The following is a 72089-nucleotide window of genomic DNA, read 5'->3' as shown; positions in this document are numbered from 1 at the left end:
GGCAAAGATGTAAATTAGTTTAATTTTTTAGATTTAACGTAATTCCTAAGCTTTACTTTAAAGGTCTAGTAATTTAGTTAAAAATCTAGTTTAAAATTTATTTAGTTTGGATCGGTTAAAATTTTTAATAATTTAATTCAGTTTAATTTATCAAATTATTTAATGTAGTTTAATTTTATTAAATTAATAATTTATTTAATGTCCTTGTGATAGTTCTAAAAGAAATTTTTTCATCGTGGTGCAGCCACATCAATGTATTACCAGCATGAGGAGGCAGCATGGTATGTTCTTGGATGACAGGATCATACCATACCTGCACATGGCCGACTTAGCCCACCTCGCGAGACTCAACGACCACTGGTTTAGGTTGGATGAGCCGCCGGTCAATGCATTTGTAGAGCAATGGCGACGCGAGACTCACACTTTTCATATGTTATTCAGAGAGTGCATGATTACGATTCAGGATGTTGGGTACCATTTAGGGCTTCCTATCGACGGATATTACGTCAACGGATGCCTGACGAATTTCCAGCAATTTGTTGATGGCGGATAACCTGCATAGGATTGGTTCCAGGAGTTGTTGCGTGTGTTAACTCTAGCGGACTACATCGATAAGTTCACAATGAAGTGTACTTGGATGTAGAAGATGTTCAGTTACCTTCTCTATGACGCAGACAAGGAGACAGTTAGGAGGTACACAAGGGCGTACATCATGATTCTATTATCCACCCAGCTCTTCGGTGACAAGTCCGGGACACGCATGCATATCCGGTGGCAACCATATGTAGCAAGATTGGAGGACATGGGTAGATACAGCTGGAGATCTACCGCTCTGTCGTGGTTATACCGATGCTTGTGCTGTGTTGTAACACTCTTACTATCAGAATGTCACGCTTCCGGCTACGTCACTCTTATATTAAGGAGTATTAGGACGACTTCCATATACTTAATAAAATATTAGCCTTTTGCAAAACTCGAGACTGGATAAACTATTTTTTTAAAAACTGAAAATACTTTTTGTTTGAAAAGCGCACATACATATGTACAAATCAATCACAACCACTATACATATATATAGACACACACACAATAACCAATTTTTTTATATAATAACTTACAAACATAACCATCAAAACTCCTAACCATCTTTATAAGATACAATGTTAATCGCGAGGGATAAATAAATAACAACTAAACTAATATAACAACAAAGTCGTATAAGCAAAATGCGATTAAACTCTTCGTAAGCTTCTTCATCCGTTTCCTGAAAAGATGAAGTTGTAGAGGGTGAAAACCTAACCACACGGTCTCACCATGAAGTTTTAGAATTATCATAAGAAGATATTTAATAAGAAAACTATTTTCAAGCTCAGTGATTATCATTGTCTTATGAATCCTTTGAAAACCGACGGTTTAACCATCCAAAAATTCAAAACCTTTTTAAAAAAATCAGTTAATTATCCAGAAATCTAAAACTCACTTTTCTTATAAAAGAATAGTAAAGTTTTCTAACAGTATGATATGACCAACCTATTCTAAGCATAGGTTCATTTTGTCTATACTGAACCAGCTTGATATTTCATACTTTACTAAATCTTAATCAGAAACCAATCACGACCTCTGGCCCATCACATAATCAACCACGGCCTCCGGTCAAAACAATTCAATCAAATCAACAATCAAACATCATATTCGGAAACAACCCTCAGCTTCACCACCACCAGCATGAGGGATCTCTCAGTTGTTCAAACACATATAGTGCAAACAAGAAAAACACAATTAAGAAGCAGATACAGCAAATAGCTCAGATAACAGTTAATAATAGATAAGCAATTATGCAAACCAAAACAAATTCAAATTCAAACAAAGCATGCAAATGCATATGATGCATGTCTACCCTATGGTCGATGAGTCTCATCTATCGGTTATAAAGCCAAACCCGACATCTCTGGTAGCTAACCTTGGACAGAATACCACAACATGGAATAGCTATTACTCGTCTCCCTATGCCAGTGTTTCACCCAACCCAGAATAGGTATTACTTGTCTACTCAGGTAGGTGCCTCAAATTATAACCCGGGTAGGGATTACTCGTCTATCCACAGGCCATGGCTCGGATAGGAATTACTCGTCTATCTTCAGATAGGAATTACTCGTCTACCCTCAAAAGTGCATCATACATAGGGATTACTCATCTATTCTCAAAGTTATATCTTGGATAGGGGGTTACTCATCTATCCTTAAAGCCATTCCTCAATATCATTCAATTCATTCAACAATCAGACTTTAAAAGCAATCCTCATCATCCTTCATTCCTTATCATCACACCTCCCATTTTGTTCCTTAACAATTCATACTCAACATAATTCATTCTTTTCTAAATAAAGTAAAATCAAAACATAATCCTTTTCATAATAACTCAAAAATCAATTTATAAAATTCTTAAAAATCCAAATCTTTCAAATCAGCACTCCAAACAAAATTTTTAGTTTTTATAAAAATTTTGCCAACATTTCTATTAAAATTTGGACTCTGCCACCCTTTTTGGGTCCCATCCAAACATTCCTCAAACCCTTCCCAACCATTTCCAAATAACAAATCATTTCCAATAATCAAACCATTTCCAAATATCAAATCCTTTCCAAGTTTGTTTTAAATCAAATTATGATATTAAGTCTCTTCCAAACCAAACCAATTCCAACATTAAATCATTTCTAAAATCGACCCATTTCCAAAATCAAACCAAATTCTAATATTAAATCTTTTCAAAATTTAACTAATTTTCAACAACAAAACATTTTCAAATCTCAAGAAAACTAACTCGGCGACTGCCAATTTAACAAAATCAATAACTCAAAATATTCAACCTTCTCAAACAGTCAATAATTCCACCAGAAAAACAATTATAATCATCTAGAGTAACTCAATTCAATCCATAAGACTCAAGGACAAAAAAGCATATTCACAATATTCACATATATACAATAACCAATAATAAGACACACATTTGCAATTCTCCGACAACGGCGCCAAAATTTGATATAAGAAAATTGTCGGTAAAGAATTTCTAAATGAAATCTCGTTGCAAGTATAGTTCTAAACTAACAAATAATCCTCAATCAAAATTTAATTTGTTTGTCACAAGTACAAACCCTAATAAAATAATCGAAGTATTTAAACCTCGGGCCGTCTCTCAAGGAATTGCAAGAAAGTGTGCTCAATTATTGGTTATGGATTGTATCTTTTGGGAATTTTTGAATAAGAGACAAGAAATGCAAATGACAAGAAAGTAAATGAAACTCAAATGATAAAAAGGTCTTGGCAAGGTTGATGGTTAAGGATCTTTATCCTTGTTACTAACCACAATATGATAATTGTAAGGATCAATCCTATTAAGTCATCCTCTAACAAGTGAAGGAAAGTCAAATGAGCTACATTAATCCTAGTCCATAAGACCTAGCCACTCACTAATTGACTTAGTGAAAGCTAATGTTAATGGACACTAATTATCAATCACTTGGACATTAGTAACTCAAGGTCACCCAAGTTACCATCCCAAGCCAAGAATAGAAAATCTACACTAAAATTCAACCAAGCATTTTATCAAACACTTGGAAGGCATAAAAGGAAAGTATGGTAAAATGACAAGAAATGTAAATTCTAACAACTACCAAAAACAAGAAATTAACAATAACAAGGCAATTAAACAATGACGATTGGATTTTTGACGGTTTAGAATTTCACAAATGAATTCTCGTCGAAGTATAGTCTCTAAACCAACAATAATCCTCTCATACAAAAATTTGTTTGTCACAAGTACATACCCCTAAAATCTATAAACCGAAGTATTTAAACCTCGGGTCGTTCTCCCTAGGATTTACAATAAAGTGTCTTGTTATTGGTTGTGAGTTATATTTGGGGTTTTAGATGAGAAACATGAATAGTAAATGGTAAGAAAACTTTATTAACAAAATGGTCTTGGCAAGATTTGGTTGTCAAGGGTCTTCATCATTATCACTAGCCACAAGTATGGTAGTTGCAAGGATTAATCCCACTTAGTCATCCTTAAATCAATTAACAAAGGAAAGTCAAGTGAGTTATATCAATCCTAGTCCATAAGTCCTAGCTTTCCACTAATTGGATTTAATGAAGGCTAGAGTTAATGGCTATCAACTAGCAATCAATTGGACACTAGTGACTCAAGAAATCCTAAGTTACCTTCTCAAGCCAAGAACATAAAATCCTACTCTAACATCCTCTCAAGCATTTCATCAAACACTTGGAGGGTAATGAAAGGAAGCATTTTTATTTGTAAGAATAAAAGGAATCAACAACCAACAATTACAAAGAATTAACAAAACAACAATCAACAACATCACAATCACATGAATTATCTCAAATTGCATTATTAAAAGAAAACAAAAGAACAAGAATATCTCAATTACAAAACCTAGAAACAAAATAAGAGAAATTGCAACAAGAGGATAGGGATAGAAAGAAGAACCAAAGTGTAGCAATCACCACTTGAAGGTAGAAGTAGAAGGAGACTTGAATTAAACCTAGAATTATGAGATCCTAATCTAACCCTAATTCCTAATCCTAGAGAGAAGTGAGAGCTTCTCTCTCTAAACTAACTCTAACTCCTAAAACTAAGCTAATGATCAAAAATATCTAAAGTATCTAAAAGTATCTTGATTCCCCTTCAATCCTTGGCTTAAATAGCATCAGAAATGAGTTGGATTGGGCCCACAAGGCTTCTAAAATCGCTGGCCACATGTTGCTTTAAGTGAACTAGGTGGCAGCAACGGCGCGTGCGCGTACTTTGCGCGTGCGCGCCACCATACGTGTAGCAACCATGGCAAATCTTATATCGTTTCGAAGCCCCGGATGTTAGCTTTCCAACCCAACTGGAACCGCATCATTTGGATCTCTGTAGCTCAAGTTATGGTCGATTAAGTGCAAAGAGGTCGGCTTGACAGCTTTCCGGTTCTTTCATTTCTTCATGAGTTCTCCAACTTTTCATGCTTCTTTCTTCATTCCCTTGATCCAATCTTTACCTTCTAAATCTGAAATCACTTAGCAAACATATCAAGGCATCTAATGGAATCAAGGTAAATTACATTTATCTATTTTAAGACCTAAAAAGCATGTTTTCACTCTTAAGCACAATTAAAGGAGAGTATACAAAACCATGCTAATTCATTGGGTAAATGTGGGTAAAAGGTGATAAAATCCCCTAAATTCAATACAAGATAAACCGTCAAAATGGAGTTTGTCAAACAATAAGAAACATAAAACTTAAATTGCATTAAAGAAAATGAAAGGAAACAATAGTGCTCATAAAAACAACAAAATAAAGGAAATAACAAATAAAACTAAGAAAGCAAGGATGTAGCAATAAGAAATTGAAAAAGAAAGTAAATGAAATCAACAATTAAAATCTAGATCTAAGAGAAATTAAACTAAATCTAACCTAATTCTAGAGAGAAGAGAGAGCTTCTCTCTCTAGAATTCTCACCTAAGACATGATGAAAACTAAACTATGACTACTTTGTTCATCCTTCTTTAATTCTTGGGTTTAATAGCATCAGAAATGAGTTGGATTGGGGCCAAAATGAGCTAGAAATTGCTGGCCACGAGTTGCTTAAAATGGCCCACGCTGATCCTGCGACGCGTGCGCATGGAATGACGCGTACACATCACCAAACGTCCTGGCAACTATAGCAAATTGCATATCATTTTAAATCCCCGGATGTTAGCTTTCCAACGCAACTGAAACCGCCTCATTTGGACCTCTGTAGCTCAAGTTATGATCGATTTAATACGAAGAGGTCAGAATTGACAGCTTAGCGATTCCTTCATTTCTTCATGAGTTCTCCATTTTTACATGCTTTTTCTTCATTCCCTCAATCCAATCTTTGCCTTCTAAACCTGAAATCACTTAGCAAACATATCAAAGCATCGAATGGAATTAAAGTAAATTAAATTTATCAATTTTTGGGCCTAAAAAACATGTTTTCACTCTTAAGCACAATTAAAGGAGAATTTACAAAACTATGCTATTTTAGTGAATAAATGTAGAAAAAGTTGATAAAATCCTCTAAATTCAACACAAGATAAACCTTAAAAATGGGGTTTATCAATCTCCCCACACTTAAACAATAGCATGTCCTCATGATAAACCAAGAAGGATAAGAAACGGTATGAACATTTATTCAAGGTAACTACCTATATGCAACTATCTACATGAATGCAACTAAACGCAAAATGATTCTACGTACTTGGTTAAAAGTAAATCAATCTCCAAGACATATATGAACAAGTAGGGCTAACTGACAAACCCCATTTTGACGGTTTGTCTTGTATTAATTTTAGGGAATTTTATAACCTTTTACCCACATTTATCCATTGAAATAGCATGGTTTTATAACTTCTCCTTTAATTGTGCTTAAGAGTGAAAACATGCTTTTTAGGTCTTAAAATAGCTAAATTTAATTCTCCTTGATTCCATTAGATGCCTTGATATGTTTGTTAAGTGATTTAAGGCTTAGGAGGCAAAGATTGGACCAAGGGAATGAAGAAAGAAAGCATGAAAAGTTGGAGAACTCATGAAGAAATGAAAGAACCAGAAAGCTGTCAAGCCGATCTCTTTGCACTTAAACGACCATAACTTGAGCTACAGAGGTCCAAATGATGCGGTTCTAGTTGGGTTAGAAAGCTAACATCCGGGGCTTCAAAACGATATAAGATTTGTCATAGTTGCCACACGTATGGTGGCGCGCACGCCCACGCGCCGTTGCTGCCACCTAGTCCACTTAAAGCAAAACGTGGCCAGCGATTTTAGAAGCCTTGTGGGCCCAATCCAACTCAATTCTGATGCTATTTAAGCCAAGGATTGAAGAGGAATCAACTGAACTTTTAACCATTAGTTTAGTTTAGTAGTTAGAGTTAGTTTCTAGAGAGAGAAGCTCTCGCTTCTCTCTAGAATTAGGATTAGGATTAGGTTTGGTTCTTAGATCTAGATTTTAATCTTTGCTTTCTTCTACTTCTATATCTCAATTTCTTGTAGTTACATTCATTCTTCTTCCACTCTTTTGTTGTAATTTCCTTTATGTTGTTCTTATATTTTGTTGTAGATCTAGTATTGTTCCTTCTACATTCTTCCAATTCAATAAGAGGTAATTCATACTAAATGTGTCTTCTTTGCTTTTCTATTGTTAATCTCTTCTTTTTGTAGTTGTAGATTCCTTTAATTCTTACATTTAATAATGATTACTTCTATTGCACTTTATGTGTTTGTTGAAATGTCTCTTTTAGTTTTAGTGTAGATTTTGTTCCTCTTGGCCTAGGTAGAGTAATTAGTGACACTTGAGTTATCTAATTCCTTTGTTGATTGATAATTGGAGAGATTGCTAATTAGTTTGGAGTGCACTAAAGCTAGTCTTTCCTTGGGAGTTGGCTAGGACTTGTGGCTCAAGTCAATTCATCCACTTGACTTTCCTTTATTTAGTAAGGGTTAACTAAGTGGTAGCAATGAACAATTCTCATCACAATTGAGAAGGATAACTAGGATAGGACTTCTAATTTTTATACCTTGCCAAGAGCCTTTTATAGTTGTTAGTTTATTTTCATTGCCATTTACTTTTCATGCTTCTTATCCAAAACCCCAAAACACATTTCTAACCAATAACAAGGCACTTTATTGTAATTCCTAGGGAGAACGACCCGAGGTTTGAATACTTCGGTTTATAAAATTAGGGGGTTTGTTACTTGTGACAAACAATCTTTTGTATGAAAGGATTTTTGATTGGTTTGGAAACTATACTTGCAACGAAAATTCATTTGTGAAATTCTATACCGTCAAAAATCCAATCATCAAAATGGCGCCGTTGCCGGGGAATTGCAATGGTGTTATGTTATTGGTTATTGTATATATGTGAATAGTGTGAATATGTTTGCTTTTGTTAGCTCTTACTAGTTTTAGGATTTAATTTTCTTGCTTCGTATTTGATTTTGTTTTCATTTTCCTCTTGCTATCATGAATTCTCACCTTGGCTATGAGTTTGGTTATCAACATTTTGTAGGAAATGAGGACTATAATGAAGATGTGCATCAAGAATGGGACAATCAAAGGTGGGAGGAACCATATGCATATGATCAATCTTCATGGCAACAACCTCCACCAATGCACTATGAAGAAGAGCCATTCTATGATGTATATCAATCCAATGGCTATGGTGAATCACCTTGTGACTTTCAAGAACCACCACCATATGCCTATGAACCATATCCTCAACATAACTCTCAACCATACTCACAAGCCTCTTTTCACCAACCACCTTCATATGACCCTAATCTATATCCATCCTACCAACAACCATATGAGCCATATGAACCACACATAGAGCTACCACCACCCCAACATCAACATTTTCAAGAGCCACCCCCTCCATATTATTACCAAGATGAACCACCTCCAATATACGAAAATTTTCAACCACAAGATGAATACTACTTTCCACCACAACCTCCCATGGAAGAATACTCATATCCATTGATCCAAGAGCCACATGATCCTAATCATATTATCCAAGAGGAACAAGAGTCAAGGGATCACCTCAAGGAAGCATTGGATCAATTTCAAGCAACCATGGAGTGTGTTGTGCAACAAGTGGAAAGAATGGAAAACATTGAACCACCACAACTCTACCAAGAAGAACCATCTTCCTACTATGAACCCTTTCCCCAAAATGATGAATCCTTCCAACCACCCCAATCTCTAATGGATGAAACCCTTGGTGTTCTTGTTCAAGGGCAAGAAGAGATGAAAAGGGACGTGCAAAATTTCATGGTCGCCTTGGATGCGGTAACAAATCAATTAGCCTCCCAATGCTTGAACACTCAAGGAACTCCCATGGCTACATGTGGATAATCAAATGAAGAACATAGCATGAAGGAGAGATTGGAAACTCCGGTGAGAAATGACGGAAGTTGCTTTGTATTGGAACAATTGGAGGAAGCTTTAATTGTTGAAGACAAGGAAGAAGTGGTAGAAGACTTAGGAGATGTGGAGCCTCCATGGGAACATAGAGTTGAAGAAAACCCCTCCAAGATGATTGAAATTGATGCTAGGGATGAAAGTGCACACCTTCCAAGGCATATTCCATATGAAGACTTGGATGGGATAGAGAAAGAATTGAGTTCCCTTGGTGATGAAGATCAAGCATCAAGTCTTAGTGGTAAAGAATCCTTTGAGCATGAAGAACCTTCTCCGGTTGGATTTGAAAGCGTTGAGGAGGTAAATTTTTCTCATCCTCCCTATTATGATTTGAGTAAAGGAAAAGGTTTAGATAAAATTGTTAAACAAAGGATTGAGATTAAGAGATCTTGTGAAGAGGTGGAAGTCCCTAGAAATGGAAGAACGAGGGTTGGTTATGCTTTGTCAAGATCTTTGGAAGCATATTTGCCTAGGTTGCCATCTACACCTTCATTTGAGTGGGTGAAATTCATTTCTATTAGTTTTATTATCCCACTTGAATATGGTTTGCTTGAAACGGATGGCCAACTTAGGAAAGTTTACGGGATGAAGCGTAAGCGGAAAAAGTTTTGTGGTGGGCATTGCAAATCAAGGCTCATTATGGTTGATGCATCAAACATGAGATATAAAGGTTGGAGTAGTGCTTAAATAGATGGGTCTAGGAGGATTGTTGGCCACTATATAGAGAATTCACCCTACTCACCATCCGGTTGGACTAATAATGATGATCAACCTCAAGACGGGTGTGAAAACAAAGTGTGGGATCCCGGATTACAAAAAGAGGACCAACTTTGGGAGCCCCAAGCTTGTGAAGAACTCCATCAAGACTTGGCTCAATCCATAAGAAATCTAGGGGCACAATGGAGAACCAAGCATTGGTGGGAGTTCCAAGATGAGTACAAGCACAAGCCACCTTGATGAGGAGCTCCCCATAAGTCCAACTTAAGGACAATAAACAAAAGTGCTAGGTGGGAGACACCCCACCATGGTAAAATCCTTTCATTTTCTCTTTTGTACATATTGGTAGAACTAGTTTAATTTCATGTTTAGATTAGTTGGTTGAGTTTAATTAACATTTTAACATGTTAAATAAGGTTTTAGGGTGTTTTGGTAGTAGCTTGGAGGTTTGGAATGCTTGGATTGGTACAAAAACATAGCAAAAATTTTTGAAAAAAAAAAAGAGAGAAAAACAGAACACCATCCACGCGTGTGCGCACATGACGCGTACGCGCACCTGAGCATTTTTCGACCATCCACGCGGACGCGCACTGTACGCGTACGCGTGGATGCAAAATTTCACCTCCAGCCAAAAACCCTAGAGTTAGGCCTGCACTGTGCGAACATTGGGCCTAAGGCACAAGTCTATGCACGCGTGCGCGCACTTGGCGCGTACGCGCACATGATCTTAAGTTCGCAATGTACGCGCACGCACACTGTGCGCGCACGCGTCGATTGCACGATCTACACTCCCGATACTTTTACCCGAGAGTTGTGCCAGACTTGGGCCGACATTATGCCTCCGGCCTAACTCGATACACGCGTGCGCGCACCTGGCGCGTACGCGCCCTTCAACCAATATGCCCATTGACGCGTAAACGTACATGACGCGCACGCGTCGGTAAAAAAAAAAAGAGTTTTTTTCTCCCCTTCCATTTTCTTTTGCTTATCACATTCGTATACTTCTACTCTTCCCATTTTCATTTAGTTTTTGTAGCATGTTTTCGTTTTTTTTAGTCATTTTAATAATGGTGTTGCATCTTCCTACTCAATTGTTGAGGATTCATTGCATTACTTTGGTGCTTCTTGACTTGTTTCATATTGTTGGGTGATGTTTCTCTTCAAATCAATGCTCAATCTTTTATGCACTTGCATTCTTTGTGCATTGATATGACCTTATATTGTCTTTCATGGCCCACTCTCTCTTGTTCGCGCTTGTTGCTCATCATGCTTTTCATGCTTTAACCTTACTCTTGCATCAAGTATTAGTTAATATGCCATTGGCTTATATTGTTTTCTCTTTTACATGTTGTAGCTACCATGTAGTAGAGAACCATACCTTTATTTGGCATTCGCCCCCGCCTATGTTCTATTTTCTTCGATATCTTTGTTATAGGCCTAATATTCCTTTCCTTTTCTATCCTTTTAGGTTGGCCACCAAGGAGGGAGAAAGGAAAAGCTTTCAAAAGGGGCAACAAACAAGTCATCCGCACAACCTTTTGAAGGAGCTCATCAATTGTAACAACCCGTCCACCTTGCTCTTCTTTGCATGCACCGAGGACGGTGCAATCTTCAAGTGTGGGGAGGTCGTTCGACCGATCTCCATGGGTAATAATTTCCTTTTCAACACCAATTCTTAGTTTTCTTTGTTAGATTAGTTATTGCATTGCATGATAGGTTGCATGTTAGTTAGAATTTGTACATATTTTACTACCTTCTTCTTATTAGGACTACTTGGTTAGAGTGATGATTTCTTTCCCAAGAAACCATTTTAGGGCAACCTACCAATTTGAAAAATATTTTTGTTAAACTTGCTTGAAAGAGTGTATTTTGGAACATGGTTTTGAGCTAAGAACACAAGCAAGTGAGATTTGAGCCTAATGGTGTGGTTACATCTTATAACCACTTATTTTTCCTTCTTGTGTGCATTATTCTCTTCCTATGATTGTAATCTTCGATTTGTTTGATTCTTTATGTCCATTATTTTGTGTATTCATGCATTTATATGATTGAGGCCATCATTTCATTTAGCTCACTTACCCAAAAAGCCTTACCTTTTATCACCCATTGTTAGCCAATTTGAGCCTACGCTTAACCCACTTGTTCTTAATTTTAGCACATTACAAGCTTAAAGCGGAAAACAATAAATGTCCTTAATTTGGATCTTTGATTGGCTTAGGCTAGTGTGTGTGAGTATCATTCAAGTGTGGGAACCTTGGGACATTGGGTGAATAAAAGGGTAGTTTTGTATTATTATTGAAAATATTGGGAAGTGGGGTACATGCTCGTGTATTGATCAAATGTATAGACCTTATGCATTGATACTCGTGTATATAAAAAAATGATGAGAAAAAAAAACAAAAGAAAAAGAAAAGAAAAATAATATGGAAAAAAAATATAGAAAAAAATAGAAAAGAAAGAAAAAGAAAAAAAACAATAAAAAGGGGACAAAATGCCCCAAAGTAAAGCTCAAATAAAAGTCAATGCATATGTGTTGTGAAATGAAAAGAGAATGCATGAGTATGTGGAAAAATGAAGAATGGGTAGTTAGGTTAGAATATAGGATGTCATAGGTTAGGTGGGAAGTCTAAGCCTATCAAAGATTCAAACTTCAAGCTCACTTGACCAAATATGCATCCTACCTTAACCCTAGCCCCATTACAACCTAAAGAAAAGACCTCATGATAATTGTATGCGTGCATTGAATAATTGTTGATTGTTAAATGAAAAACAAATCTCGGAAAGCATGATTAGGGGAGAATTGAGTGAATCAACCCCAAACACCGAGCGACTAGAGTGCAAACACTTCTGGTGAGGGTTCGATGCTCAATTCCTTGATTCCCGGCTTTCATGAGCATTCTTCTTGCAAGTCTACTTGAACTTCATTTTGATATTCGAATTGGTAGGACTCATGAATCGTTATATGATCTTGGCCCTACTTGTGCAAGTATGACTTGGAGGAATGATTTATTTTTAATCAAGTAGGTAAAACCATTTTGCATTTAGTTGCATCCATTTAGATAATTGCATATAGTTTATTTACATTGAATAAATGTTGATGTCGTTTGCTTCTTTCTTGGCTTAAGCATGAGGACATGATTGGTTTAAGTGTGGGGAGGTTGACAAACCCCGTTTTGACGGATTGTCTTGTATTGATTTTAGGGAATTTTATAACCTTTTACCCACATTTATCCATTGAAATAGCATGGTTTTATAACTTCTCCTTTAATTGTGCTTAAGAGTGAAAACATGCTTTTTAGGTCTTAAAATAGCTAAATTTAATTCTCCTTGATTCCATTAGATGCCTTGATATGTTTGTTAAGTGATTTAAGGTTTAGGAGGCAAAGATTGGACCAAGAGAATAAAGAAAGAAAGCATGAAAAGTTGGAGAACTCATGAAGAAATGAAAGAACCAGAAAGCTGTCAAGCCGACCCCTTTGCACTTAAACGACCATAACTTGAGCTACAAAGATCCAAATGATGCGGTTCCAGTTGGGTTAGAAAGCTAACATCCGGGGCTTCGAAACGATATAAGATTTGCCATAGTTGCCACACGTATGGTGGCGCGCATGCGCATAGTACGCGCATACGTTGTTGCTGCCACCTAGTCCACTTAAAGCAAAACGTGGCCAGCGATTTTAGAAGCCTTGTGGGCCCAATCCAACTCAATTCTGATGCTATTTAAGCCAAGGATTGAATAGGAATCAACTGAACTTTTAACCATTAGTTTAGTTTAGTAGTTAGAGTTAGTTTCTAGAGAGAGAAGCTCTCTCTTCTCTCTAGAGTTAGGATTAGGATTAGGTTTGGTTCTTAGATCTAGATTTTAATCTTTGCTTTCTTCTACTTCTACATCTCAATTTCTTGTAGTTACATTCATTCTTCTTCCACTCTTTTGTTGTAATTTCCTTTATGTTGTTCTTATATTTTGTTGTAGATCTAGTATTGTTCCTTCTACATTCTTCCAATTCAATAAGAGGTAATTCATACTAAATGTGTCTTCTTTGCTTTTCTATTGTTAATCTCTTGTTTTTGTAGTTGTAGATTCCTTTAATTCTTACATTTAATAATGATTACTTCTATTGCACTTTATGTGTTTGTTGAAATGTCTCTTTTAGTTTTAGTGTAGATTTTGTTCCTCTTGGCCTAGGTAGAGTAATTAGTGACACTTGAGTTATCTAATTCCTTTGTTGATTGATAATTGGAGAGATTGCTAATTGGTTTGGAGTGCACTAAAGCTAGTCTTTCCTTGGGAGTTAGCTAGGACTTGTGACTCAAGTCAATTCATCCACTTGACTTTCCTTTATTTAGTAAGGGTTAACTAAGTGGTAGCAATGAACAATTCTCATCACAATTGAGAAGGATAACTAGGATAGGACTTCTAATTTTCATACCTTGCCAAGAGCCTTTTATAGTTGTTAGTTTATTTTTATTGCCATTTACTTTTCATGCTTCTTATCCAAAACCCCAAAACACATTTCTAACCAATAACAAGGCACTTTATTGTAATTCCTAGGGAGAACGACCCGAGGTTTGAATACTTCGGTTTATAAAATTAGGGGGTTTGTTACTTGTGACAAACAATCTTTTGTATGAAAGGATTTTTGATTGGTTTGGAAACTATACTTGCAACGAGAATTCATTTGTGAAATTCTATACCGTCAAAAATCCAATCATCACTAACATAGTATGATGATTCATGAATCCTACCAATTCAAATACCAAAAAATGAAGTTCAAATAGACTTGCAAGAAGAAAGCTCATGAAAGCTGGGAACAAGGAATTGAGCATCGAACCCTCACCAAAAGTGTATCCGCTCTAGTCGCTCAAGTGTATAGGGTTGATTCACTCAATTCTCTTCTAATCATAATTTCCAAAATTTGTTTTTCATCTAACAATCAACAATTATTCAATGTATGCATACATTTATCATGAGGACTTATTCATAGGTTGTAATGGGGTTAGGGTAAAGGTAAGGATATATATATCGAAATTTGCATCTTTGATTAACCTAAGCTCTCACCAAACACATATAATAACCTATACAATTCTAATACAGTGTCTAGCTACTCATGATTCCCACCTTTTTTTTCACATACTCATGCATTCTCTTTAATTCACATTCCATATGCATTGTTATTGTTACTTTACTTTGAGGCATTTTTGTCCCCTTTTTATTACTTTTCTTTTTCTCTCTTTTTTTTTTCTTTTATATATATATTTTTTTCTTTTTATTATTTTTTTTCTTTATCATCTTTTTTCTTCACATAAAGTATATACAAATGTATCAATGCATATGATTTTACATATTTAACGCATGAATATGTACCCAATCTCCAATATTTTTAATAAAAATACAAAGTACACTTTTACCTCAACCAATGTTCCCAAGTTTTCCATACCCAAATGATACACACCTTCACTAACCTAAGCTAATCAAAGATCTAAATTAAGGAACATTTATTATTTTTTACTTAGGAGTAATGATATGCTACAATTAAGAACAAAAGGGATCAAATAGGCTCAAAATTGGCTAACACTGGTTGATGAAAGATAGGCTATTTGGGTAAGTGAGCTAAATGAAATGATGGCCTCAATCATATAAATACATTCATATATGAAATAATGGACATAAAGAATCAAACAAATTAAGGATTACAATCATAGAAAGAGAATAATGCACACAAGAATAGAAATAAGTGGTTATATGATGTAACCATGCAATTAGGCTCAAAACTCACATGCTTGTGTTCTTAACTCAAAAACCATGTTCCAAAATAAATTCTTTCAAGCAAGTTCAACAATTTTTTTTTCAAATTGGTAGGGTGCCCTAAAATAGTTTCTTGAAAAAGAGATCATCACCCTAACCAAGTAGTCCTAACATAAAAAGAAGTGGTAAAGTATATACAAATTCTAACTAACATGCAACCTATCATGCAATGCAACAACTAGCTAACATTGGTGTTGAAAAAGGAAGTGGTTATCCACGTAGGTCGGTCAGACGACCTCCCCACACTTGAAGATTGCACCGTCCTCGGTGCATGCAAAGAAGAGCAAGGTGGACGGGTTGCTACAACTGATGAGCTTCTTCAAAAGGGTATGCGAATGAACTTGTTTGTTGCCCCATTTTGAAGATTTTCCCTTCCTCTTTGGTGGCTAGCTTAAAAGGAAAGAAAAAAAAGAAAATTAAGCCTACAACAAAGATATCAAAGAAAATAGAACATAGGCGGGGCTAATTCCAAATAAGAGTGGGATTCTCAACTACATGGTAGCTACAACATCTGAGTGAGAAAATAATATAAGCTAAGGCATATCAACTAATACTTGATGCAAGAGTAAAATCAAAGCATAAGTAAATGCCATGATAGGTATGTCGAGCATCAAGTTCAAACAAGAAAGAGTGGATCATGAAAGACATTAAGTTCATGTCAATGCACAAAGAACACAAGAGTCATCAAAGGTTCGCATTGCTTTAAAAGTTTCATCACCCAACAATATCAAACAAGTCAGGAAGCACCAAAACTAACCAAGAAATTCTCAACAATTGAGTAGGAGAATTCAACACCAATGTTAAAATAAGAAACTTAGAAAAGAAAATAAGGACAAGTTATAAAAACAAAATTAAAATGCAATGAATAAAAGTATGCAAATGCAATAAATAAAAGAAAATGAAAGATGAAAAAAATAAAAAGTAAAATTTTATTTTATTATTATTATTTTTTTTTTAAGAGAGGAAAAAGAAGAAGAAAAGAAAAGAAAAGAAAGAGAGAAGAAAGGAAGAAGAGAGAGTAAGAAAGGAGAGAAGAAAGAAGAAGAAAAGAAAAGAAAGAGAGAAGAGGAAAGAAAAAAGAAAGGAAAAGAAACAAGGCGCGAGGCGAAGCATCGCCCACGCGTGCGCGTGGGAGGCAGCAGGGACAAGCGACGTGTAAGCGTCGCCCACGCGTACGCGTGTAACGCAGAAAGTACAAGTGACCCGTACGCGTGGGAGCCAAATTGTGCTATTTCCACAATACCAGCACCACTCCAGCGCAACTCTCTGGTTTTTGTACCAGAGTCCAAACATGGCACACGACGCGTGCGCGTCGGCCACGCTTACGCGTGGTGCGCCATTTTTTTTAGAAGCATAAAACAGAAACAGGGCACTCTCCTAACCTATATACATTCTAAAGCACCCAAAATTCAAAATCAACAAAAATTGTTTTGGTTCTTGAAAAATTTTCAAAGACAAACTAAGAAAACTTGCACTTCAAGCAAAATGCAATTCAAAAACAACTAACCTACAACTTAAAGCATAAATCTACTCAAACAAACTAACAACCAAAATACTAAAATAAGAATATGCAAAGAAGAAAACTACCTAACAATGGCAACTCAATTCATTCATTGATTATATATACAAGAAAATGGAAAGAGTTTACCATGGTGAGGGTGTCTCCCACCTATCACTTTTATTTATTGTCCTTAAGTTGGACTTATGGGGAGCTCTCATTGTCAAGGTGGCTTGTACTTGTACTCTTCCTTGAACTTCCACCAATACTTGGACTTCCAATAAGCTCCAAAATTCAAAATTAATAGCACCAAGCTTTGATGAAGTTCCACACAAGCTAAGGGCTCCCGAATTTGATCCTCATGTATTCCCGGATTCCAAATCTTATTTCTACACCCATCATCAAATTGATCATCATTATTCCATTTGGGTGCCATAATCTTGGGATTCTCACTCAAGCAACCAAATACCATCCTAGACCCATTCAATGTAGCATGATTCCAACCTTTGCATTTCAACCTTGACCTCTCAACCACAATGAACTTTGAATATTTTTTCCAACCACTAACCCTCTCTCTTTTACTCTCAATCCCACAAATATTCCTAAGTTGATCATCCGTCTCAAGCAAACCATATTCAAGTAGAATGAGAAAGCTAAGGGATATGAATTTTACCCACTTGAATGTTGTAAAGGATGATGGTGACTTAGGGAGAGAAGTATCCAACAACTTTATTGGCAAGGTGATTGCAAGCTCCACTCCCTTGTGCTCTTCTTGATTTGCCTCCACCTCTTGGTGAGATTCTTCAACTTTGCCTCTTCATTTTGCTTGACAACTTCTTCAAAACTTTTCTCTTGGTAGCTTTCTTCTTATTCAATTTCTTCTTTATCATTTACCAAGGGTTTTGGAGGTTGTATATCTTCTTCCTTGATCTCTATTTCTAGTTCAATGGGGGGAGGATTCAATTGTAGATAAGAATTCATCAATGATTGAATCCATCTCTTGATCGACCTCTTCAAAGTCTTCAACCATGATATGCTTTGGAGGTTGTACACCCTCCTCAACATCAATTTCAAGCTTCTTGGAAGAGAGCTCCATGATTCTACATTCCCATGGACTTTCAACATCTCCTAAATCTTCAACCACTTCTTCCTCTTCTTTAACAATCATAGCTTCCTCCAATTGTTCCAATACAAAATTTAACTCCTCATTCTCCATCAGAGTTTCCAATCTCTCCTTCATGCTACGCTCTTCATTTGATTCTTCACATGTGGCCATGGAAGTGCTTTAAGTGCATGAGAATTGGGAGGCCAAAGTGTTTACTAACTTGGTCAAGGTAGCCACAAATTCTAGTGTGCTCCTTTGCATATCTTCTCGCCTTTGAAGAATAAGACCAAAGGTTTCATCTATTGGAGATTGGGGTGGATAGGAGGATTCATTATTTGGAAGAAGAGATTCATGATAAGAAGGTGGTTCTTCTTGGTAAAGGCATAGAGTGGGGTGTATATTGAGATGGTTCTTGGGAGTATTGATGTTGAAAATGTGGTGGTTCTATAGATTTTCTTACATAATGGTCACAAAGGTGAGGTAGAGGAGGTTGGTAATATGATGGAGGTGGATCATAAGAAGGTGTTTGGTGGTAAGGGGCTTGTGAGTAAGGTGGCTCAAAACTAGGTTGAGGAGGTGGTTCATAGGCATATGGTGGTGGTTGTTGACAACCACAATGAGGATTACGATATCCATTGGGTTGGTATGCATTATGAGTTGGATTATACCTATAAGAGACCGGAGGGGGTTGTTTCCACGAAGAGTGATCAATTCTTTGAGACTCCTCCCATCTTTGATTGTTCCTCCTTGATGCATGTTGTCATTGTAGTTCCCATTTTCTACAATATAATTTGAACAAAACTCATAGCCAAAGGGATGAGAATTCATAGTGAAAAAGACAAAATAAAATCAAAAGCTAATAAGAATTAATGGAAGCAAACTCCTAAAACTAGCAACAACTAACAAAGAAGCATATTCACAATATTCACATATATACAATAACCAATAACAAGGCACACATTTGTAATTCCCCGACAACGGCGCCAAAATTTGATATAAGAAAATTGTCGGTATAGAATTTCTCAATGAAATCTCATTGCAAGTATAGTTCTAAACCAACAAACATTTCTCAATCAAAATTTAATTTGTTTGCCATAAGTACAAACCCCAATAAAATAATCGAAGTATTTAAACCTCGGGTCGTCTCTCAAGGAATTGCAGGGAAGTGTGCTCAATTATTGGTTGGATTGTATCTTTTGGGAGGGTTTGAATAAGAGACAAGAAATGCAAATGACAATAATGTAAATGAAACTCAAATGATAAAAAGGTCTTGGCATGGGTTGATGGTTAAAGATCTTTATCCTTGTTACTAACCACAATATGATAATTGCAAGGAGATCAATCACATTAAGTCATCCTCTAACAAGTGAAGGAAAGTCAAATGAGCTACATTAATCCTAGTCCATAAGTCCTAGCCACTCACTAATTGACTTAGTGAAAGCAAGTGTCAATGGACACCAATTATCAATCACTTGGACATTAGTAACTCAAGGTCATCCAAGTTACCATCCAAAGCCAAGAATAGAAAATCTACACTAAAATTCAACCAAGCATTTTATCAAACACTTGGAAGGCATAAAAGGAAAGCATGGTAAAATGACAAGAAATGTAAATTCTAAAAACTATCAAAAAGAAGAAATTAACAATAACATGGCAATTAAACAATAAGAAACATAAAACCTAAATTGCATTAAAGAAAATGAAAGGAAACAATAGTGCTCATAAAAACAACAAAATAAAGGAAATAACAAATAAAACTAAGAAAGCAAGGATGTAGCAATAAGAAATTGAAAAGGAAAGTAAATGAAATCAACAATTAAAATCTAGATCTAAGAGAAATTAAACTAAATCTAACCTAATTCTAGAGAGAAGAGAGAGCTTCTCTCTCTAGAATTCTCACCTAAGACATGATGAAAACTAAAATATGACAACTTGGTTCATCCCCCTTCAATCCTTGGGTTCAATAGCATCATAAATGAGTTGGATTAGGCCCAAAATGAGTTAGAAATCGCTGGCCACGAATTGCTTAAAATGGCCCACGCTGATCCTGCGACGCGTGCGCATGGAATGACGCGTACGCGTCACCAAACGTCCTGGAAATTATGATGAATTGCATATTATTTTGAAGCCCTGGATGTTAGCTTTCCAACGCAACTGGAACCGCCTCATTTGGACCTCTGTAGCTCAAGTTATGATCGATTTAGTACGAAGATGTTAGGATTGACAGCTTAGCAATTCCTTCATTTCTTCATGAGTTCTCCATTTTTACATGCTTTTCTTCATTCCCTCAATCCAATCTTTGCCTTCTAAACCTGAAATCACTTAGCAAACATATCAAGGCATCGAATGGAATTAAAATGAATTAAATTTATCAATTTTTGGCCTAAAAGCATGTTTTCATTCTTAAGGGCAATTAAAGGAGAATTTACAAAATCATACTATTTTAGTGAATAAATGTGAAAAAAGTTAATAAAACCCTCTAAATTCAACACAAGATAAACCCTAAAAATGGGGTTTATCAATGATCGCCCAGATACCCTTCTGCCGTTGTAGCATGATCTGAATCAACCATCTGCAACTATTTTCGAACTCCTTGCACTTGCCGTAGTACTTGACATAGTCCGATTCGATCACTTTGTACTCAACCCCACGACGGATGCTATAAGTCTTCATACATAAGACGACTTATTCTTTATTCTGGAACTGCTAACTAACTTGAAACTCAGCTAGACCTGTGATAAACCCCATTTTGAGGGTTTATCTTGTGTTGATTTCAGGGGTTTTATCAATGATTCCACACACGTTCTATATGAAAATACAAGATTTTGTATTCCTTTCCTAGTTTTGCCCCATGGATGAAAACATGCTTATTTTGCACTAAAATAGATACATTTCTAATCTTCTCTTGATGTCATTCGATGCCGTGACCCGTGTGTTAAGTGGTTCCAGAATATAGGGCAGGGATGGACCGGAAGAGAGAAGGAGGATGGGAGCAAAGGAAGGGAGCATGAGAATTGAGCCTTGGAAATCTCAGCATGGGCGCGTGCGCGCACTTGACGCATCCGCGTGGATAGAGCAACTAGAAGCCGAAGCCAAGAGTCAAGCCACGAGTCGGCTTGCATAGCGGCTAAGCCATGATCTTCATGGGCACGCACGCGTACGTCACGCCTCCGCGTACATTACAAGATGCATCGGTGGCGCGCGCGCGTACCTTGCGCGTGCGCGCCGATGTTCGAATGTGATTTTTTAAGAAGCCACGTGACTTAGGCGTGGGGTTAGTTGGGAATCCCATTTTTGGGGAATGCCTTGGCGGGAAAAGCTTAAGAAGACCAAAGGAGCAAGGGTTAAGGACTTTTAGCTCATTTTCTAGATTTTAGATATTTTTTTAGGGATAGTTAGTTACACTCTTGGAGAAGGAGAGAGAGACTCCAAGCTTTCACTAGGGTTCATCTTCATTCAATTTCTGAAATTTCAACCACTCTTTGGTGAGATCCATTGCAATTCTCACTTTACTTTGTTCATGTCATAGATTTTCTTCTCCAATTTCAAGTAGTAGTTGTAATTGCTCAATTCTCTTGGATCTAGAATTCAACTTTGTAGTTTTGGATTTTATCAATACATTGAGAATTTGATTTTCATTGTTGCTCTTTGACACTTGTTGTTAGTTCCTTGTGTTGCAATATTTTTAATTCTACTTTTCTTCTCATTTTACTATGACTTCCTTCCTTGCTCATCAAATGTTTGATAAAATGTCAACACTAGTTATGGAGTAGAAATTTCTCACTTGGCATAGGGTTGGGCCATTAGAAGAAGTTGAATAGTTGTGTCAATTGTTGATTTGGAATTAGGGATTGCTAATTGACTTGGAGTGCACTAAAGCTAGATTCCCATGAGGTGAAGCTAGGACTTGTGACTCAAGTTGATTATTTTCATTTGACTTTCCTCTATACCTAGGGGATAACTAAATGAGGCAAGGCCTAATTGTTGTCATCATTGAATGAACTATAAGGATAGAAATTCTAATGCCAACCCTAAGCCAAGTCTTTTAATGATTGATTGTGTGTTTCCTATTACTTTGCTAAAACTTTCAAAGAATCCTAACAAGGCTTTCTAATCAATAAGATGCGCACTTTGGCAATTCCAAGGGAGGACGACTCGGGAGACTAATACTCTCGGATATAGATTGTAGGATTGTTTGGTACGAAATTTAAGTGTCGATTAGACTATACTCACGATCATATTCATCTTTGAATTCTAAATCGGCATGCTAAATTTCGTTTATCAACCTGCGGTGTCCTGTGAATCTCTTGCGCCAAAATCGGATTGTACATCTGGTAACTCCTTTGGTCTCATTGCATCCAAGTCTAGAGTCGAAAAGTATGCAGGATACCGCTGAGTTCCCAAGCTTAATGCTCCACCAAGACCCTCCCTATATCATCATCGCTGTCATCAGCAATCGTGGCGGACTCTACATGATCGTCCTCTCTTAGGACGTCTTCCACCGCATCTGGTTCTCCAACTGCCCTAGAAATTGGAATCATATGAGGAGTATTTACGTTAGCACCTTGTTCTGTAATATCATCGCAGTGTAGTGTAGATAAGCTGCAAAAGATGGAGATGCCACCATATCTCACACCCACAAAATTACTGGTACAGATGAAGACACAACAAAAGGGGTTGAACTGGAGGCTGCTGCTGCCATAGGTATTAATTGATGATTCCGGTTTGATCCTTCTGAGCTAGAAACTACATCCACAAGTTTCGCCAATAATTCAGGGATTCTCAACTCCGGAAACTGGCAATGACAGTGAAATAAAACTTGCATATCCTCATCACTGTCTATCACAAACGAGTCATACTTTACCCCATCCCAAACAACAGAAATCGAAATTCGATAATATAACTTTTCGATCAGTTTCATTCCATGCAGACCCAATTTTTGTAGTATGGTATTATGAAAATCAACCAAGCTCATAGAAGGTCTGATAAAGACGCTCAACGGATCTTTATCAGTAAACTTAATTTTCGATCACATTTTTTTAATCATGCTTTTATAGTGCACAAGAACTAGAAAGCTATTCTCCATAGCTATTTTGAGTGTCATTCGAATATGGATTCAACATGTTGTTCGTATTTATATAGGTTGGACGTCTATTTTAAATTGAATTAAATTAATATGATTGTTTTTAAAGGGTAAATCGAATTAAGTAGAGTCGATTTATCCTGTAGTCTTTTCATGCGTAAATTGAATTCACTTCCTTCGATTGACTTTAGTGCATCATCATTTCAAGTAAATCGAATCTAGTAAGGTCGATTCACTAGCATCATACCTAAATCGAATTTTATTAATTTGATTTATTAAAAAAATTCTAAATCAAATGTATTCAATTTGATTTATATATACATGGCTAAATCGACGTAAATGAATTTGATTTATTTTAAAATAGGCTACCATGTAAGTCTTCTTAATTTAGAGGATTCATGTAAATTTAGTTTCCAATTTATTTAAGTGAATTGTGCACATCTTAACATATTTTAGATTTAATGCATCCAACATGTGTTTATTCATTTTGGATTCACAATATTCAAGACATATGAAAAATTTATGTCTAGTAATAATTGTATTCAAAATGTGATTTTGTATTTAAATGTGTAAATTATCTCAATTATGTATATTAAAAAAATACTTATTTTATTTATATATATATAAATTATGATATATATATATATATATATATATATATATATATATATATATATATCAATTTTGTTTTAGAATAGTTGCATAATATTATAATTTTTTAATTTAATTAAGTAAAAGACTCTTGAGTACACGTATTTCTATAAAAGAAATAGAATAATTTGATTTGTATTTTTTTTATTTTGTCAAAATAAAATAAAAACAAAAATATAACCCAAATACATCTTTAAATTTTCCGAAGCAAAAACACCAGGAACAAAACCCTCTGTCTCCTTCAAATCCACGTGCCTTGCTTATGATCATGGCAAATCTTTGTTCCATTATTAGAAATATAAAATAAAATCCAGGGAAAGTGCTTTATTTGATGGAATTGAAGATGGAGACAAAGGTAACTGGAGTGATGAAAATTAAAATAGCACTTAAGTAAATTTAATTGAACATCTAATATCAACAATCAGAGTGGCGCAGCGGAAGCGTGGTGGGCCCATAACCCACAGGTCCCTGGATCGAAACCAGGCTCTGATAAAACAGAGAGCTTCCCAAAGCAATTTTTTACCTGCTTTGTCTTATAACTTCCGGCAAATAATGAAATGTATATATAGGGGGAGTTAACTCAGATGATAGAACACTCAGCAAATAAAGTTCGACTCTTGCATTCTATGGTTGTCACTAATCCATAAACAAATGTATAATTACATGTTGATTAGTGATCCATAATTCCATATCAATTGATCGAAAGATAATGAAGCTTTAGATCAACTCAATTGCATGGAATCATTTACTAAGAGCCAAATTACATGGGAAAAGTTATTCAATTTTTAATACAGGAAAGTTTTGGTCTAATGCATATATTGTATTCATAAAGTAAAGATAGATTAGTGAGACTTTTTTTATGACTAAATGAAATTCATCAAGACAATTTTTTGATAGGAATGATTCCAAGTAAACATACTCTAAGAAATAAAAATAAAACAAAGTAAAAGGGTTTTACTAAATTTTGAATGAAAAAGTTTTTTTAGTAGCTTCTAAATTCTTATTCATTGAGTATATGGAACATTCAAGTAGGAGCAATAGTGGTGTTGGAATCCTTGAAACTTAGGCAGAATACTTATTTATGAAATGTTTGATGACCAACATCAACTTCTTTGATGGCTCTGAGTTGGGATTAATGGTGAAGAAACCATGTTGTTGTCCTTCAAATTCTACATACTCAACATCTTTACCCAAATCCTTGAGTTTCATTGCATAATCCTCTGCCCTGTCTCTAAGCAAATCACTCCCTCCAACCACCACTAGAATTGGGTCAAGATCAATTGTTTCAAGACTCTTGCTAATTGGTCCAAATGGATTCACAAGTGGATGATCAGTGTTTTCCCCAACAGGTATTGAAAGCCTCCAGAACCTGTTCAATTATGCAGAACAAATTCACTAGCTAACAATAAAGATGTCTTTACACACTAAAACATTCACAATTTATGCACTAATTACTCACTCACACTGATATTTGCATACTTATAAATTAACAAAAAAAATTTTAAAATAATAAAAAAATAGTCCAAAATTACTTTATTTTGTATTCAAAAATTGTTATTAGAATAATTGTTAAATTTTATATATAATAAATGGATAATTATAAATGTTATGTTAAATAATAAAACTTTAATTATTATCTCTCTAGTATTACCTTAAATTTAAGTATTTATCGATATTTATTAAATGTACTATTAGTAGCAAAGCTCTCAGAGAGAACAAAAATAAGTGTTAGCAATAATAATAAGATCATGTTTAATGTTAATAAAAGTTTCATACCTTATTGTATTTCTTTTCTAATTTTATCTTTGGACAATAATTATGTCTTTCTCGATATCTTACACACATCCATAATTTTACTATGATTACTCATCGGACTCAGAAAATCAAGAGTATGGTATTAGAGTGTGGATTATATTAAAATTGAAGTGATAAAATGAGTGTCGAAATAATTTTCGAAAATTTAGTATCCAAAACCTGTCAATGAGTTCCAAATTGAGAAAAGCATCTTTAGGTCCTTCAGCTTCTAATTTGGTTCGGATAGTTCCACCAAAGAAAGGTGCCAATAGAATATAGCCTTTCACCTGAACTGGCGCCAACTCCAGCGACTTGGAGCCGAGCCTAACAGCCAAATTGTGAGCTATGTTTCCACCGGCTGAGTCGCCGGATATGAACACTCGGCTGAAATCACCCACTCCATTCAACCATGGATCCGGCTTGTCGCTCACAGCTTGGGCTTGAAGCCACTTGATGGCCGTGTAGCCATCCTCAATTGCAGCTGGGAGCCGATTCTCGGGAGCGAGCCGATAATCTGGGGCAACGACCACGGCTTGAAGCTCAGAAGCTAGCCGAAAACAATAGTTTTGACAATTAGGCCACGTGCGGGAGCCGATGCAAAAGCCGCCGCCGTGGATATAGTAAAATATGGGAAGCTTGGAGCCGGAGTGGCACGAAGCGGCTGGCTTGTAGAGCCGAAGCCAAAGGTCATGGGTAGGATAAAAAATGACATCTTTCCACAAAACGGTGCCGTCGTCTTGGACAGGAACATTGAAACTTGGATTGGAAGAACGCACTATAGCACCATCACTGTACACATGAAGAACACCACGACAATCATCCACTAAGGTGGGCTTGGAATCCAACGTGTTGGACATTTTTTCTCTTTGTGAAGCAAAAGGATGTTGGATGTTTTAAATTTTAATGGATCAATTACGTATGTAAAGTAGAGAGTATCAAAGGGAGAAGAAGAAAAAAAGAAATTAATAAAAAGATGCAAAGCAAAAAAAAAAAAAAAAGTAGTTGGTGAATGGTGATGCATGATTTCATTGGAATTTTCTTAAGTGTGGTTAACATGTAAGACAAACGGCAACCGAGGTAAGAACTCAGAAGCATATGTGGCTCTTACGTCAGGCATTTTCTCGTTGGATATAACCAAGAGAAAGTCTAGGAATTAGTAGGTTTTGTCGTTTTTAGCTATTAATTAATTATTAATGATATAAGATTATATATAAAATTATTTAATTTTTTTTTATGATTAAGTACTGGTTAAAATTTAACAAAAAGTGCTGTCCTAACACTCCTTATTAATCAATCATGCAAATGTTGTCACTGCCTTGGTCATTCTTTCTTTCTTTTGTCCTTATGTTTTTAGTAGTTGCCGAGTGTCTATCCAATTACCATTCAAAGATACTCTATTTACCAATTTAAAAATTAAATATCTAAAATTTATATTGGCAGATTATTACAAGCAATATTATACCATCAGCATAATTTATTATTTTTAATTAGCAATTAGTTAAAAAATATTTAAAAGCGTTGATTAAAATTATGATGCTAAACTATTGGACCAAAAATATTGTGGACTGCCGACTAAAAATAATGGTAATTATAAATTAAAATTACTTTAAAATTTTCTAATTGAATAATTCTCATATTTAACATTAATAAAATCAATTCTACAAGAAAAATTAAAGTTTAACCATCAATAATCAGTAAACAAATTGACAATCATAATATATGCACAACAAAAATACAATTATTAATTCAGTTATATATATAAAATATATATTAAAAATAAATTAAATAATATATTTATAAAAAAAATAATAGATAATTATTGATTAATTTAAAATGTACACATAACCTTTTTAATAAACTTATTTGGATATAACCTTTTAAAAGTCATTGGATTGATTAGATGATTACATTAAAAATAAATTTATATTCCAAAAGGCACGGATTAATATAAAATGATTATTTACATTAAACTTTTTTTCCGTTTTTGTTTGATTTCTGTCGTGATAAGCTTTTTGAATGGGTGAGGTTGGTTAAAGTTTGATGACTGGGGTTATGTGGGGCTAAATTTGTAAGAAGGCCGGATTGGAGTGTCAATCTAACAGGGTACAAAGGTTGTCTAAGTGGTTGTGGTCTATTAGTAGCCATTATGTGATTGGAATTACGAGTACTCATTATTTTTTGAGGGCTGATCTTTGAGGTTATTTGGTGTTTTTGTTCATAAAGTTTGGCAAGGGAGACAGCCGTGACATAGGAGGTAGGTTTAGCTAAGAGTAGCTCACACTTAAGGTAGTCTTAAGGTAGTCTTGTAGTTTGGCCACAAACAAAGAAATTAATCAATCTTTGCTTAAACCGGACACTTGATTTGATAAATTTTCAAATTGACTATGATATTCAGCAATAGAATTCATCTACTTCAACTCTTTAATAGCAACTTTAGGGTCATAAAATACATTTTGGCCAAATCGAGTAACTAATGCATCTAAGAATGAATCACAAGTATATTGAATATTGTTATTGACTCCCTATATGTACCAATTATATGCAGATCCAGTGAGATGGAAAGAGATCATACGTACCCTCATATCTTCCGGAATCGCATACCACTTAAAGTATTCTCGGACTTTGAATATCCACTCTTCCACTCCATCATCATCGAACATAGGTAGCTCAACCTTCATCCTTTTCAAGGTCAGCAGTAAGGGTTGAATTGGTCATCTCGATGATGCTGGGGTCCCTTCCCATGGTGAGTCACACTTGACCTCCTTCAGCTTAAGAGCTTCCTTCAACGTAACGTTGAGCTCTTTCAAGGTCTTTTCCATGGCGGTCAATCAATTGTCATTGGACGTAAATTTGCTGCTCAACTCGATGTGGCTTCGTTGCAAGGCGACAATCTCCGAGACTCCCATGTTCGAATCTCTCAATAAAAGCATCAAATGATGGTTCTGATTATGTAATAAGAAGAAGAACTGTATAATGAATTATATGTGAATTCAAATGTATAAAAGAAACAATTTGTAGGAATAAATGAATGAATGGACTGTGTATTGATGACTGAAGAAATTTGCCGAAATTCCTCCTTCGAGTTGAGGGAGAAACTCCTAATAGATTCCACAATGAATTTTCATATTATTCCCCAATTCTGTTATTCATTCCTTTTATCATAAGTTTCACTCGTTTTAACAAACTAGCCACCTCACCTCCCAAGCGTAATCTCCTACTGTGCATTCCATTAATTAGTATTGTCTTCCAACCATTTTAGGACTTTTCTTACTCTCTTTGGGCCATCTCTCACCTTATTCACTACTTCTGACCCAACCTCTTTACTTCTTGAACCCTTCTTAACATCCTCAAGTGGGTCTGGAACTCTTGCTATGCTATCAACAACTGTGATAGCGATGAAAGCGACACCTCCACAACAGAAAAGCGAGGAGCACAGGGTGCGCCAGATCTATTGGAAGTTTCTCACGAAGTGGAGTCAGTGACTAACTCCAAATATTCGAGATGTAGTGGCAGAAGTTGCCATCGCGCCTGACCTATAGTGGTGACGCCACAACCTCTCATAGTGGCGGTCTTCTCTTGGGATCACAATGGGGTACGAGACAGTGATGGGTTACTGCGGCTAGCGGTGGATTTGGCAGGGGGCAGTGTGAATGAAACTGAGGGAAGGCAGAGAAGGAGCCATTAGAGCCGGACGGTGGTGCCTGGCTCGCCGACAGCGAGTCTTCTGGCAACAACACCGCACATAATAGAGAGGAAGAGAGGAGAAATGAGATTTGACTCTCCGCAGTTTTTGAATAATAATGGAAAGGAAGAGATGACCCCTGAACTTGTAATGGGCCTTTATTTTCAGTACCAAGTCTAACTCAAATTTACAAGTGGATCAAGTGCTATAAAAAACTATTTTAAATACATAGAAGATCTATTTTTTTTAAACAATAGAATCCTAATGTTAATTTTTTAACAGTAGTATAAAAATATTATCAAACAAACCATGGCGGTAAATTTTCTAGGGTTTGTTTGAGTACTTTGGTCTGCTAGGATTTTACAGAAAAATTCTAATTTTGTGAGCCTGTCTCATAGGAGCTAATTAGGTAACAATGGCAGCACCTGCTGCCGATCCACTTCAAGGTAACAATGCTGATGTGACAGACGAAGACCCAGTAATTCTATTTAATGATAAAGACATAAGAGAAGAGTTAGAAAAGTATTTGAAAAGTCTAGTAGGCAAACTATTTTCAGATAAAAATTTAGTCCAGGAATATTGAAGCAACCTTGATGCGATTTCGAGTCAACTGGTAAGTTTCAAAGTCATGGATCACGAAAAAAACTTATTCCAATTCTTTTTCAAAAAAAAAAAAACATGATCTGATATGAATAGAAATAGGAGTTTTTTGGCCTTTCAAAAACTACATATTGAATTTAAGAAGGTGCAATGAAGAACTGGAGATTAAAGATCAAGAATTTGCAATGGTTCCAACATGGATTAAGTTATAGGGATTACCAGAACAATGTAAAACGAGAAGCCTGGGCAGAAAAGTAGGAGAAATGATTGGGAAAGTGCTGCAGACAAATTTATTTTTTATGAGGGGTAAAGAGTGTTGAAGACAAAAGTGATATTGGACATTACAAAATCATTGAGAATAATAGTTAAGATTTCAGGTAGTAATAAAAAATTAATAGATGTGAACCTAAAATATGAATGTATTGAAAATTTTTAAAAAAGTCATTGCTACTACTGTGGTTTTGTTGGACATGAAGTCAAAAATTTCCAACAGAATTTAGAGGATATGGCGACTGAATAGTCAAAAGCAGAATAGTGAGGTTCATGGTTGAGATCCAAACAAGTGGGCAGGAAAATAGAAGACCAAAAGGAGAATCAAAACCCCAATAAATCTAAAAAGAAGGATGAGAGGAAACAAACGTCGAGGAAGCCTACACCAGTGAATCTAATCCATGTTTTTGCCAACTTATCAGTTGAATATGAAAAATTACAAAATAGAGGAACTGAGGTAGGTTTCAGGCAACAAAATTGAAACTCAAAGGTAGAAAAAGGGGTAGGAGAAAGTGGGAGAGGAAAAACGAGTAATGGAAAGAAGAGAACAAAACAAGATAAGAAATGAGAATTTGATAGAAGCTGAAAATTTTGACAGCTTATTTTCCTTTGGAGCAACAAGCCGAAGTGAGGAGAGGAAAGGGAGTAGGAAGCTAAACCTGAAACAGTTAGCCCGAACAAAGACAACTCTCAACTCAATCTTAGTGTCCAAGAGGAGAAATATGGGGGGTTTAAGATAGTATGAACATGAAGAGATTGTATCAAGAAGAAGCTATATGAGCAGGTAAGGGATAGGGTGCCACCCAATAAATGACACCCAATGAGGGATAAAAATGCTAGTGTGGAATTGTTGGGGTTTGAAAAAACCCATGACAGTTCACAACATCCAAGGGATCGCTAGATCCCATTCTCTTGAGGTATTGTTTCTATGTTAAACTAAAAATATTGCTTTGACAGTAGAGAGGACAATTAGAACAGCGGGATTTACAAATTGTTTCACAGCGGATCTAGTGGGTCAGGCAGGAGGTATGGTAGTTGCATGGAAAAAAGGTGTTAATTTACATGTAATTGAGCAAGAAAACTTTTTTATTCACTTCAAATGTCTCCAAGAGGAAACCAATCAGCAATGGGAGGCCATTGGGGTTTATTAGCCATAGAAGAAGCAAAAAAAAAAAAAAACAATTCGAAAGAATAGTGAAACAGGTTTAGATTGGGGATGAGAAGATGATTATGATGGAGAACTTTAATGCAATTCGGTCACACCATGAAAAGGAAGGAGGTCGAAGCAACGCAAAATCCTCATTCCTCAATTCAAGATCTTAATGATTTTATCAATCATGGTAAGTTGGTAGATTTAGGCTTCGAAGGAGGAAAATTCACATGGAGCAACCATTAGTTTGGAGGTAATCTAATTCGTGAGAGACTTGATAGGGTGCTTGTCACTAATGGTTGGAGAGTGGCTTGGTTGAATGCATTCTGACTCATTTAGATTACACTAGATCAGATCACAAACCAATCTTACTAAGTGGTGATAGACAAGAAAGGAGGTTTAAGAGAAGATTCCACTTCCAAGAAAGATGGTGTGAAAAAGAGGAGGATGTGACATTAATTAAAGAGGCATGGAAGATAGAAAACACAGGGTCTCCAATGTTCAAGTTAGCTAAAAAACTAAAGACTTGTAAGCCTCGATTGGTGGACTGGTAGAGGAACTCTCACACTAATTTTCCAACTTAGACCTCACACATTCAAGAAAGGTTGGTTGCTGAATATGAAAAAGATAGCCATATTAATCCTATAGAAATTCCATGGAAGACGAAGAACGGTATTGGAGAAATAAATCCAGGGTTCAATGGTTGAATTGAGGAGATAGGAATACAAAAAATTTTCACTCTAAATTCAAATCAAGATCAAGGAGGAATAAGGTGTAGTTATGGAGGATGAAGTAGGAAATTCAGCAATGCAACCGGATGGAATCGCTCAAATTGCATGGAACTACTTTGAGAATCTTTTTGCCTCGAACAATTCAGCTGAGCCAGAGGAAAATATTCATGATGTGCCTAAAAAAATAGATGCAGTCACTAATAGAATGTTGATTCGGCCAATTTTGTACAAGGAAATAAAGTTAACAATTTTTTCTATCATCCCTTTCTCAAACCCTGGGGATGTGAATTTACTGTTAAGTTCTTTCACTTCTTTTTGGAGACAATTAAGGATGATGTGATCAGAGCAGTCAAAAACTTTTTCTTAAGAGGTAAAAATTTGAAAGCTTTTAATCACACCTATATCTATCTTATTCCAAAAGTTGATAATGCTAGCACTATGAAGCATATTCAGCCTATAAGTCTTAGTAATATTTTTTATAAAATTATTTCTAAGATTTTAGTCCATCGAATGCAAGTAGTGATGAATAGAGTGATTAGTGACAATCAAAATACGTTTGTCAAAGGAATACTAATTAGTGATAATGTTCTTATTGCTTATGAGTTTATGCATTTTTTTGAAAAATAAGAGATATGGTGATTGTGACCTAGCACTAAAGCTTGATATGAGCAAGGTTTATGATGGAGTTGAATAATCTTTTGTTTGGACGATGATAAGAAAGTTGGATTTTTTTGTGACAAATGGTTAGATTGGATTAAGGAATGTGTGACAATGGTTTCTTACTCTGTTATTGTGGATGATCAACCACATGGCTATTTTAGACCGTGTGACGCAACCTTGTTTCCCCTACCTTTTTTTTTTTTTTGTATGCAGAGGGTCTCTCTCATCTACTCCACAGAGGAGAATAGAGACAGGAGCTTTCTGGTTTGAGACTGAATCACAAATACCCCACAATCACCCACTTATTTTTTGCAGCTGACTCAATTTTATTTAGTAGAGCTATAAAATAATACGGCCGAGGCATACTTCGTATCTTATAGACTTATGAGAATATGAATGGTCAAGTGGTTAATCTAGACAAGTCGTCTATTTTCTTCAGTAAAAATACTCCACTTCAAACCTGGACCTATTAGCAACTATTCTTATGATCCTGCATATAGGGAATCAAAATAAGTATTTGGAGTTTTCGTTAGTTGTACAAAGGTTCAAGAGAGTTACTTTCAAATATATTAAAGATAAGATCAATCAAAAACTCTAACAGCGAAAACAAGTTCTACTTTGCTCTAGTGATAGAGAGGTTCTGATAAAGACAGTGGCTACAGTAGTGCCCATTTATACATTGAGTTATTTTAGATTGTCTAATATTTTATTAGAGGCATTACAACGTACTATCCTACAATTTTAGTGGGAAAAAATAGAGAGCGCAAGATGCAATGAATAAGTTGGCAAATTACGTGTAGACCCAAAAATCAAGAAGGCCTGAATTTCAAAGACTTAAAGGCTTTCAATTTTACAATGCTTGTAAAAAAATAAAGTTGGAGGCTACTTACTAAGCTAAATTTACTTATTAATAAAGTCTACATAAGCAAATATTATAAATTCACAAAATTTTTGAGAGCAAAGATACGAAATAACCTATCATGGGCTAGAGGAGTATCATTGATAGTAGAAAAGTCCTGAAAAAAGGATTGATATGAAAAATTGCTAGGAAAAATGTGATAAGCATTTAGATAGTACACTACAATTATGCCTATTACTACCCCACACACATATAGAGTCCTTTAATGGTTCTTAGACCTAAATTTGTCTAATAGAACATGGAACTAACCAAAAATAGCAAAATTGTTTGAACCAGAAATCGCAGAGACAATTATCAATATACTATTTCTGAAGGCGAAGATCTACTAACCAGGATGAGAAAAAGAAATAGTCCAGACTTGAAAGAGGAATCTGTTATCAGCAGGTGACAGACATATTTTAATCAGAACTATTGAAGAAGCTATTCCAGTATATACGTTTTCGTTTTCACAATTTAGATTTTCTAGTGGAAGAAATAAACAGGATTCTAAGACAGTTTTGGTGGGATCAGAAAAGAATGGAGAGAAAGATGGCTTGGGTTAGTTAGGATGACCATACCCAAAAGAAAATCGATTGAGATTTAAGGATCTCGGAGCCCTGAACCTAACCTTGTTGGGTAAACAGTTTTGGTGAATTACTACTAAGCCTAATTCGCTACTTGTGCGTATGCTCAAAGGAAAGTACTATAGATACACTAACCCCTTTTGGCAGATAAAGGAAAACAACCTTCTTAGGGTTGGCAAAGTCTTCTGGCGGAAAGAAACGTGGTAGAAAAGGGTTTGAGATGGAGTATAGAATTTAGCACAAATGTTCGTATCTGGGAGGTCCCATGGTTACCCCCACCATACCTTTTTAGACTCAGTAACAACAACAATCCAGTAACAGACATAAATTGGGTACATGATTTACTTATAGTGGATGGAAGATGGAATAAAGAGCTAGTTGAAGCAGTTTTTTCCCCTTAACTTAGTTTACGAATTCTCTCTCTGCTACTGAACGACAATGGTGAGGACAAGTTTGAATAGGTCTGAAATAAGAGGAAGTAGTACGATGTGGTCTTCGGGTACTAGTTGGCTTATGATTTTTTTCATGTGCCAGTTGAGCACCTTCCAACGATGATGACGAATTCAACGCTTTGAAAATCAATCATGGGGTTAAAATTACCATCCAAAGTCAAAATTTTTCTGTGAAGAGCAACCCATAAAAAATTATCTGTACTCAATTTGATCAACCAGAGATTCTTTGATACTTCAACAATGTGTCCAAAATGCAAAAATGGTAATAAAACAATCCTTTACGCTTTGATGTGATGTGATCCCACTCTTGAGATTTGGTCTTTCTCTCCTTTTGTGAATGCTATAATGCAAAATGGAACCATGAAATTTGCAGTCTGGTAACAAACGATAAGTAGAGACATTGAAAGAGGACAATCTTCTATGACTCTTCTTACATCTCTATGTAGAGCATTGTAAAAGATAAAAAATTTAGAGATCTTTAAAGATGAGAAGTTGAGAGCAACAATAATTGTAGAAATAATAAGAAAGTTCAAACAAGGAATGACTAAAGTTATAGAATACGGTTTTTTTTTTTTTTTGTAAATTTTCAATCTCTTCTTTTAATTTTTTTTTACTAGTATTTGGTGTTTATTGAAATAAAAGATTTTTTTGTCTTTATTTTTATAATAAATATTGTATTTTTTTTAAACAAGTAATGCAATTATAATATATATATATATATTTAAAAAAAAGACGCCTTCGAGGGAGTTTTCATGAATTATTATTAAAAAAAAAAAACACTTATTTTTTCTTCGTTCCAAACACGGCAGCCATATAAAGTCTACGAAAAAGACAGAAAGAAAAGGCAATAGAAAATAGATGCGATGATTAATCCCAAATCCGAATGAAATTAATTGGTGGAAGGAGGAAGGTCTCCATCTGGCATTATTCCGACACGGCGCAGCACTACACTTAACTTCGAACCAACTCTCTCTGTACAGACTGAAGGAATCAATCTTCAACTCAATAATAATTATTCGAAATCGACAAGGAAAGCAAACTGAACTGAAAACGATGGACAAAGTCATGACATTGTCCGATGCGGCGGGCTTGGGCCGACGGGCCGGTCCACGTTCTCCTTCCTCGTCTTCCATCCTGCCCTACAACCTCCCCCTTCTCGCCGCCCTCCTCGCCTGCGCCCTCGCCCAGTTCCTCAAGATCTTCACCACCTGGTCCGTACACATTCCTTTCTTTCCTCTTTTAACCCTTCAATTGTTCGACCTCACTCTCATAATTATTCGTCCGTACAATATTTCAACTCTGTTTTTCTCGTATCAATTAGATCAAGGTATTGACCGCGAAAAAGGGGGGGGGGGGGGGGGGGCGTTGCTGTTCTTCATTTCCAGAGCAATAATTTACTTTTGCTTGGGTTTTACCGTAGATGTGACTGAAGATTAGTTGAATTCAGATTAACCTATTTTGTTTGGGTAGATGAATGTGCAAATCCATATTGGTGTGCTTGTATAGGTACTTATTGTGTTACATCTGGGCAAATTGGACTCACTTCCTTCAATGTTTACATGGTGCTTAGTCTCATTTCTTGTAGTATACAGAGGTATCCAATGTAATATTACTTAAATCTCAAGGATGTCATAGTCTATCTTTTGAATTGAAATGGTGTTGATGCATGTAAGTCTTGGATGAGGAATGTAATGTGTTATAATGATGACAAAAACGGACCTTTTTAATAAGTCCTTGTAATACATACCTCGCACTTTTGTTTGAGAGTGATTGTGGATTAGTTACTCTCCCAATCCTTTTTGTTTCAAATTTTCGATGGTTTTGTGAATTTGAAGGTATGTGTGTACTTTTGTAGGAAGCCCAGTTTTCGTAGCATCCTTGAGCTTCATGCGTGAAATCAATCTACTTTGCATTTGCATTTTGGATAGTATACCTGAAGAATTTTATTGTTATATACCATAGTTCTGATGTATGAGGAATATGAGCTCATTTTTTCTCCCAAAATTTTCTCCTAGATACTCAGGTACAAGGAAAAGAGATGGGATACTAAAAGGATGCTTGATTCTGGTGGAATGCCTTCATCGCATTCTGCAGCGGTATCAGCACTAGCAGTGGCTATAGGTCTCCAAGAAGGAACAGGGTCATCCGCATTTGCAATTGCTGTCGTCTTGTCATGTATTGTATGTCAATCATCGCTGATAAATTCTTTTAGTTTTGCTCATGTTGTATTACTTTTTCTCTTTTGATATACTTTTCATTATTAGTTCTGATATGAATGGAGTATAGTTAACATATGTGCTCTTATGGTTTTATGTGTGAATGTTCTTTTATATGGTGTGTATTGTGTAATGAATCCGGATATCACACTTGAATTCTTTCAAAACGTTAGATACTCTATACCAAATTATTAACGTCCTCCAAAAATACATTCTGCTAGCAGATTCAGCATTTCCGTTGTGATTTTCTGGTGGTTTTATTGGTTGAAATATGGGTAAACGACTATTTGTCGAAAAAAATTTCAGTTTCTAACAAAATGACTTCCAAAAGATTAATGTGACATCGTGGTACTCCAAAGATTTACTCTTTCTAACAAAATGTACCAAAGCCACAATGTCATTTCAATCTTTTGGTGGGGGGGGGGGGGGGGGGGGGTTAAAATGGTGATTTACTTGGTGAATATTTAATGGTATAAAGTATCTAGGTTTGGAATTCGCTTCTTGTACCTTTCCTTTTTTTTTTATCAAGCATTAGAAAGTGTAATCTTGTGTAGTAGGCTGATTACCACAGAGAGAAAATTAGGAATGGCATCATTGAATAATGAATCATGATTCCTTATCTTTGTATATTATACAGTTTCATGTAAAAAGTTGGAAAAGTTTCTTTACTGCTCTTTCTATTTTATGTGTGGATTTGAACTCTATATGTTTATTGTCTCCATGGGGGATTATTAATCTGTAGCCTTCATTTGGTATTCATCTCTTGGTTTTCTCACATGATTGTTCTGACAAACATACTGATAATTGGGGGCTTTTTTCACTATCCGCTATTTATTTATGTTGCTCTTGTGATTTCCCCCTCTTTTTATGGGTATCTTCAGCATTTCAATGTTTTCACTTCAATTGGATGGGATAATTATTTCTTATCTAACTTTGATAGGTAATGTATGATGCCTCAGGAGTTAGACTTCATGCAGGTCGGCAGGCAGAAGTAAGATTTTTTCCTTGGTAGCATTGCTTTCTTGCTTTGACATTTACCCTTAAGTTTTTATATTATAAATTTCACATATTGCTTTGTGGCACAAAATAATGTCAACATTCACTGCAGTTGCTGAATCAAATTGTGTGTGAGCTACCACCAGAACATCCTTTATCCAGTTGCAGACCTCTGCGTGATTCACTTGGCCATACTCCACTTCAGGTGGGTTCTTACAGTGTTTCCCTTTTATGTCTGGTACTTTGGTTGCCTTAGGCTTCAATTCTTTGAATACCATTGATGAAATAGCTTACGATTATGCGCATGCCATTATGCAACAAATATTTAAGACTAACTCATGACCAGAACTTATTATTGTGTATTGTTTGCCAATTAAAATGCTAAAAGCCATCCCTTCCTTTACTGTGATTAATTTTCAAATTGCATGCATAACTTCAGCGTGAAAATTAATGCTGCTAGATCTAAGATCTTCTTGCAATTAAAACTAATCAAATTCTTCTTTATAGTCTTCCCTTTTTTCACTTTCCAGTAAAAAACGAATGAATCTCGACGATTTTCCAAGGCTGCAAGCTATCTATGCAGTTATTAAAGTAAAAAGTAAATTACACTGACCTTATATGAGATTAGGTAATAATTCACAAGTAACCATTCACCCTCTTTTCCAGTGGTCGGATAAGTACCTTTTGTCCCTTGACTTGCCATGCTTAGACTGATCTCTCTACAAGGGAGGTCAGTCTTATTGTCGTGCTTGTAATGAGGTCTGTGTACTGTTTACTGGAATGCTCAATGCTATATTTCACATAATACTAGGTATATCATATGTGATATCAACTAAACCTAAGGGCTAAGGAGATGTTGGTCCTTATTGTAATTATGTACAACTTGAAAGTAAATTAATGTAATTTACTCTTAAAAATTAACCCCCATCTAGTTCCTAAATCCTAATTGACTGTTGCTGCTTAGATTCCACAATTCACTTCACTTCATTTGTGCTACCAAATGCTATGTGAGTTGTAAATTTTTATTTTGAGTGAACACTCAAATTGGTCTCCAAAGAACTTCAAACGAACACTTTGGCCCTCTAACAAATTTGTATTCTTTAGAAGTTTTCGCAAATTACTCAAGACGGACAGGAGTAGTCCTTTTGTCAGTTTCAATTAAATTTTTAATATGCATGTTGGACAAATAAGTACTTAATAAATTTTATTAATTATAGGTTTCATAAAATATCGCTATAAGACAAATTAGTCTCCATCAAAATGACGGAGAGACCAATCTGTCCGACAGGAGTAATTCCCGAGGACTTCTAGAGAATAAAAATGTTTTAGAACGAAAGTGTCTGATCTAAAATTCTTTGGGAACCGATTTAGGTGTTTATTGTCTCTTTTCTTTTGTGGCCAATTTATTTGCTTGAATTCGACCAATTAGTTGGGATTATTCTATCTGCTTCTGTCTCATTAGTGAATGCGTACACGAATAACCACTCTTCTATTTTGAACAGGTTTTTGTCGGTAGCATATTGGGATGCATAATAGCATTTTTGATGAGAGGCCCCCATTAATATTCTGTGTGATGATGATCGATACTAATTCATTTGCCCAATCACAAGTGTTACTTCATAGCCAACACAAAATCATCGTCCAAAGGGCATGAAAGCCTGCTGTTGTTCCAAGCTTCTTTAGGGTAAACTGGTTCTGATGGTTCACGTCGGGTGTTGAGAGATCCAGCTTCCTGATTTTTTGGACGTTCCAACTTCTCTTGTATGCGTTAATTAGTTCATCCTTTAAGTGTTAACTATTGCAGTATAGGTTAATTTTTATTGAACACCATTTGATATAAACTATGGTCTTTCCATTGTGAAATTCACAAGCTGTGGAGGTTGGTTTTTGTGTTTGACTATAAATGTAAATCTAGTTTGTGATATATGATTATGAGTTTGTCTATAATTGTGAAGTTTGTTTTAATTATATATATGTAAATATCGTTTGAATGTTCGGATTATTTGATCCTGGTTCTTATTATTTCACTCTTGTTCGAAAGATATTTTTTCCTAATAAGAAATTTTTTTAATGTACTATTAATAGTATAAAATGATTTATACAGCAATTTAGTTGTATTTTGTTTTTGAATGACCAGTTATATTTTTGATGATATGACAAATACATAATTTGATATAATATTTTTAGAGTTATTTTGTTTTAATTTTGTTTTAGAAATTTTCGATTTATATCAAATATATCCTTAGAGCTAATTTTTCAAAAAATTTATGATCAAAAGTAATAATTTTATAAGAACAATTATCAACACAAGTAAATCAGAGATAGTTGTCATGTATTAATACTGGATTAGTCCTAAATTTTTTGAAAATTTAGCTATCAGTTATATTTGATATAAATCGAAAATTTTTAAAACAAAATAAAATTTAGGAGTAATTTTAAAATTCTTGACAAATTTTAAAGATAAAAAAATATAGTTTACCTTTGTATAATTAATATCGTTGATTTTTTTAACAATTTGGAATTTTGGAGTGCATATTGTTGTAAAATAAATAACTAAGAAGGATAAATATAAAATAAAGAAGTGTAAATAGAAATTCTAGTATTAATATAATTAGTTTAATAAAGATGATTCATATTATTTACTTAATATTATATGATGTAATGTGTATATATATATAATAAGTGAGAGAGAGAGAAATATTGCTCAATAAAAAAAGAGAGAATTATTATTGCTTGTTTGTATTACCATCAGAGGTTTAAACCTCTATTTATACACATACAAAACTTTGATTTTCCACACTCCATTAAATGAAAATCAAATATTCTTTCATTGAAAAACTGAGCCGCCCAAGAATTAATGGGCATCCAACTCATTTCTCATTCTTATCACAAATGACCATTCAGGATTATGCCTCGTTAAAACCTTTCTAAAGAAAAACTCAGTGGAAAAAAATCTTAGTGAAGGAAAAAGAGTACAAAATCCTTTGTGATGGAGATTGCCTCATTAAAAACCTTGTCAAGAAAAACTCAATGGGAAAAAAATCTGACCAAGGAAAAAAAGTACAGTCTCCCCCTCTTGTCGACATCATTTAATGTCTCAAAATCGGCGCATCCCAATCTCATGTACCAATCTTTCAAAGGAGGATTTTGGGAGTGACTTTGTAAATAAATCTGCCATATTGTCACTTGAGCGGATCTGTTAGACATCAATTGTTCCTTGATTTTGAAGATCACGAGTGAAGAAGAATTTTGGAGAAATATGCTTTGTTCTATCACCTTTGATGTATCCGCCTTTAAGTTGAGCAATACATGCTGTATTGTCTTTAAACAGGACAGTTGGAGCTATTTTATGATCAATTAGTCCACATGATGACAGAATATATTGGATCAAACTCTTGAGCCAAAAACACTCGCGACTAGTTTCATGTATCGGGAGTATTTCAGCATGATTAGAGGAGGTTGCTGCTATCGTCTATTTTGTGGACCTCCATGATATAGCTGTACCACCATATGTGAACAGATATTCTGTTTGAGATCTCCTTTTATGTGGATCAGACAAGTATCCAGCTTCTGCATAGCCAACTAATTGTGACTTGGATCCATAGGGATAAAACAATCCCATATCAACCGTTCCATGAAGATATCGAAAGATTTGTTTGACTTCACTCCAATGTCTTCTGGTTGGAGAGAAACTATATCTTGCTAGTAAATTCACAGCAAATGATATATCGGATCGTGTATTATTAGCAAGATACATTAGTGCTCCAATGGCACTAAGATATGGTACTTCAGGATCAAAGATATCTTCATTTTCTTCTTTAGGACGGAATTGATCATTTTCCACATCCAAAGATCTTACGATCATTGGGGTACTCAAGGGATATGACTTATCCATATAAAATCTTTTCAAGATCTTTTTTGTGTATGTCGTTTGATGAATAAAGATCCCATTTTTTGTATGCTCGATCTGCAGGCCGAGACAAAATTTAGTTTTCCCAAGATCTTTTATCTCAAACTCTTCTTTTAGAGTTTTTATAATTATTGGAATCTCTTCAGGAGTTCCAATGATATTTAAATCATCAACGTACACAGCAATTATAATGAATCTAGATGCAGATTTCTTTATGAAAACATATGGACAGATGTCATCATTCTTGAATCTATTTTTGGCCAGATACTCAGTAAGATGATTATACCACATTCGTTCAGATTGCTTCAGACCATATAAAGATCTTTGCAATTTGACTGAGTATAACCCTTGCGAATATTCATTGGATGGTTTAGATATCTTTAGTCCTTCAAGGACTTTCATATAGATATCCCGATCTAATGAGCCGTATAAATAAGCTGTTACCACATCCATTAAATGCATATGCAGTTTATGATATGCAGATAAACTGACCAAATAACGCAATGTTATCGCATCCACTAGAGGGAAATACGTTTCTTCATAATTTATACTGGGCCTTTGTGAAAAATCTTGTACCACAAGTCGGGCTTTATAGCACACAACTTCATTTGTCTCATTTCGTTTTCTCACAAATACCCATCGCTATCCAACAGGTTTTACATCTTCAGGTGTACGGGCTACAAGTCCAAAGACTTCACGTTTTGCAAGTGAGTCTAATTCAGCCTTCATGGCTTCTTTCCATTTTGGCCAATCATTCCTTTGTCGACATTCTTCGACTGATCTTGGCTCAAGATCCTTACTTGCATGCATGATATCTAATGCCACATTATATGCAAATATTTCATCGACAATTGTCTTATTTCGGTCCCATTTCTCTCTTATAAAGACATAATTTATCGAGATCTTGTCATTTTCATAATTTTCAGGTACCTGAACGTCTTCTGGCGTTAAATCTATATCAGAATTTTGGACAACAGCAGGTGTCTTTACTATGTCTTTTTCAACATGAATAGTATTTACCTCTTTTCTCTTTCGAGAATTTTTGTCTTTGGAACCGACAGGCCTGCCACGCTTTTGGCGTGAATTTGTTTCAGTGGCTACTTGTCCTACTGGGACATCAATTCGAATTGGGGTATTTTTCACTGGTATATAAGATTTGGTTATCCTCTTTGTATCGAAAAATGCATTAGGCAATTCATTTGCTATTCTTTGCAAATGTATAATTTTTTGAACTTCTAATTCACATTGCCCTGATCGAGGATCTAAATGCATCAACAATGATGCATTCCAATTAAGTTCTTTTTCAGGAAGCTTAATCTCTCCCCCTAATGTTGGAAATTTTGATTTATCAAAATGACAATCCGCAAACTGGGATTTAAATACATCTCCAGTTTGTATCTCAAGATACCTAACTATAGAGGGAGAATCATATCTAACATATATCCCTAATTTTTTTTGGGGTCCCATTTTGGTGCGATTAAGTGGTGCAATGGGAACATATATCATGCACCCCAATATTCTTAAATGGAAAACATTTGGCTGCTGGCCAAAAGCTAATTGCATAGGAGAGAACTGATGGTAACTCGTTGGCCTCAAACAAATAAGTGCTGCGGCATGTAAAATAGCATGCCCCCAAACCGAGGTTGGGAGATTTGTTCTCATAAGTAAGGGTCTAGCAATTAATTGGAGGCGCCTAATAAGTGATTCTGCTAACCCATTTTGTGTGTGAACATAAGCTGCTGGATGTTCAACAGTTATTCCATTAGCCATACAATAAGCATCAAAAGCTTGGGAAGTAAATTCACCAGCATTATCAAGACAAATTGCTTTGATTGGATTTTCTGGAAATTGTGCTTTTAATCGAATAATTTGAGCCAGTAATCTCGCAAACGCCAGGTTGCGAGAAGACAATAAGCACACATGTGACCATTTCAAAGATGCGTCTATTAGGACCATAAAATATCTAAAAGATCTACATAGTGAATGAATAGATCAACATATATTGCCTTGAATCCTTTCTAGGAATTCAAGAGACTCAAATCCAATCTTTACTGGTGATGGTCTTAAAATTAACTTTCCTTGAGAACATGCAGCACAACAAAATTCACTAGATTTAAGAATCTTCTGGGTCTTTAGTGAATGTCCATGGAAATTTTCAATAATTCTCCGCATCATGGTTGTTTTCGGATGACCTAATCGATCGTGCCAAGTTATGAATTCATTCGGGCTAGTAAACTTCTGGTTTACAATGGCATGTGATTCAATTGCACTAATCTTTGTATAATATAACCCAGATGAAAGTGAGGGTAATTTTTCTAATATAACTTTCTTATTCGAATCATGAGTTGTGATGCATAAATACTCATGATTTTCCTCATTCATTGTTTCAATATGATATCCATTTCGGCGAATATCTTTGAAACTCAACAAGTTCCTCAGAGACTTGGAAGATAATAGTGCATTATTTATTATAAATTTTGTTCCTCGAGGAAACAAAATTATAGCTCTACCGGAACCTTCAATTACATTACCTGAGCCAATAATAGTATTAATATATTCTTCTTTTGGCACCAGATGAGTAAAATATATATCACTTTTGAGAATAATGTGCGAACTTGCACTATCCGCAGGGCATACATCTTCATTATATATCCTTGCCATTTTTTGAGTCTTCTTAAAAATTTGATCAGAATCTCGTATTGATAACGTGTTGTAAAATAAATAACTAAGAAGGATAAATATAAAATAAGGAAGTGTAAATAGAAATTCTAGTATTAATATAATTGGAAAAATTACCATTTGTACCCATAAATTTTGCGAACGCTGACAAAAGTACCCATCAAACAAGAAAACTAACATTGTACCCATGAAAGATGGGTTCCGTGTGACAATAGTACCAAAACTGTGATTTTTCGTTGACTTTTTAATAAAATTTCTAAATTACCCCTTCTATCTTCTTCCCCAAATTCCAAATTTCACAACACTCATCCTTCGTCTTCCTCTGCCACTGCCAGTCACCATTCCCTCAAGACCGAAGCACCTGATGTCTTTCTCCCACCTTTATTCTCAACCTTCATCTCTCTTTATTCCAATCCTAATTTGTTCTCCTAATCGATATCCAAATCAACTTTAACATCATTACCCTGGTTGTTTCTTTCTTCTTCGGATGCAACAACAACACTAAGAAAGTACACTCTTGTCAAACTCTTTAACCTCTTCAACCTGAATATTGTTGTTCTTCTTATTCCAAAGCAATAAGTAGCAGAATTCTGCAACTAGAGCCAACAAGAGGCCGGTGGCCACGTTCTCTTTCCAACGGTGACTCTAAACACTTCTTAGCGTCGTCGATCTGTAGAAAAAGGGGCTGTTGTTAGATTATCTTCATGCCATTTGGTGGATTGATATTCACATCGCAGCCGCCGCCGCCGCTCAGGCTAGGCTTCCGAAGCCACCGCAGAACCCTCTATAAGGTTGTGGTAGTAGTAACGTTATTGTTGAAGGATCTTGTTTCACTTTGAGTACTGGAGAAAAAGGAGGGATGATAGTGGCGGGGTACATTGATGAGGATGAGCTTCTAAACATGTCGAGTATGATCGAAGACATGGCCAGGGAAATGCAGGGTGAAGAAGGACCCACACTCCCAAGCCCACCTTCGACATCATCAGCAAGTGCTGCTCCTCCGGTGAGTTTCTAGCGAAGCTTCTCCTCTGTAACAAATACAACCGATGCTATCACATCTTCTATCTCCGACCTATCCTTCCTTCAGTTCCCAAAGGCTCTTGGTTCTGCGCCTCTTGTTCCCATAGTGACACCAAGAAACCAAAATGTATGTTTTTTTTGTTAATTTCAAACTTTTTTTCTTTTTCTGCACTAGATCTACAAATCCATAATATTTGAAAAATAATCTCAGATAATTAATAATCCACAGTTTTTAATCTTTTTAATGTTTTGGTGGCTGGCAGCAGCAGAGGAAGACGAAGGATGAGGGTTGTGAAATTTGGAATTTGGAGAAGAAGATAGAAGAGGTAATTTGAGAATTTTATTAAAAAGTCAACGAAAAATCACGGTTTGGTTACTATGTCACATGGAACCCATTTTTCATAGGTACAACGTTAGTTTTCTTGTTTGATGGGTGCTTTTGTCGGCGTTCGCAAAATTCATTAGTACAAATGGTAGTTTTTCCAATATAATTAGTTCAATAAAAATGATTCATATTATTTACTTAATATTATATGATGTAATGTGTATATATATAATAAGTGAGAGAGAAAAATATTACTCAGTAAAAAAAGAGAAAAAATTATTATTACTTGCTTGTATTACCATCAAAGACTTAAGCCTCTATTTATACGCATACAAAATTTTGATTTTTCACACTCCATTAAATAAAAAAAATTCTTTTATTGAAAAATTGAGCCGTCCAAAAATTAATACGCATCCAACTCATTTCTCATTCTTATCACGATACATATCATAATTAAGTTCTAAAATTGTATGAAGTTTGAAAAAAGTAAATGGACGGTCAAGATTAACTTTAACCTAAGCACATCAACGACTCTCTCCACGCTTCTTCTAAATCTCTTCTCCCAAACAGGTCCTAGTTTGCAACTTTGCTCAGAGAAGAAACCTATCAAAATTCAAATTACGAAAATGGAGGGAAACGACCCCGTTCCACTTCCTCTCTGATCTGCTCCTATTCCAACCCCAAATTCTCAATTACAAACCCTAATTCAATTCTCTTTTCTTCTTCTCTTCTGCTGTTGCTGCTATGGCGGAAAATCTAAGCCCGAACCCAACCATGGCCGGCCAGAAGCAGAGGCTTCCCATGGCCGCTCGCATCCAGTCCCCTACCAGCCCCTTCTTTTTGGGTTCCAATGATGACAAACTGGAACGCGCCCAGGCACGCGCTGCACGTGCGGCCGCCATCCGCCGCAAGAACGTCGCCGCCAACTTGAACTCCCAATCCTCCGACGCCAACTCCGACCCGTGCCTCAACAAGCAGCAGATCCTCGATTTGTTCAAGAACTGCATCAAGCTCGCCAGCGAAAATGTAAGACAGACAGAAAAAGAATAAGAAAAAGTTCTACTAGTTGAACTGAATTGTGTTTTGATTTTTCTTTTTCCGAAAAATGTTTCTTGGGTGCAGAAAATTAATCAGAAAAACACGTGGGAGTTGAATTTGATTGACCACATAACTGATATTATCAAGGCTGGAGAAGAAGATGGAGATGTGGAGACTAATTTTCAGAAGGTGCGTTTGTGCTCAATTCGTGCATACTCAGTTTTCCGATGTTGTTGTAGCTAGCTATTCGAATAAAAAAATTGTTATTACTGCGAAGAATATGTATGAGTGAGGTTATGTGTGCGCAAATGGGGCTAATTAGCGACACATGTAACAATGGCTACAATAATCCATTAGGTATGTAGAGTTTGTCAATGTTTATATATCATATCTCAGTTTAATCATTTATAAAGTTTGTTATATTGCAATGATGCCACTAAAAGTAATTCCAAATCTATATGCAATGAGGATTGGTTCACTCTGCTTCTAGATTCTGCAGAACTTGTCCTTGTTTATGAATTGCACTGATGAACTACGGCAGTGATTGTACAACAATTTGGCAGCAATGATTCTAAAATCTTAGTTATGCATGTGTAGTCTGTGTATATTCATTTTGAGTTTGTTTGTGCAGGCAAGCTGCACTCTTGAGGCTGGAGTCAAAATTTATTCGTTAAGGGTTGATTCAGTGCATTCTGAGGCATATAAAGTACTTGGCGGGATGAATAGAGCTGGCCAAGAAGCTGAGCAAGGTTTCAATTATCACCCTCTCTCTTCAAACTTCAATTCTACTATTTCTGTTCTCCTCTTTCCTTCTTTGGCTTATGTAGGCAGTTACTGAGTTTACTTTGCGGGTGGGGTCTTTGGGGATTGCTCCTCTTAATCATTGTTTAGCAAGTGCTATAATTTCTAACTAACTATTGATTTTCTAATATTTTGTTCTGTATCGGTTATAAGGTTAAATTCATGTTGTCAGATGCAGATGCTACAGTGGAGGGTGATAACACTGAAAATGGAAAAGAAAGAAGCAGGAAAGAGACAGACAAAAAGGTCAATAATCTTTGGATCTCTGGACTTGTCTGGTTAATCATATTATTTGAATAGTTGTAACAGTAGTTTGCTCATGCAGTTATCACCTTTGTCAACATTGGAATCATCTTTTGAGGCTCTTAACGTGAAGAAGTTTGATGGTGATTTCTAATCCCTTTTTATGGTCCATGTTTTGGTTGAAGTGTGTCCTGGGTTCTGATTGTGCTGAAAATGCATATGTTTTTGCAGCTGCATTTGTTGTGGATCCCCTCTACCGTCAGACAACGGCAAAATTTGATGAAGGTGGAGCCAAGGGTCTTTTAATGAATAATCTTGGTGTATATGGTGGATGTAGGGTGCTCTTTGATTCACTAGAGGTGCCTGCAAAATGCATGACAAGTAAAAATCAACATGATATATCAGATACTATTGATCTTTCTTTTGCCAAGGGTGAGTTACTTTTTGAATGATCTGGTGAAACTGCTGTTAATTACATCTAAATACATTCAACATAGCTGATGATAAGTTGGTGATTGACTTTTGGTAATAGATTGTGTTGAGCACATGGTGCTGGAAGTACGTATGAAGGATGAAATTTCTCCAACTCTCAGGACTATAGTGAACCAATTTGATGAAAGTAACAGAAGGCCCACCGATTTTCAATTTCATGGCCAAAATACAGCTGAAGAGATGGAGGTGCCTTTTGACTGTGAAATGAGGGCCGACACAGAAGAGCATGAGAACTGCATGGCCTGGAGTGATGATCATGATGAGCCAACAGTTGCTGATTTGGGATCTAATGATTTCATATCCAATGATGCTGATCCAAGTTTTCCTGATTACCCTCAGGTTTCTTATGTTTCAGCCCTATTAATCTCTAATGATTGATTGCCTTGGATGAATTTTAAAAGTTTTCTATTGATATTTAGTATGGATGGACATATTTAAATAAATTCAAAATATTGTAGGAAAATGGGCTATTTTCTTCTCAAGACCCTGATACGGACGACAGATTTGGTAATGTTGATAGTTTCCTATTTTTGAGTCTGGGTTTTAGTTCAAAACAAAATGCATGGGCAGGCCCTGATCATTGGAAATATAAAAAATCTAAAGGTGCGTTTGAAGGCCAGCAACAACCTCTAATAATTCTTTTGTGTCTCTAAATTTCAGATTTTCAGTATGGTAATTTCCTTAGTATCTGTTTTGTAGTCTCAGAGGTTCATCCTCCTTCTGAAAATGGATCAGCCCTAAAGACTAGGGCGCCAAGGAGTAAGAAACAGAAAGAAATTGATTTAGATTTCACAGTTTTCCTTGAGAAGGAAATGTTAGATATATTTAATCCTCCCAAGAATCCCAAAACATTGCTGCTCCCCGAGAGCAGAATCCCTTGCAATACAAAACTTCCGGAGGACTGCCACTACCAGCCAGAGGATCTTGTTAAATTATTTCTTCTGCCTGATGTGAAGGTAGTTTCTTCAAGATAGAAATTATTTCCAAAGTTATTTTTCTGGAGTAATATTTATTTAAATCTCTGATGAGTTCTATTATTTTTCTAGTGTCTCGGGAGGAGGGCAAAAAGGTTCTCAGGTACAATGCTGTGCTATTGCTAATTTGTGACTACCATAATTTCTATCTTCAGTATCATATTATGTTTGGATTGTCAATACATGCTTGGATATTTTCATCTTTCTCCTGATTTTATTTCAAATTCCATGCGTGTGTAGATGAATCTAGAGAACAATGCAATAATGAGTCATTCCCTTCCTGGGATAATGGAAGTTTTTGTGGTGGTGAGCCTGGTGATTATGAAGGTGATGTTCATAGTGACATAGAGGACTCTGACACTCTTGTTAGTCAGCCTCGTCAGGTGAGTTAGGAACTTTTGTTGAATATTTATGCACTAGTTATTGATATCAGACCATTTCTTATATTATCATAGATGTTGATGAAGGTGTAATGGCGTTTGTCGACGCATGTACTACTCATCATTAGTCTTTAATCAAAATCATTGCAGTTAGAAGCATATGCTCATTATGAATAATACAGGTAAATAAAATTGAAGTCCAGTACGACAAAACTTCCAAGCAAGTTAATGTTCAGGAACTGAAAATTACTCTTTGGAACCATGTTCAAGAATCTGCTAACCTGTCTTTTGAGGTATGCTAATATTTCTACTCCATCACTTAAAAATCTTCCTCGCACAATGAGTTTGCTTCCTGATTTATGTTGTTATTTTGCACTGCTAACGGTACATATTTGCTTCACTATTCTATAGTTCAGTAGATAATGAATGTAGTTTCTTTCTGTCTTTGCTGTTGAGTAATTTCTAATTTTTGCATTGACATGATATTTTTTTTAACCCTTTCTACATTGCATAGGGTAAAAAAGAAACAGTATCTTTCAGAAGTGTATTGGCCAACTTTCCTACCGACTGCAATGCTGCTGCAACTATCAGTGACATCTCTCCCCATTTGTGCTTCATATGTTTGTTGCATCTGGCAAATGAGAAAGGATTGAGCATTCAAGGCTACCCCAGCTTGGATGATCTAGCCATATGCATTCCAAATATTTAGATTCTTCTTTTTTCACCCAATTTCCCTTGATTTGGGAATTAGAACATAGTCTGGTAGGTGACTCCTACAATTTCTATGCACTGTGCTTTGTCAGATAGATATTTTGAAGAATCTGCATTTCATTGTTTCCTCTTTTATTATCCAAAGCTTTTATTCTTCAGAAATTGCTTTTGTTTCCCCCATGTTCATAGACATCACATCATGGTGATGAACTTTCTCATTCAACTTTGGATGATAGTTAACAGTTTAACAGATAAATATTGTATTATAGATAACAATTAAGTTGTTCAAAGTTTCTCATTTCTGCCTTGAATTTTCAGGTTGGGAGTTTACATGTTAACCACGTTCGATGAAGCATCGAAGTTGCAAGTTTGCTTTTGCCTTGAATCTTGGCTGTGCAAATACTAGTTTGGTTATGGTGGTTTAATTTTTTGACCCTTGATGATGTTTAAATCTCCATTCATGCTCATTGTATTATTATATTATTTGCTTTCATGAGCATTGCCAGTGGTTGTGCAAATACGCCTTCATTCATGGATGTATGAATGGTTGTAATTGCCGCTAAATGCTACATTGTCTATAGAGTGGTTCGCTCTATGGTGTAGATTGAGATTTGAGAATCTGTTAGTATTATTGAATATCATTATTGAAAATATAGAAACATTATTATTCTATTAGTATGTTCTGTTAGTATTTACTTTTACTTAAGTATATTAAATTAAGGATAAAGTATATTTTTTTGTCTTTAACATTTGCGATTTTTTTCAAAAATATTCCCAATGTTTAATTTCATTCAATTTTGTTACTAATATTTTTTATTTGTTCAAAATTATCTCTGAAAGTTTTTAATTTTGTCTCTAATGTTTTACATGAAATTAACATTTAGAATTAATTTGGACACAAATTGAAAATGTTAGAAATAAAATTAAATGCAACTAAATATTAAAGATAAATAAAAAAAAAATTACAAATGATAGAGACAAAAAATTTACTTTGCCGTTAAATTAAAAAACTTTTCTACTACTGAAAATAGAATGTAAAACCCATAAGCTTTCATACTAGAGAAGTGTTTTCAAATCAATAAAGATAACATAGACGCGGAAATTATTTATATTTTTCTTTGCCAATCAAGAATTTTTCCTATCCACCAAAAGAACAAAACAAATCAACGATTGCCCGCGTCCTCTTTATCAATATCACAACTCACAACACATGATCGAAAATCCATCTCAAACTTTCAAAGAAAATAGTGAACCACAGCTAAATTCTATAATGTTTCTCCTTTAATAATATATTATTATTACAGAAAAATTCAACAATATTTCGCCATTAGTAATATATAAAACTCCAAATGAGACATGTAAATCTTACATATTAGTATTACCACTAAAATCAGAATTATGTTGAACCTGCTTAAACAAAAAATTTTAGATGTAACATTAGCATTATCTTGCATGTGGAACCAATACCCAAAATGGGCGTTAAAGTTACAAACATCATTTGTTTTTATACACTTAACCTTCCATGAACAAATTTGTTTCTGTTACCAACACTGCAAACTCAGTTTCTTTGAAAAGTGTCATGCAATGCCTATTCTCTAAGCAGTTTAGTTTGTACATTTCCTTGAGACTTGGCAGCCCCTTCTTTCCACCCTTTCTGCCGTGCTCTAAGTTCCCACAATGCAGTCAGCTTCTTCTGAGCTACCAAGGTTAACTCCGCTTTCTCCCTCGCCTCCTCGCACGTCTCCATCCCTGAATTGCACTTGTCTGCTTCCTTTTGATAAGAAGATGCGATCTTCTTTGCCTCTAGGAGTGCCATGTCAGCACGCTGCTGTTGTTCCAAAGCTTGGTTCTCCCTTAGCTTTAGTTCTTCTGACAATAGTTCGCCAAAATTCTTTTCGGTGTCTCCACTCACCTCCGGATCAGGCTTTGCACAATCTGTGTAACAATAAGGAAAAATGCATGAACGTTTTTGTTCTTTAGCTTTGATATACTTTTCTAGCAGAAGCTTATCATCATTGAAGTTTCTAGAGGGCAACAGCCAACAAAAACATGACACAACATATAATCCAAGCAAGTTTACTATAAATTAAGAATGCTAGAACATTGTAATTAGTTTAACATATGAGTACAGATTGGCATAAAACAAAATTAGAAGGAAAAATTATATGTTCTGAAGTCATTCATCATAAAAGTAGATTCAAATGATGAAAAAACAACAAACTTCCTAAATTCTTAAAGTAAGTCAACATTCAACAATGATAGCTTCAGCTCCTACCATCATACAAATCGGCATTATATAGAGAAGTTAACAAAATGGTTTAATTAATTGATTCGATGTAGTTCATCCAGAGAATAGAAACCAACCTCCAAATGAAGTGTTACTCAGACCTACAAAATCACATAGAAAGAAACATAATTAGTTACATGCCAAATGTGCAGTTGAACAAAGACAAGGTAGCAGCAAACTATAATAAAACCACAAAGATATTTAATTGGAACTGTATTTACTACCAGAGACCAAAATAATTTACCAATTTATCAGCATCATCATATGACAGATCGAAGTCAAGTAACAATGTCTTTTTGTCAAATTACTCATACTGGAGTAAGAAAAGAAAATCAATCCAACCCAGATCCAAACCCCATAATCCAATGACCCAATTAAGAAAAGCACAAACTTTTAACAAGATCATAAGATGGGTAATCAGGAACACACGTGAAATGAGATCTGAAAAAGCAAGCACCTTGTGGAATTGAAAGTATGGGTTGGGAAGAACAATCACAGAGACAAGGAGCACAAGAAGGAGAAGAAGAAGAAGAAGAGTGGTTGACATCAAGCAATCCTTCCATTAAGTGCCAGTAAAGAGGGGGACCCACTATGTACCCTGCTATGCACAGTGCCACAACCCCCAAAGCAATCTTCAATATAACCCCTGTGTTGTTCGTAGCCATCTTTCTCTCTCTAGAGAGAGAAACAAACGATGATTGTAGTGTGGTGTGTGGTAGTAGAATTTACTATTTAGGTGTCGGCAATTGGCAAGTGTTAGAAAGAGTAAAGAGGTTTGCGCTGCACTTGACTGGAAAGAGAAACTTGTCTTCATCTAATTTAAGGATTCTGTTAAGACTTAAAAGACAATGCAAATGATCAAGTGATATCTCAGATCGATATGTCTAATTTCACGCGGTTTAAAAAATACCGTAAAAATTAAAAAAAATAATTAAAAGAATTTAATTTTATTTATTACGGAATAAAACAGTTATATATATATATATATAATTAATTATATAATATTTTATTAATAAAATAAATATTTTTTATATTTTGTTCTAGACCTAAATTCCAGGTCTTTTTTCGAAACGGTCATCGAACATGACAATTTTAAAATTGAGCCATTCTCACAATCCAAAGACTAATCAATAACTTTTAATATCCTTATCCAACATTCAAATTCAAATCCATCCCTTATCTTAATTAAACAAAGATAAGATAAGATAACTATCACAAGTTATATAAAGGGAAGCCAAAGGCCCCACAAATACTTGCTAATTCCTCACACACAAACACACCTCTTATATCTAGTCACGTCAGCATGTCTTTGCAGGTACCATCCCCGCTGTTTCAGAGTTCAGATCGCGCCATCATCAAGACTTGCAAATTTTCGATCTCTTACTCAACTCGTACGGATAACCTCCTGTACATTGACATCTTCTGTGAAAACTTGCAGAATTTGGTGGCATGGCGGACGAATGCGGAGAGCAGCTTTCAAGCCACAATGACCACCCAAACTCACTAGAGCATGAACTGCGGAATGACGGCAATCCCCACCACACGAGATGATAGCCAGTGTCGCTCACGCCAAACCAAATTACAATCATAAAAAACGACCACCGCGAGAAAGAGACCACAACTCTAACAAAAGTAGAATGCTCGAGGGTCTAAGAGAGCAAGCGAATTGGATCACCTAAGAGCTCCAAGATCAGATGCAGAGCTTGGAGGATCGGATCACCTCTAAGAAACACTACTAACCGAAACGCACGAGTGAAGTGATCTCCCGGATCGTATCGCAAGATCAAAGGAAAGAGAAATCGCTAAACCGACATCACGGTAGGCGCCGAAGTAGCAGCAGATTGTGAGAATCTGAGCACCAAAGAGATTCCAAACAAAGAAGGAATAAACCCGTGATAATAAGAGCCACCCTATTCACCAAAAAAGTCCTAAAGGTCAAGCTGCCAAAGGGTTTCGACAAACCAACTGACATGAAATACGACGACACTATGGACCTTTAGGAACATTTAACGACCTTCGAAGCCAAGATGAACCTAGAGGGAGTAGCCGACGCAGTCCGGTGTAGACCCTTCCTAATAACATTGGTTAGATCGGCCATCAAGTTGGTTCAACGCTCTCTCAAACAGTTCGATATTCTGCTTCGACGACGTCTCCAAGAAATTCATGATGCAATTCACCACACAGATTGCGAAAGCAAAACACCCTATCAGCCTGCTCAGAGTCACACAAAGACAAGATGAACCCACAAGAAAATACGTTGATAGGTTCAACGACGAGTGCTTAACAGTTGATGGGCTCACAGAGTCCCCGGCCAGTCTCTGCCTAATCAACAGACTAATGAACAAGGACTTCAGGAAGCACCTCACAAACAAACCAATCTGAACGATGCACAAAATTCAGATCGTGGCAAGGGAGTACATAAACGATAAAGAGGTAAGTAAGGTCGTAGCAGCCAATAAATGATACCACGGCAACACCGCCTGCACGAAACAATCCACCAACTAAAGAATCCCTAAAGTAATGATATCGGCCCCTTCCAGGGAGGGAAAGCTAACCCCAATTGGAAAGGACCCAACCAAGTTGGTAAACTTTCTTTTTTTATTTTATTTTATGTTCTTTCTACTTTGTTTTAAAGTACTCTTTCCTACCCAAAAACAACAAGAGATTTTAATCAGGCCCAACTTGTTCAAGTTTCAATAAAGCAAGTTATCAATTCAGAAAACATCATTTTCTCTTTTACGTTCATACCAACACAACAAATGGTACGAACAAAACGGCCACTCTGGAGACTGATCATCTCCGAGGCTAACAAAATGGATATCCAAATAAGTAAATAGCTAGTCAGGAATCGATCACCCCGAGGCTAACAAAACGGATATCCAAATAACTAAATGGCTACCCAGGGATCGATCACCCCCGAGGCCAATAGAATGGATTTTTCAAATAACAAAACGGATATCAAAATAAGTAAACGGCTACTCAGAAATCAATCATCCCGAGACCAACAAAATGGATATCCAAATAAGCTAAATAACCAAAGTATTGAAATCGGCCCACCTAGAGGCCTAAAATAAGTTCACAATATCGGCCCAAAAAGGCCACACAAAACAAGCATGAGCTGACGGTCTTCCAACTCGTGAAAAGCTGAATTCACCAACATCTTGCCAATCGGCGCAGGATGACGTCACGCCCTTTCCAAGCCCTTCACAGCATCCCAATAATAGAAAACCAAACTCATCAACAAAAGCGGCGTTAAGGTATAAGCTAATGACTTTCGAACTCGCGGAAAGCAGAACTCACCAACATCCCGCCAATTGGCGCAAAATGACGTTACATCCTTTTCAGGCCCTTCACAATCTTTCGAACTACGGAGAATCAAAATCTCCAACAACTCAGCATTGAGACCAAGCAAGCATGCTCTCATACTCCGGGAACAACTGTTCTGGACTTGATCTTCGGGACCTTCTTCGGAATGGTCACGGTACCTGACAATTCCAATATTGGGCCATCTTCACTGTCCAAAGACGGATCAATAACTTCTAATATCCTAACCTAACATTAAAATTCAAATTCATCTCTTATCTTAGCTAAACAATGATAAGATAAGATAAATTACCACAAGCTATATAAAGGGGAGGCAGAGGCCTCTCATGTACTCACTTATTTCTCGCATACACTCCTCTTAGATTCATTCTGACTTGAGTATCGAAGTGTCTTTCTAAGTACTAGCCCTACCACTTTAGAGTTCAGATCACGCCATTATTAAGAATCGCGAATTTCTAATCTCTTACTCAACCCATATGAATAACCTCCTGTACATATTAATAGTATAAATAATTATTTAGAATAATTGATATAATAATATGATTATGTAAAATGTTTTGTAACGCTAATATATTAAATTAAACTCTAAATAAGAATATGAAATTTTCTTCCTCTTTAATGTTTTTTAAGGTATTTAGGCGTGAGACTCTTGCACATTTAAAAATTAATGATTAATCTCTAATTTTGTATTGATGACGATAAGAAATGATCAAAATAGGTTTTCAAAAGTAGTTATGTTTGTAGTTTATCTAAACATTTTTCTGTTTTAAAAAACATATATTTAAGATAAAAAAAATTGGGTTTAAAAATATTAAGATCGCTCAATATTTGTTTAAAAATTAGAAAGATAAACACTAATTTGCAAGCAGTGTATTATAACAAGGATAGTTCTCTTAACTGAGATTCAAACCACTATTTCATTACATGTAATAAACAATCTTGTAAAAGAAGACAAATCATCAATAGATAACAATGATACATCATTGATTTGTAAACTTAAAAAAAAAAAAAAACAATATTTATATGTATGATGAATAACCATTCCAGACCATAAAATTAACCACTAATGGTCTGTGTACATAGACTCACAAAAAGAAACGCCAGTGTTGCTGACTTGAAAATTGTGGAAAATGGAATTCCATATTTGCCCCTTCTAAATATCCCTCTCAAAAATGGCCAATAGCAAAGAATCAAATACACACTACATAACATGTCACATACTGATCCATACCCATTATTCTTATTATTAATTTTATTATTATTATTATTCCCACTCCTTGATCCCACTAATCCAATAATTTTGATGACCATTGCTGCCAATTGCATTAGCAAAGCAGTAGTTCCTGGAACAAAAACTGAGGATTCATCAAATGTGAAGGTACCACCATCATCATTATTGTTATTATCTAAGCAATCTTCACCATCATCACTAGAGAAATTTTGATCTTTCCTTGTAATGTCAAAGACAGTGTTGGATATTCTTAGAAGCTTAAGAATCAGGGCAAGAAATCCACTGAACCTAGCATTCATGATGTATATTCTTGACATTCTTTGATTGTTCCACCACTCTTGGATTGATAGCTTTGTTGCCAAGTACTCTAATATTGTATGTAGCATATAAATTACAACAAGAGTAATAGGAATTGATAGGGCTGGTCCCTGGATAAAAAGGAACACACATAAAAATTTCATTTATGTAACAATAATAATGCATTAGTGTAAATGGGCAAATATTAAATAAAATGTTTTTTTTTTTTCTCTCTTAAAAGATTTTAGTAGTCTTCTGTGGCATCCCAATGTTAAATTCTATTACTTTTGTATTAGTATCAAAAAGATGTTCTAGAGACTAATGCTAGAAAATAAAACTTTTGTTTTTTTTTTTTTTGAATTAAACTTCAAGTTTGTTAAGATTTTATGTTTGTTAGCATATTGATTGATTGTTAAGGTGAAGAGAAAAGTATAATATTTTTTTTTGTAATTGAATACTAGTATTGTTATGAATTTATTATAGAATTTGGATCTTTTAAAATGAGAATTTCATTTTAAAATATAAGGTTAAGTAAAATAATTTTACTATTTCATCAATAGAAATTAAGAATGAAAAATTTTTTCCATTTTATAAGTTCTAAAACTGGAAATAATTATTTGTAATTGAAATGTAAAGTAAAAATATCATCTAAAATGAAAATTCTGGTGTAAATAATTCTTTTTTAAAGTTAAAAGAGTCTTCACTTAATATAGAATAACTAACTGATAAAAAGAAGACATAAGATATTAAGGTTGCATTTGTTTATGGGGACAGGACATTGAGATAGGGATACAGAGACATAAAATTGTGTTTGACAGATAAAATATGGACATAAATAGTGTTCATCCTGTTAGAAATAACACAAAAACACTAATAAAGAATACAACTTCTTTTTTATTTTTTCTTTCATTATTTTTCTTAATTTTTTATAATTATAATTTTTATTATTATATTTTTCTTCTCAAATGTTTTGAATGAAAAAAAAATGAGAATAAATTAGATTTTTATAATTTATCCTAATTTATCACTAAACAGAATACAAGAATATAAAATTTTATATCCCTATTCATTATGTCTTGTTTTTAGTGTCTTGTCTTATTATGTTTTTAGAAACAAACACAGTCCACAAAAAATTTTTTTTTTGGACTTGCCTAAGAAATCATTAAATGAATGAATGTAGCCTGTTTTTCATATTTTTGGTCAGCAATGTAGATTTTTTAGTTTTTTGGTAGCCCAAAGAAAAACAAAAACTGGTTACACATGTAGCTTGTTAATTAATGCATACCTGAGGCATGAAGTTGGAGTTGGTGATGATGCAATAGGTAAGGAGACAAACATAGGAGGCTTCAAAAATTGGTTGGAAGCCCCAATTCATAATCCACATATAAGCCAAGAATTGCCTAAAATGTAATTTGCCAAAAATGGTGCAAACAAGTGGACTATACTTCTTATTAAAGAAGATCTCAATCATTCCAGTGGCCCATCTTTTCTGTTGGCCCATTGATGTTGGAAGCCCAATTGGTGCACAGCCTGTGAATGCAATTGGCTCTGGTGTGCAGAATTCAGATCTCCAACCCTTTTTATGGATTGACAGTCCAGTTAGAACATCTTCTGTTATTGATCCATATTTCCAACCAATCTGAAATTCCACAATAAAACCATCAATTATTCAATTTTCAACATAAGAGAAGAGAGAGAAGTTATAAGGTTTTTGAAAATTAGAGCAATTACTAAATTGATAGAAATAAATCTTTAAAGGTTTGGTTCAACTGATGAAATTGAATTAGATTAAATTAGATATAATAAAATAATACATATTAAAAATAAATATTTTGTTAAATTGATTTTCAATAATAATTGGACTGATTTACTAGTTTTTGAGTAATTTTAGTTGATTCTTTGCAATTAATTTTTTTTCCTAAGACAGACGGATCAAATAACTAGTTTCTATTGAACAACCCATTAGATAGAAAAAAGCTGTACACCATCGGAAAAAAATTCCCTAAATAAACAACACTTTTTTGGGTATTTGGTGCCCATCTATCCACGTTATTTTGCAATAGAAAGTCTTTTTATTTCCAAAGATATCACTTCTACCATAATATGATTCATACAGCATATCCTAAATTGTAAAAGCAATCATTTGTTCTTAGTTGTTAGTTGATGTCATATTTTTTTAAAAAAAGTTGTTTATATAGAAGTGACCAGGAAAAAGTATTGCAAAGTTGTTGAATTCGAAGAAGATTAAAATTAATAAAAGAAGATAAAAATCATAAAATACACTAATAAATTATTTTAGCTTTAAAATTACGTCAATGTCTTATTTTAATTTTGTTATAAAAATATCTTAAAATAATTTTATGTAAATAAAATTAATTAGATTCGATTTACAATCTTTTCATATAAATTAAATTAATTGAAAAAAAAGAGTTATTTTAATATTTTTTTAACAATCATAATTAAGTGTAAAAATTAATATATATTTTTGACAAATATTATAAATATCAAATTCTCTATATTTTCTTAATAAATAATTTGACCGTAGAAAATTATCTTTTAATTTTGACATTCATTTGTTTTCGATTTACTATTGAACAATACATATAGTAAATCGAATAAGCTAGATTCGATTTAATATTGATATAACATATATAGTAAATCAAATTTACATATGTTGTATTAATAGTAAATTAAATCAAATTATTTTGATTTACATTAAAAAATATAAATTGAATCTAATTGATTTGATTTAAATAAAACAACTGAGGACGTTTTCGTAACAAAAATAAAAATAAAACATTGACATAATTTTAAGACTAAATAGTTTATTAGTATGTTTTACTCTTCAAAAAAATTACCAAAGTTCCGACGAAGTTCAAATGTATATGTGTAATTTCCTTTTCAAACAAAGAGTTTAACACTACAAGGCACAACAAATAAAAAAAAAAACAACGAAAAAAAGGATCAAAATTAGGGGTACAGATAGTGGGTGCGATTTGAATATCTAACTCGACTCTAAATATTTTAAGAGATTAATTTAGTGTAATTTTACTGGATTTAAAATCGGACAAGGATTTCAAAAATAAACTCGGTTATTATTTCGGGTCGGGTTTGGGTCAAAGTGAATCCGATTTCACTCGATTTATGTACACTCTAAAAAAACTAAAAAAGATATATATGTTTTAAATTAATTTTAATATTATATTATATTAATTTTAAATTTATTGTTTTATTTTTAATCATACTTGTTGAATTAAAAAATAGATCAAAAAAGATCAAATTAGAATTTATGGACTTCAAGTTTAAATATAGATATCAACTTTTTTATAACAAGTTTTTTTTTTTATAAATAAATTTTTTTTATAAATTATTGTTATAGTTTTAAAGACTCACTTTTCACCCGATTTTGATTCAATATAATTGTGGTCCGAAAATATTTAGATCTTATCGGATATAAAACTAAATTAGGGTTTAAAAAAATAAATTTTAGTATATATTTAGAATCAAATCTGAATCAGGATAAATTCAATTTCACCCCATTCATAAATATCTTAATCAAAATACATCTTTAATTTCTTGGTTGTTGACTTTATCATTAGTAACTATTAGAATCGACACACAACTCCACTCTTTTTATATATATATATAATTTAACATGTATTTTATATATGGAATTGATTTGCAGAAGGTAAATATGAAAACTACTAACCTGATCTCCCCAGCCAGTGGCATATTCATATCCACAGCTAGCAACTTGATTTGCTGACTCAAGTGATTTGGAAATATTGATATCATGATTAGGGGAATATGTTCTTCCTTCCAAAACATCAGCAGCTGATTTCAAAAGCTCTTTTGAAGCACCAAATTCTTGTTTTAGCTTCTTCTCTGACATGTTTTCTGAAAATTAAGTTATTAGAAGCTAATTAAGGTGTTTAAAAAACAATAATCCCAGTGATATGATAGTAACAATTTCGTTGCACAAGGGACTCGTCCCTAATTTTTTATTCATCATTTACACGTTGATGATACATACATTTGCGTTTATTAGTGCTCGAAAATAGTTGATTCCAAAGGAAAAATCTTAACAATAAATTTCTTTTCTATTTTGCAAATTGATAGAATTTTATTTTATTTAAATATGCAAATTGTCCTAATTTATTGCAATTACAATACATGCTTTATTACAGTAGTAGTATGGTCCACAATTTAGTTTTCTATAGAAATTATTAATATAACGAGTTTATAAACTTTTCTTAAAATAAAGTATATTTTTTATTTTGTGGTATTTGTAACGTTTTTAAAAAGTATTTCTAATGTTTAATATTTGTTTTAATATTTTTTATATTAAAATTATTTTTAGATGTTAACTCTATATAAGATAGTAGAGATACAATTAAAAATATCAAAAAATAATTTTAACATAATTGAATATATTAGAAATATGTAAAAACAAAATTCTAGAATAAAAAAATTAAAAAAGAATAAAATAAAAAATTAATTATCATTAAATATATATTTTTATTTTATTATTTTACCAACTTCTGTTTAGAAGAATTTGGATCAAAATATATACAGTCTGAATGGCTAAATTTGATATTCTAAACAAATTTTTACTTATTATTCCAAAATCAATTCTAGAAGATAATAATTGATGACTTTGATATGCTTCACAATTCACATGTTGACCTAGAAGCAAGGCCATACCAACACCAATAGAAAGTGACAAAAGGACCTTTTTGGAACACCATAATTCCATAAATTAAATAACTTTTTTTGATAAATAATGAGACCACTTTTATGGTATTTTTTGTTTGGAGCCACTCAAATAAAGACATCTAAAGCGTCTTTTTTAAGATATTTTTTAATAATTAAAATTTAACACATATAATCGATTAGACGGTACTATTTTTGATATAATTAGGTCAGACAAATTAATTTGACAAAAAAAAATAATGAATCAAATCTTAAACTGATCTAAATTAATATTATTTTTCATAAAAAATAACTATAATATCTTTATTATAGAAAATTGCTAAAATACTCCTATTATATATATTAATTTTAATAATTCTAAATTCTAGCCCTTTACTTCTCTATCGTCGTAAGGTTAGGATTTAGAGTTTTCGATATATATATATATATATATATATATATATATATATATATATATATATATATATATATAAAATAGGAATATTTTAGTCATTTTTTATAATAAGGGTATTGTAGTCATTTTTAATAAAAAATAATATTAGTTTAGACTGTTCAAAATTTGATTCACTATTTTTTCAGTCAAATTAATTTATCTTGACTAATTTTAACAAAAATAACACACAGTTTAATCGATTATATGTGTTAAATTTTAATTACTAGAAAACATCTTTAAAAAAAGACGTTTAAGACGTTTTTATTTAAGTGGCACTCTTTTTTGTTTAAATTATTTTTTATAATAATTTTTAACTTTTATATTTTTAAATTTAAAAATAATTATTTAACATATTTTAACAATTAGATAATATATTTTAGTCACCATAACAAACACCAATTAATGATAAGTGAGTACCTTTTTCTGCTTCATCTGGCGAAAGACCATAGATAACTTTTCTTCTATGGAAGCAGTTTGTTCCTCCATAAAAAGGTCCTTGAAGTCCTGCTAATCCACTTGCCACGTACTGCACCACCATTTAAATGCATGGAAGGGAAAAATTTAAGGTAAATGCTATCCAACCCCCTCTAAAATAACATGTAAGTTACCCTTCATTATGTGTCACATTGTAATTGGTCCTTATCTTAACCATAGTTGAGTTATTTTATAATTTATTATTCTTAAAATATCAAAGCTCCACTCCCGTTAATTGAAGCACATTCCACTCCTCCATTTTTTGTTCATCACTTCATCACCTAGATTCGGTCCTTCCAAGCACCGTTGCGTTCGTGACAAGAAGCACCAACGTCATCGCCATCTACTGTCTTCCCACACAACCTCTAATTAATGGTTAATTTTAGTTATTAAATTTTTTTATTAAAAAAATATATCTTTATTTAATTACGTGACGGAACATATATTTATATGTAAAATATAATATAATAAAATAAATCTATTCAAAGTATTTAAAAGTTTAATTAAAATTATGAACATACAAATATAATAATAAAATTTATACTCCAAACAAATAAACATATTTTTTTTATCATACATATATTTTTTTAAAAATAAATATATTATTAAAATTAATAACAGAAATTTAAAATAATAAAATTTAACTTTCTTACCGTATTTTTTATAGTATTTTTATTTTTTAATTTATAATTTATTAGTACTTTATTATTTAATTAAAATTAAACAAATTATTTTTATGAAAAATTATTTTTTGTATTATATTAGAGAAGAGACCAATATAGCAGTTTAAAAAATAAATTATATAAATATTTAAGAGATAAATATGAAATACATACTTAAAATAAATAAAACAGACAAAATGGGAGTACTATTGAAAAATGGAGAATTATTTTTGTCTGTTTTATTTATTTTAGGCATGTATTTCATATTTTTCTCTTAAATATCTATCTATATAATTTACTTTTGTATTTAAAAATTTTAATATTATCTATTTTTTTTAATTATTTTTATATTATTTTTTAGACTGTTATATTGGTCTCTTCTTTAAGATAATACAAAAAATAATTTATCATGAAGATAATTTATTTAATTATTAATTAAATAATAAAGTACGAATAAATTAAAAATTAAAAGAATAAAAATATTATAAAAAATACTTGTAAGAAAGTTAGATTTTATCATTTTAAATTTGTGTTATTAATTTTAACCATTTATTATTTTTTAAAATAATTTATGTACAATAAAAAATATATTTTTTCTGATTTTAATTATACTTTTAAGTACTCTAAATAGAGTTATTATATTATATTTTACATATGAATATATGTTCTATCGTGTAATTAAATAAAGATTTATTTTAATAAAAAAATTAATAACCAAACTAAACATTACTTAGGTATGTATTTCATATTTATCTCTTAAATATTTATACAATTTATTTTTTAAACTGTTATATTGGTCTCTTCTCTAATATAATATAAAAAATAATTTTTCATAAAAATAATTTGTTTAATTATTAATTAAATAATAAAGTACTAATAAATTAAAAATTAAAAAATAAAAATACTATAAAAAATACGGTAAAAAATTTGAATTTTATCATTTTAAATTTCTGTTATTAATTTTAATAATATATTTATTTTTAAATAATATATGTATGATAAAAAAAATATATTTATTTTTTTGGAGTACAAATTTTATTATTATATTTGTATGTTCATGATTTTAATTATACTTTTAAATATTTTGAATAACTTAATTTTATTATATTATATTTTACATATAAATATATGTTCCATCACGTAATTAAATAAAGATATATTTTTTTAATAAAAAAATTTAATAACCAAATTAACCATTAATTACGTGGGTAAGCAGTGATTCACGCCAAAAAGAGGTACTGGCTATACTATACTGGGAAGAGAGGTTGTGTGGGAGGGCATGGTGATAACGTTAGCGCTTTTTGTCACGAACGCGACGGTGCTTGGAAGGACCAAATCCAGGTGATGAAGTGATAAACAAAGAATGGAGGAATGGAATGTGCTTCAATTAACGGGAGTGGAGCTTTGATATTTTAAGAATAATAAATTATAAAATAACCCAACTATGGTTAAGATAAGAACCAATTACAATGTGACACGTAATGAAGGGTAACTTACATGTTATTTTAGAGGGGGTTGGGTAGCATTCACCAAAATTTAATGATTATAAAAGTACTTAATTTTATTATATTAGTTATTACACTCACCTTAAAGAGAACCACCATTTGATTTCCAAGAGGATCATTCTTCAATTTACCATAAAACTGTTGGGGACACTGAACAAATGCAACTTCTTTTTGTCCCTTAGGATCAAGCAAAACACACATCGCATGTAATGCAATCTTTGGGTTGTTTACAAACATGTCACAGTCCACGTTCAGAATAAATGGAGCATTTGTCATCAAACCGGACACTTTTGTCTGAAAAATTAAAACAATTAAGAAGCACTTTAATATACTGTATCTCTTAATTAAAATAATGAACTAAGTTCCAAAGCTGAAGATGGAAATGAAATGAAACAATGCTAATTACCAAAGCATTCATGGCACCCGCTTTGTAATGATGTGGATGCTTTGGCTTTTTCTCTCTTGATATGTAGATCAAATGTGGCAACCCTTCTGAATGCTTTTCCTTATTCTCCCATATGATCTTGTAATAAATTTATATTGTAACTAACAATGTTAATTTTATTATTTTAACACATTACAAGAAAAATAGATTTATACTACCATTCTCAGTGAACTTTTAAGATAATGATGAATTATATTTACCCTTGTTTTTCTAAAAAAAAAGTGCAAATTAATCCCTGATAATCAAATTCTTATAATTTATCATTAATTTTGTTCACTATTGAAGAGTTATGTTGTCTCTTGTTGAGTTGAACTAATTCGAGATGTGGTTCAAATTCATCTAGAAAATACACGGTGCCAACATTATTATTTGTTTAGTTTTAAAACTACTTCATACACACACATGCATACATATATATGAGTTAACATAATAAGTTATAATTAAATTAAAGTTATGTTGAGTTAACATGATATATCGAATACTAACTCTATAACTAAAAAATAGTGTGATAGGCATTTTGTGTGTAAAATTGACTTTTATACGATACTCAATAGTTTTACTTAAGTCCGGTATAAGAAAATTTCTTTTTTCATATAATATATTATATGAATTTAATTTTATATAAAATAATTTTGCATATATTTTCTGTTAGAAACTAGAATTAATAGGGACAAAATAACACAAATATAATTTATGGACGAGAAATAGATGAAACTAAATAAGAATATAGACAATAGTGGAAATAATATGACAAAGAAATTACATATATATGAGACTTTACTATTTTTTTCTCTAAGTTTCACTCACTAATTCTATGCAAAAACATGACATACATTAGTGAATGTCTTAATCCTTGTATATAATATTTTATGGAGGTGCATTTAATTTGATTTATAAGTTGATTAAATTGTGCACAAATTGTACAAATGTGTAACAAAGTCTTTATTTTTCACGTTCATCTTTATTAAGTTGTACGACAATTTGATAAATATCAACTTATGTAACAACTCATTCTTCGACTAAGTCAAAGATTACAACTAAACTAATTTATCTTTAAGTTACAAATTTTGATTAGAAGTTTGACTATGCAAGTTAAACAACTTACAAGTAGTTTCATGAATCTCCTAACTTGATAAGAATCATTTGCATCATACTTGATTCTAGACAAAGTTTAAGTTTTATAATGTTCTTTAATTTTCTTAAAATTTTATTATACTTCACTTGTATCACTTGTGATATCTAACTATTTTTATTAGTTTCAAAAGAAGAATTTTTTTTTTCACATTCTCAATTCAATAATATCATATTATAATAAAAAATTGTATTTAATATTAACTGACATAAATAATCCTCTAAATAAATAAATATAATTAACATTTTATTTGGATGTAGAAAAAAATAGAAAAACATAAGAGAAAAGAAATAAAAAAAGTTGAGTTATTTGTATTATATTTAGATGAATAGAAAATATATAGAAAAAAAATAGAGATTTTTTTTTGTTTGGATGAAAAAAAAATAAAAAAAATCATAATAATATATAATTACATTAATATTCTTATCATAAAATAAAATATAAATATTTTTATTTATTTATGTTTGATTATATTTTATAAATATTATAAAATATTATAATTTTATATATTTAATTTAAATTACTTATTTAATACATATAATATTTAAATATATTTTTTTATTATAATAATATATTAAAGTTAATTTATATTAATAATTATTAATAATAATATAATTAAGGATAATATTAAAAATGTAAAAAATATAATTTTTTTTATTTTTCTACTTGTAATGAAAAGAAAATTTTTTAATGAGACTCACATATATTTTTTTTATGTTTTGATAACTAAAAAGAAAATATTATTTTTTATTTATTTTTTTCTACTTATTTTTTTTCCAATCAAATGTAAAATAAATATTGTACAATATAAAATATTTTATACTATCAATACATCAAAATTAGTCGAAATTACATACTGTATAAAACTTTCTATTTTGTTGGATAATTGAGATATACACGCACCTTGATTATGGTGGGATGATTATCCCTTTGGGTGTTTAAGAAAATTGCAAAATCTCCATCAAGTCGGCAAGATGGAATTGATGTTCGGCAAGCTTCTTCTATTCTGCGGCTAAGATTATCATACATGTCCTGACAAAACACAACACATTATTTGTCTGCGGTCAGAATGGTCAGATAAATCTGACCCTCTGCACATATAAACATAAATCGCATGTGTTACCATGGTCTACAAGACTTCAACACATGTACATACGGTTACACATGTTCTACAACACATGCACATACGCCTAATCTTGTTTCCTACTTTTGTCCTTATATGTGGCCACCATTGACATACCCAAATTTTTTTATAATAAGAGTAAAAATATACTAAAATAAATTTTATTAAATATTAATATATTTATAATTTAAAAACACACAAAATATTTATAATTTAAAACTAAAATTATATATATACATTAAATAAAAAAGATAAGCATCTAAATAAATTAAGGAACTACTAATATTATCTAATAATTTTAAAATAAAAATATTACGTAGATATTTCTATTCATATATATCTATATAAATTAAATTAATTTAATTCTAATTATACATTTTGATACTAAATTGAATCAGTTTGAATCGAATTAAGCTGATTCGATTTACTATATATGAATTGATCAATATATAGTAAATCGATTTACATATATATGTTGTATTAGTAGTAAATTGAATCTAGTTGATTCGATTTACTATTTATGGACTATATTTCGAATATTAATCCTTGGTAATTCGAATTAAATCAATTTGATTTACATAGATATATGCATGAAGACATCTACCTAATGTTTTTCATTTTGGAACTATTGAATAATATTGGTGGCTCTTTGATTTATTTAGGTGTTTTATCCTAAAAATTAATAATTTTACTTATAATAATTATATATAAAAATTAAGGTGAATGTTATGATACCTAAAAAGTGGTGCTTACTTATTAAAAAAGGTTAAAAATTAATATTTAATTTAAAATATATAAAAATAAATAATTTTTAAAAAATTAAAATTTACTACAAAAAATAAGTTAGACAAAATTTAGACACCAACTCATAGCTACATAGAATTGGCTAGAAATTAAAATAAGAAATATGAATTAAAATTTAATTAAAAAGTTTAATTAATTGCAGATAATATCAGTTAATTTTTTAAATTATTCTATTTATTTTAAATTTTAAATTTTAATTCTCTAAAAAATAAAAATTTCTATAATTAAAAAAGAAAAATTAATTAATATTGAATAACTAAAAGCTAATTTTTTATTATTTAATAGATAGATAATATTTTTTTCTTATTTCAACCAAATTATTTAATAGTTTATAATTTTATTTTCATATAAAAATATTTTTATATATAGAAGTATTATATATATTCCAAAATTTAATTCATGCATGGGATGAAAATTATTTACACTGAATTAGAGTTTTAATTAAAAAATTCAATTTTTTTTTTAATATTCTAAAATTATTTTTTTAATTTTAAATTTTAAATCTTAAATAATAAATTTTTAACACTAAATATTAATTCTAATTTAAATTTCTGAAAAATAAAAGATAAAAAAATAATTTTACAATAAAAATTTGAGTAATAACTAACTATATTTGGTGTGAGCATAATATACCTTCATCCTTAGGCATTCTTGTTTGAATTGTTGTGTTGATAAGTCATGATCATAAGCCACATGAGAGAAGTATTTAAATGGAGCTCTAACTTGGACATTAAATTTCTTACAGAAAGGAACCCAATGTTTGGCAAATTTAGAAGCTTCTTGAAGAGCGTAGAAGGTGAGAGGGGAACACGCATCATCTGAAACATAACATGCTAGCTTGTCACTTGGGTATTCCATTGCCAACAATGACAAAACTGTGTTCACTGTCATTATCGGCGGTTCTAGCACCGGATCTGCTGTTGTCACAAACAAATCAACCGCCGGAAGCTCTTGCAATTGCAACCTACAATATTTATCATTTTAATTAACTTAATTTTATATTTAATAAATAAAATGGTAATTTATTGGGTAATTAGTGTCTAAATAATTTAATTCATTAGTAATAATAATAGAATTTAATTAAAGAATATCCTAAGAAATATTAATTAAGAGATAAAAATCATTTTTTCACTGCATTAAAAAATTCCTTTAAAATATATGTTAAGAAGACTCGTATGTATATATATTATCGAGACATTTTAAATTAAGCATTTTGAATTTTAATAAAATTTTGGGTAAAATACGTACTGTGATGTAAGACATTTCGTTAATTATTTAACGGTGGGACTATATTGATAAGCTAAATGAAATTTTTTTATATTTAAATAAATATGACACTTTAAACTTTAAGGACCAGAATTACATTCAACGTAGGAGACCAATTTAATACTTTACCCTAAAACTTTATTCACTAAGTTTTTAAAATTTTTTATTGATAAATTGATCTTTTTGTCAGTTTTAATTAAATTTTTGTTATAAAATAATTAAATCTGAAAAAACTACTCAAATTAGTCTTTATTTAAAATAAAAAAATAATTTATTCGATAAAAATAATTTTTTAGAAGATTTATAATGAATAAAAATTTATTAAGATCCAACGTCGGATTTAAAATTCTTTAAATACTAAACATTTGTTCTATATTATAATAAATCTATAAAATGGTAGAAGCTCTTGCACAGCTAGATGGAACCGAGGGAAAAAGATGGCTCGGTTCATCTAATTCCATAGATGAAGTATACGTATCTGATCGAGTTCACTAATCTATTTATTTAATTATTTATTATGTTCGGTCCAAATCAATATATGAAACATATATAATAATTTTATTTTATTAATGGAAAGAAGAAAGAGTAAAAACCAAACACATACACATGCACTATCAACAAGCAATCAAGCAACCAACAATACAATACAGTGCGACATAACTTTATTATTAATAAATGAGTGATATAGTAATAGAGTAATGTTATACGGTAACTACTCACATAGAGTTATTTTCGTATAAAGATAATAAACGAAAATTCTTAAATAATAATTTAATTAAATATATTAAATTATTTAATCATTTTTATTTATTATTATATTAGATATACAGTAAAATTAGTTAATAAAATTAATTATCAATATAAAATATATTAAAATATAAAATATGTACAATAATAAATTAAATTTTAAATATTTATATATAAATACATAATAATTAATTTTAATATGCAGATAGATTTTTTTGTCTCATCTATTGTCTTAGGATAAAAACAATTTTAATTTGTAGTATATCATATTATATATACCACCTTTGTGTATACAAATTAAATCTTGTATATCTTCGGTTTTTAATATTCAAAATTATTAATAAAAAGTAAAATGAGATATAAAATTTGTCTTTGATACTATTAAAAGATGTATAAAATTTAGTAATGATGCATAATAGTATTGAAAACAACCATATATATACAGCTACTGTTTTAACTAGATATATAGGAGTAAAACCTTTGAAAGAGGCGTTCTGGATAGGTTTTAATAGTAGCAGGATTCCACTGTGTGGTGATGGTGAAAATCCAACCTAAGGTGAACCATGATTCACATATCAAAGCAACAAGCCAATGAAAACTGTAGTTGTTGACCAAAGAGATGATTCGGTAGCCAAGTAGAAGTAGTAGCAGGATTAAGATCAAGACATCCATTACTCTTTTGAAATTGTATTTGAACCTATGTTTTTCATAAAAGGAAAGAGAGGTTTGGTTTGCCATTGATTCAACCTAATAAGGTGATGAGAGAAAAAATTTTGTTTCTATTTGATAGAGTGCTATATAATATAGCTGAATTGCTTAGCTTAAAGGGGCTATGATATATATATATATATATATATATATATATATATATATATATCATAGTACAAAACATAACTTTCAATTAATAAAATTCACTGTTCCTTTTAAAAGTTTAAGAGTAGAAGTTTGGAGAAATGAGAAATCTTTATAATTGAAAAATATATTTAATTTGTATTTTAAGAATATTCATAATTATATATATTGGTTTTGTAATTTTTTAATTATAACTATTTTTTCATATTTAGATTTATTATTAATTTATTATATTTTATTTGAATTTAGATTATATTCAGAAATATTAAATTTTTATAAATGAATCTATTCTGCATATATAATAAAAAGACAAATATTATGAGAAAAATAT

General features: G+C 33.0%; 5 protein-coding genes across 6 annotated transcripts; 2 read left to right on the top strand and 3 right to left on the bottom strand.

Annotated features, from left to right (window-relative positions):
* Nucleotides 1–24684: 24684 nt before the first annotated feature.
* Nucleotides 24685–26589, bottom strand: LOC130969437 (probable carboxylesterase 15). Its single transcript, XM_057895158.1, has 2 exons — nucleotides 25832–26589; nucleotides 24685–25226 (listed from the first exon to the last, which is right to left on the bottom strand). Exons 1-2 carry the CDS (start codon nucleotides 26506–26508, stop codon nucleotides 24920–24922), a joined length of 984 nt encoding a protein of 327 aa, XP_057751141.1. The 5' UTR covers nucleotides 26509–26589; the 3' UTR covers nucleotides 24685–24919.
* Nucleotides 26590–35512: 8923 nt separating this feature from the next.
* Nucleotides 35513–39869, top strand: LOC130966633 (uncharacterized). The gene is made up of 5 exons (XM_057891450.1): nucleotides 35513–35889; nucleotides 36702–36858; nucleotides 37835–37885; nucleotides 38003–38095; nucleotides 39393–39869. Exons 1-5 carry the CDS (start codon nucleotides 35732–35734, stop codon nucleotides 39450–39452), a joined length of 519 nt encoding a protein of 172 aa, XP_057747433.1. The 5' UTR covers nucleotides 35513–35731; the 3' UTR covers nucleotides 39453–39869.
* Nucleotides 39870–46426: 6557 nt separating this feature from the next.
* On the top strand, nucleotides 46427–51069 carry LOC130970200 (condensin complex subunit 2). Of its 2 annotated transcripts, none has more exons than XM_057896197.1 (14): nucleotides 46427–46850; nucleotides 46947–47051; nucleotides 47494–47611; nucleotides 47842–47909; nucleotides 47989–48049; nucleotides 48138–48338; nucleotides 48439–48737; nucleotides 48857–49001; nucleotides 49098–49354; nucleotides 49445–49475; nucleotides 49613–49755; nucleotides 49935–50045; nucleotides 50267–50514; nucleotides 50782–51069. In XM_057896197.1, exons 1-13 carry the CDS (start codon nucleotides 46569–46571, stop codon nucleotides 50459–50461), a joined length of 2016 nt encoding a protein of 671 aa, XP_057752180.1. In that variant the 5' UTR covers nucleotides 46427–46568; the 3' UTR covers nucleotides 50462–50514; nucleotides 50782–51069. The 2 variants fall into 2 exon arrangements, with proteins under 2 accessions (XP_057752180.1, XP_057752179.1); XM_057896196.1 differs by having other exon boundaries at nucleotides 47836–47909.
* A 790-nt stretch (nucleotides 51070–51859) lies between these two features.
* Nucleotides 51860–53592, bottom strand: LOC130967369 (uncharacterized). The gene is made up of 3 exons (XM_057892185.1): nucleotides 53208–53592; nucleotides 52828–52851; nucleotides 51860–52398 (listed from the first exon to the last, which is right to left on the bottom strand). The coding sequence occupies exons 1-3, from the start codon at nucleotides 53413–53415 to the stop codon at nucleotides 52052–52054; spliced, it is 579 nt and encodes a 192-aa protein (XP_057748168.1). The 5' UTR covers nucleotides 53416–53592; the 3' UTR covers nucleotides 51860–52051.
* A 3484-nt stretch (nucleotides 53593–57076) lies between these two features.
* Nucleotides 57077–71720, bottom strand: LOC130967564 (cellulose synthase-like protein B4). Its single transcript, XM_057892483.1, has 9 exons — nucleotides 71385–71720; nucleotides 69527–69857; nucleotides 67870–67998; nucleotides 65796–65912; nucleotides 65471–65683; nucleotides 63166–63274; nucleotides 61312–61499; nucleotides 58888–59241; nucleotides 57077–57733 (listed from the first exon to the last, which is right to left on the bottom strand). Exons 1-9 carry the CDS (start codon nucleotides 71642–71644, stop codon nucleotides 57131–57133), a joined length of 2304 nt encoding a protein of 767 aa, XP_057748466.1. The 5' UTR covers nucleotides 71645–71720; the 3' UTR covers nucleotides 57077–57130.
* Nucleotides 71721–72089: the final 369 nt, after the last annotated feature.

This window comes from Arachis stenosperma, chromosome 3 (assembly GCF_014773155.1).
Source record: "Arachis stenosperma cultivar V10309 chromosome 3, arast.V10309.gnm1.PFL2, whole genome shotgun sequence".
Classification (NCBI taxonomy): Eukaryota; Viridiplantae; Streptophyta; class Magnoliopsida; order Fabales; family Fabaceae; genus Arachis; species Arachis stenosperma.
The sequence above is the reverse complement of the archived record's forward strand: the minus strand, read 5'-3'. Positions and strand labels throughout refer to the sequence as shown.

What these genes read in the sequence shown, in the direction of transcription:
- LOC130969437 (XM_057895158.1), bottom strand. Translation starts at nt 26,508, where the DNA reads ATGTCCAACACGTTGGATTCCAAGCCCACCTTAGTGGATGATTGTCGT. An exon ending in AATTTGGAACTCATTGACAG is followed by an intron (nt 25,227 to 25,831) that starts GTTTTGGATACT and finishes ATAATTGAACAG; the next exon opens with GTTCTGGAGGCTTTCAATAC.
- LOC130966633 (XM_057891450.1), top strand. Translation starts at nt 35,732, where the DNA reads ATGGACAAAGTCATGACATTGTCCGATGCGGCGGGCTTGGGCCGACGG. An exon ending in CTGTCGTCTTGTCATGTATT is followed by an intron (nt 36,859 to 37,834) that starts GTATGTCAATCA and finishes TAACTTTGATAG; the next exon opens with GTAATGTATGATGCCTCAGG. An exon ending in TTGGCCATACTCCACTTCAG is followed by an intron (nt 38,096 to 39,392) that starts GTGGGTTCTTAC and finishes TATTTTGAACAG; the next exon opens with GTTTTTGTCGGTAGCATATT.
- LOC130970200 (XM_057896196.1), top strand. Translation starts at nt 46,569, where the DNA reads ATGGCGGAAAATCTAAGCCCGAACCCAACCATGGCCGGCCAGAAGCAG. An exon ending in TAACGTGAAGAAGTTTGATG is followed by an intron (nt 48,050 to 48,137) that starts GTGATTTCTAAT and finishes ATGTTTTTGCAG; the next exon opens with CTGCATTTGTTGTGGATCCC. An exon ending in TTCTTCTGCCTGATGTGAAG is followed by an intron (nt 49,355 to 49,444) that starts GTAGTTTCTTCA and finishes TTATTTTTCTAG; the next exon opens with TGTCTCGGGAGGAGGGCAAA.
- LOC130967369 (XM_057892185.1), bottom strand. Translation starts at nt 53,415, where the DNA reads ATGGCTACGAACAACACAGGGGTTATATTGAAGATTGCTTTGGGGGTT. An exon ending in CATACTTTCAATTCCACAAG is followed by an intron (nt 52,852 to 53,207) that starts GTGCTTGCTTTT and finishes GTGATTTTGTAG; the next exon opens with GTCTGAGTAACACTTCATTT. An exon ending in GAGTAACACTTCATTTGGAG is followed by an intron (nt 52,399 to 52,827) that starts GTTGGTTTCTAT and finishes ATTGTTACACAG; the next exon opens with ATTGTGCAAAGCCTGATCCG.
- LOC130967564 (XM_057892483.1), bottom strand. Translation starts at nt 71,644, where the DNA reads ATGGCAAACCAAACCTCTCTTTCCTTTTATGAAAAACATAGGTTCAAA. An exon ending in CCAGAACGCCTCTTTCAAAG is followed by an intron (nt 69,858 to 71,384) that starts GTTTTACTCCTA and finishes TAAATATTGTAG; the next exon opens with GTTGCAATTGCAAGAGCTTC. An exon ending in AAGAATGCCTAAGGATGAAG is followed by an intron (nt 67,999 to 69,526) that starts GTATATTATGCT and finishes GTGTTTTGTCAG; the next exon opens with GACATGTATGATAATCTTAG.